Source organism: Tauraco erythrolophus, chromosome 29 (assembly GCF_009769465.1).
Source record: "Tauraco erythrolophus isolate bTauEry1 chromosome 29, bTauEry1.pri, whole genome shotgun sequence".
Taxonomy (NCBI): Eukaryota; Metazoa; Chordata; class Aves; order Musophagiformes; family Musophagidae; genus Tauraco; species Tauraco erythrolophus.
Window position 1 is genome coordinate 1681195 of NC_141493.1, and position 66298 is coordinate 1747492.

The 66298-nt window shown below is 54.3% G+C and overlaps 7 protein-coding genes and 1 non-coding gene across 8 annotated transcripts; 4 read left to right on the forward strand and 4 right to left on the reverse strand.

Annotated features, from left to right (window-relative positions):
* The first annotated feature begins 4891 nt into the window (after positions 1-4891).
* Positions 4892-6379, forward strand: DUSP26 (dual specificity phosphatase 26). Its single transcript, XM_009981588.2, has 3 exons — positions 4892-5157; positions 5506-5714; positions 6180-6379. Exons 1-3 carry the CDS (start codon positions 4979-4981, stop codon positions 6377-6379), a joined length of 588 nt encoding a protein of 195 aa, XP_009979890.1. The 5' UTR covers positions 4892-4978.
* A 2651-nt stretch (positions 6380-9030) lies between these two features.
* On the forward strand, positions 9031-16354 carry RNF122 (ring finger protein 122). The gene is made up of 6 exons (XM_086628105.1): positions 9031-9091; positions 14308-14464; positions 15400-15445; positions 15696-15737; positions 16067-16149; positions 16240-16354. The coding sequence occupies exons 1-6, from the start codon at positions 9031-9033 to the stop codon at positions 16352-16354; spliced, it is 504 nt and encodes a 167-aa protein (XP_086484231.1).
* Positions 16355-16902: 548 nt separating this feature from the next.
* Positions 16903-16998, reverse strand: LOC147526654 (small nucleolar RNA U13). Its single transcript, XR_015222918.1, has one exon. It is a non-coding gene; the product is annotated as a small nucleolar RNA U13 (small nucleolar RNA).
* Positions 16999-17398: 400 nt separating this feature from the next.
* On the forward strand, positions 17399-21022 carry TTI2 (TELO2 interacting protein 2). Its single transcript, XM_086627968.1, has 7 exons — positions 17399-18048; positions 18315-18501; positions 19008-19100; positions 19496-19680; positions 19772-19915; positions 20486-20648; positions 20922-21022. Exons 1-7 carry the CDS (start codon positions 17414-17416, stop codon positions 21000-21002), a joined length of 1488 nt encoding a protein of 495 aa, XP_086484094.1. The 5' UTR covers positions 17399-17413; the 3' UTR covers positions 21003-21022.
* Positions 21023-21052: 30 nt separating this feature from the next.
* On the reverse strand, positions 21053-24992 carry MAK16 (MAK16 homolog). The gene is made up of 10 exons (XM_086627969.1): positions 24961-24992; positions 24590-24639; positions 24269-24378; positions 24073-24137; positions 23198-23349; positions 22849-22903; positions 22685-22759; positions 22211-22318; positions 21910-21966; positions 21053-21630 (listed from the first exon to the last, which is right to left on the reverse strand). The coding sequence occupies exons 1-10, from the start codon at positions 24973-24975 to the stop codon at positions 21442-21444; spliced, it is 876 nt and encodes a 291-aa protein (XP_086484095.1). The 5' UTR covers positions 24976-24992; the 3' UTR covers positions 21053-21441.
* Positions 24993-27455: 2463 nt separating this feature from the next.
* On the reverse strand, positions 27456-34626 carry SLC18A1 (solute carrier family 18 member A1). The gene is made up of 15 exons (XM_086628090.1): positions 34503-34626; positions 33909-34269; positions 33216-33274; positions 32866-32949; positions 32515-32607; positions 32123-32212; positions 31122-31165; positions 30935-30995; positions 30719-30814; positions 28881-28959; positions 28705-28756; positions 28429-28492; positions 28217-28336; positions 27883-28016; positions 27456-27569 (listed from the first exon to the last, which is right to left on the reverse strand). The coding sequence occupies exons 1-15, from the start codon at positions 34624-34626 to the stop codon at positions 27456-27458; spliced, it is 1575 nt and encodes a 524-aa protein (XP_086484216.1).
* Positions 34627-40131: 5505 nt separating this feature from the next.
* Positions 40132-49686, forward strand: ATP6V1B2 (ATPase H+ transporting V1 subunit B2). The gene is made up of 14 exons (XM_086628084.1): positions 40132-40240; positions 42861-42916; positions 43611-43709; positions 44350-44443; positions 44544-44621; positions 45114-45253; positions 45387-45488; positions 45860-45957; positions 46209-46332; positions 46769-46919; positions 47288-47370; positions 47462-47566; positions 47785-47914; positions 48037-49686. The coding sequence occupies exons 1-14, from the start codon at positions 40132-40134 to the stop codon at positions 48177-48179; spliced, it is 1512 nt and encodes a 503-aa protein (XP_086484210.1). The 3' UTR covers positions 48180-49686.
* Positions 49687-57033: 7347 nt separating this feature from the next.
* Positions 57034-59647, reverse strand: LZTS1 (leucine zipper tumor suppressor 1). Its single transcript, XM_086628185.1, is given in 4 exon segments — positions 57034-57455; positions 57458-57698; positions 58084-58905; positions 59297-59647. Coding segments are annotated over 4 exon segments (1836 nt in total).
* Positions 59648-66298: the final 6651 nt, after the last annotated feature.

The window sequence follows — 66298 nt, forward strand, 5'->3', positions numbered from 1 at the left end:
GGAGCTTCAGAAGCAATATACTGAGCTGATAAATCCTACCAGGGAGCAAGGAGCAACTCAGTCTCTGCTACAGCACTGATGTTTATGGAAAACAAGGAGAGGAGGTGAGGCAAAGAGGTCTGGTCTGCGTATAAGAAACTCCTCTTATAAAAAAACAGATTGCTGACACTTTTCCTTGATGCAGCTGCCCAGGCATTTCAAAGCATCTGAGATTTCATTATCTAAGAAGCAGTCACTGTCTTTGTTGGGGACTTCTGGCTGCTATACAAAGCAATTCCAGTATTATTATTGGAATAAAAACATAACAACTACTAATCCTCTGTTTAAATGACCAGTAAGTTCCCTGCAGGCAATGCTCTGCCAAAACATTTGTCCACCTAATGTTATTTCATGTAGTTTTTTTAAATTCAAATTTAACCTTTCGTGATGGGGGTCGTAGGCACTTGTGTTTAGAAGCACGTTTTACAGACCACTGGGAACGTAATTCCTTGATGCAAGGGAAGGAGAGAGCCTCTGCTTGTCCATTTTAAAAGTGTCTTGCAGAGCTGTGAAAGTGTAAATTTCCTTTTAGGTCACTCGATCCCTGTTTTTTGGAGGAGCACTGCCAGGCAGAAGTGAAGAGCTCACCCTTGCTGCAAGTAAGTGGACTCAAACCCCCTATTCAGGGTACAGGACAGGCATTTCCCAAGCTGGCAGCATCACATGGCAGTGAAATACCATTAGCTCGGTGAGGACAGTGAAGCCAGCCCTCGCCCAGGACTTCTTGGGCTCTGTCCCTTGCTGTTGTCTGTGTGTCCCTGGGAGGCTGGGCATGGAGGAGCTGGAGCAAACCACGGAGGAAGGGGATAAATCAGGTCTCTGGGTGCTGCTTCTCATGCGTTGAAGAGGAGCCAAAGGATGGGACCAGCAACTGCTCCTGGCTGCCTGTTGCCTGGGAGCAGAGGCAGCTGGCAGCAGGGCAGCATTTCTTGAGGGCAGGAGCTTTCAGAGGCCATGCCAGGAGAGGGGCAGGCTGCTCCTGGCCAGCCCGCAGGGCTGTGCCTAGTAGCTCTGCCTCTCTGTGCCTGGAGCTGGTGGCAATGCAGCTACCTGACATCCTGCATCTGCTGCCTCAGCACAGCTGATGGACACGGAGCCAGTGAGGGTTCACGCAGCGGAGCTGTTTGATCAGGAGCATTTGGGATGGACAAAGCTGGAGCCTCTGTTCCCTGAGAATGAGGTGAGTGTAGCTGGCAGGAGGGCTTATGGGGACCCCCTGGATCTGGAGCTCTGAGAGCTTTGTTAGTCTTGCATGTGGATCTCTCCTGGAACTTGTTAGCACCGGGTGAATATTTCTGCAGGTGCGAAGGAACTGGAACAGACAAAGTCCATCATCCCTGGTACCCAGCTCCTACAGCGGCCAGCAGTGACTGCTTGGGGAAAGCAGTTAAGAGAAGGGCATATCCCAAGTGCCTTCCTGAGCCTACCCTCCAGCTTCTGGGGTGTGATCAGCTTCCAAGGCTGAAACTCTATCCAGAACTTCATGGGGAAGGCTGAGAGATCTGAAATCCAGGTGTGTGCAAAGTCTTTCTGAACCCATGTATGCTGTTAACCTCCAGTACAGCTCTTGACAACCCTGTCATTTAGCTGTGCACGATGGAGGGGGTGGAAAACAGGCCCGTGATATCCTGAAAGGTGGGTGCTGCTCAGAGGCTGCGCTCCCGGGGGCTGTGCTGTCTGTGATGGATGTTGAAAAAGCCCAGCTACACCTCATCTCGTCCACATACTGCAGTGCAGGTGGGACAGGACGGGTATCCAGTGATGCTGAGTTCATCCCTGAAGCTTCTGAGGTTGCATCCTGGGCTAAACACAAGTTCAGCTGAAAAACAAACCAGGAAATTTTCCTGGGTTTTAATCATATAGGAGCGGAGGAGGGAATGCCATAAATCTTCTTAGGATGTGTCATTTGGCCTGGAACAGCATGTTTCGATTCTTCCTCAGGTTGTTTTTCCCACCACACTCCTACTTTCTGATTTGAGTCAAACTTTTAAATTGGAAGCCAGCACTTCAAAGGGAAGAGGAGAATATTCTGCCTGGAAAATGTTTAACTGAAATATTGCAGCACTTGTGAAATGAATGGTGTCATTTAGAAAATGTCAAAACAAAAAGCTTCGATCTTTTGAGTTTCTTCTTTTTTCCTTTTTTTTTTTTTCCCCCCAGAAAAAAAGTATTCCCTGACTTTGACACGCATTTGTAAATAGTTTGTCATCTCACCACATACATCCCCCCTAGGCTTGTTTTCTTAGCAAATGAAGAAAATGTCACTAAGCCCTGGCTCTGCCAAAGAGACCTGAGCAGGTGGGGAGGACAAGGTCAACTGTAAAAAAAAAAAATATGAAGGAGCATCCTCTAGAGACAGCTACAGATTCATGATTTGGGTAATCATGTCATCAGCACCACTTTATCGGCTTTTTCTTCTCTCCTTCTCTGCATATCTGTGGCTTTTGCTTTGCTGGAGGAGGAGTGAGAGAAAAGCTGGCAGGAGAATTTTAATGTTATTGTTGCTGGTTTTTTGTCTGCGTAGTAATGGGCACTTAGGTGCCTGTCTGTGTACGTTGCATGCTGTCCCTGCACTGGTGTCCGTCTCCCTCCTTCCTCCCTGACCCATCCATGCACAGCATGATATAAACAAACCTGCCTCTGGACATGTCATGGCTTAAAATAGATGTTCATACATCAGCCTTTCTCCAGCAGCGGCGGCAGCAGCAGGAAGACATGGCCGACTGGATCTGACTACAGCACCCGCGTTGAGCCAGGGAACCACAGCCCTCCAAAGGTAGGGGAACGGGGCGGGCGGCTCCTTCCTCCGGCGCGTCTGTCTGTCCGTCCCTGCGGAGTGTGCGGGGCCGAGCAGCCTGTGCTGGTGCAGCAGTGCCCCTTCGGAGCTCGCTCTGCATCGGGGCAGCTCTGGCTGTTTCTCCCCTCCCTCCTTCCGAGCAGGGCACGACTGGCACAGGGGCTCCAGAGGCAGCCAGGAGCTTGCCCGGGGGAGCGGAGTGCGAGCCCCTGGGCTTGGCTGCCAAAACGGGGGGTACAGCCGATGCCTGTGAGAGTTTCGGGTGCCAGGAGTGCTTTGGAGTCAGTTCTGAGGTCTTGGATGTGGGGTGGTTTCTCTTTCCCTGCAGCACTTGGAGGGGGCTGGCGTGGTGGTGCGTGGGGGTGGCACGCTGGAAGCCAGCTTTGGGCCTGAGGTTTCTAGAGCTACATCCCAGGATAGGCGTGGGTTGCTATTTTTCCAGCCAGCTGCAGCAATCAGAGGGTCTGCTATTTAACTAGTTACAGCCTTATACTGATTGTTCAGTTGCTTTTTTCAGACCCTTCTGCTGTTTGTTTCTTAACGGTGCCCGGGGCTGGTGGCATGTGGCTGTGCTGCAGCCAAGGTCACACAGGGTTTAAGGGCACCGGCACACAGCCATGCTGAATGCCTTTTCCAGGTGGGGTTTGCCAAGTCTGCATTCCCAGCGTGTCCAAAATTCATCAGGGCAGGGGAGATGTGTCAGGGTGAGGTTTGGCCCCATACCCTGTGCTGGGGGAGCGTGGTGTGCTCGGTGCCAGGGATAAGCAGCGCGGGCAGGGCTGAACTCTCCTTTGCAGCACCCCGGGCTTCCAGGCAGGGTCTGAACTGCCTCCCTGGAAGAGGGAGAGAGGAGGGAGACATCCATGAGTCTCTCTGGCCTCCCTCTGAGCTCCCCTGTGCCCTTCCAATGTTTTTCTCCTCCGCATATTGCCAAGAAATGGCTGGAGGCTTCTTCCTTCTGCACCGTTGGCTGCTGGCCGGCACCTCAGGCAAAGTGGCCAGACGTGCCCTGATCCAGCTGGGCAGCCCGAGGTCGCTGCCTTTCCTCCCCAGTCCCAGAGACAACTGGCCAGTGCCGAGCTGCTGCTGGGGCGGCTCTGATGGGATGCTCTTTGGACCCCTTCCAGGGCAGCTCAGGGCAGCAGCGTGATGGTGGGAAAGAGAATCGTGTTCTCCTGCGTGGGAGTTTGTGTCGGTGGGGCAGCAGCAAACGAGCCAAAAAAGGCAGCTGCGATGGGCGCCTGCCTGCAGGGACTGGGAACTGCTCCCCTGAGGAAGGCTGTCCAGGGAGGTTTCTTGCAGATGTGTGACAAGTATCGGCATGATCTAAAGATTTGAGAGCAGAGCTCCATCCTAGAGGATCTGCTTTGCAGAATGAGCTTTCTCATCCCCTGAAATTAACTCTTCCCACCCCAAACCAGTCCTAGATGTTCTAAAGCAGCGGCAGGGCTGCTGTACTTAGAGGGGTTAATCCTGCTTCTCCCTCCCCACAGGCTTTTGTGCCTGGTCCGTAGGAGTCTGGGTCCTGGCCAGACACTGCATGGTGCCATATGGAATCCTCCACCTGTTTGGGGGATTTTCCTCCCCAATCCTGGTGGCTTGCCCAGACCTGGCCGCCTTTCCTTGCTTCTCATCGCAGGTTGGCAGCATCAGTTCTCGAGCTGGCATAGTCCCGCTGGCAGGCAAAGCCCCAGAGCCAGCTCAGAAGGAAGGTGGTCCTGTGTAGAACATCTCTTGCCAACGTGGCCTCAACCCAAAGTCGTGGGGCTGGAGCAGAACCTCAGCCTGTGGAGACTCAGCAATCTGGCTGCCTCTCTGGCATCCCTCACCAGCCCTGGCATCGTAAACTTCTCCCCAGCAGTATTGCTTCTCGGAAGGGAGCGTAGGCGATGCTCTGTCTCACACTGGGAACCACTGGGTAGCTGACTTGACACAGCTCTCTCATCAGGAAGGCGAGAATTGGCTGCTTTGGGCCAGTGTTTCTACAAAAGGGATGGAGTGAGAGGTCCGCTGTTCTTCTAACTGCATCTCCACTGCTTCCATGACAGGACCGTGGGTGGCAGCAGCAGCAGAAGCGACCTCCAGGCCGCTCTCCGGCCGTCACGAACCCACAGGTATGCCTTGTGGGTCTCGGCAGCTCCAATGGCTTTCCTGTCCAGGTTCTCCAGGAATGGCACCAGGTCACCGAGCCGAAGCTCGCGGGAAGAGCGCAACAACCACCCCATCCTCAGCGTCTTCGAGCTCGAAAGGCTGCTGTACACGGGAAAGACAGCCTGTAACCATGCTGATGAGGTCTGGCCAGGACTCTACCTGGGCGATCAGTATGTATCAGAAGGGGGCACGAACTGGAGGGTTCAGGGTATTTTTGTGAAATGGGAAAACCTGGGAGGGGGAGGTTGGGAAATGTGAGGGAAAGGACGGCATGATGGGTGTGATCCATTGGGACAAAGGAAGAGGAAGGACATGAGCGTGGCTGTGCAGAGAGTTCAGAGCACTGCCATGGTGGGGCAGACGGAGGTGGTGCCCCCGTGGAGTCAGGGACTGTGAGAGTGACTTAAAATTCAAGAATCTTAAGAGCCGGGCATTTTTCTTTTGCATACTGTCCTCGGAAACTTTTGTTTAACTAGTCTAAGCTTACACATCCCTGCTTTTTTTCTTACTCTCTGCAGAGATATAGCAGCCAACCGGCGCGAGCTGGCTCACCTGCGCATCACCCACGTCCTCAACGCCTCGCACAGCAAGTGGAGGGGGGGTGCCGAGTACTACGAGGGCACGGGCATCCGCTACCTGGGCATCGAGGCCCACGACTCACCTTCCTTCGACATGAGCCCCTACTTTTATCCTGCAGCTGACTTCATCCACCAAGCGCTGAATGAAGGTCGGTGATAAAGATTTCCGGGAGGGAAGTGGGGAGCAGGGATGGGAAGAAACTGCCCTGTGCTGGTGGGAAGCTGGATTGACATCCTAGTGCTAAGCATCCTAGAAAACCAAGGTATTTCTAGCCTGGGATGGTGTCTTCTGCACTGGATTACCTCCTCCAAAGAGGGAACAGGCTTGATGAGAGCACTGGCCCCCCAGGTCACAGCCCAAACCTGTGTCCTGAGCTGTGGCTGGTCCTCTTCAGTCTGTTTTGGGAGATCCCAATGCACTGATACCCTTTGCCAAGAGGGGGACCTCAGTGCATCATATTCCTGCTGTAACGGAGGCCCTGCATTTAAACCCAGAGGCTGCACACCTGAGCCACAGCTCCAGGATGCACCACGGCAAACAGTTGGGTCCTGACTATTTTTTTTAATTGGGATATTGGGTCTGCTGTGACACAGCCCCTGTGTTTCACCCCCAGGAAGGATCCTTGTGCACTGTGCTGTCGGGGTGAGCAGGTCGGCCACCTTGGTCCTCGCCTACCTCATGATCCGCCACCACATGCCCCTTGTAGAAGCCATAAAGACGGTCAAGGACCACCGTGGTATCATCCCCAACCGGGGTTTCTTGCGCCAGCTGGTCGCCCTGGACAATGCCCTGAGGCTGAAGAGGAGTTCGTGAAGGAGGACAGAGGGGGTGTGTGGTGGGACCGTTGTGTGTGTGGTGCTCACCTGACCCCGATGCCCGCTGAGTGGCAGAGATAGGGCTTTCCTCACGGTACGGACGCTTGGCAGCTAACGGGTTACATGCAGCTGGCCCCTGGGTCTCCCCCTGAGCTAAGGGGGTTCCCAGGGGCTGTTCCTAGTGGTAAAGCATAGGCCCTCAACCTGCAATCTTGCCACCTAGGTAGGCTTAATGTGTAGCCTCCTTCCCAGCCTGCTCGTTCTGAGATGCCTCTGGAGGGACTCAGCCCCATGTTCCAGGTTACTCTATCCCTGTTGGCTCCAGGAAGCCCTGTTGGCTCCAGGAAGCCCTCAAGGCTCCGTTCTTCCACGTGGCTGATGCATTTCCCAAGCCAGTCCTGTCCCTCCCTCCCAGGAGACTGAAGCTCTGTGTGCTCCTCGTCTTGTTTCCATTCGTTTTTAGTCTGCGTAGCAGTGTGAATTCGGACTGGTGTGTGGGCTCAGGCAAACGGGCCTTTTGTCGTAGCGTTTGGATGTCCTCCACGCCTAGTGTTAACCTGTAAAAATAAAAGACAGTGCTAAGGAAAAAGCTTAGCCATCATCCCTTGTCTGCTTTGGGACAGACTTCATGTGTTCAGGCTTGGATCTGCCACAGGAGTCGATGGGAGAGCATCACCCAGAGCGCTCTGGGCTGAGATGGACCTGAGTCCTCCCGGATCCTCGGTCCAGGGGCTGAACCCATCAGACCCCACTGGGGTCTGGGGCCAGTGCCTGTGCTGGGCGTCCACACTCTTTTTTTCCAGCAACGGAGACAGAAAGGAGGGCTCCTGGTGGCAAGCAGAGCTGGGCTGGCAGTCAGTTGGGCCACCATCCATCAGGAGGTGGCGATGTCGGTCTCCCACAGGCAGGCAGGCACCCAGCCCTCCACCCAGGCTCGCAGAAGGGCCGGCTGTCTACTGGGACCTGCAAAAACACCTTCGCTGCTTGCGAGGGGCATGGCTGAGCCAAGCTCCGGGAGCGTGGCCATGGCCAAGAGCACGCGCTCGTGGTGGCACCGGCCACGTGGGTGCTGGGTGGCCCCACGCGCACTGGGCCAGCGCTCATTGTCCGCCTGCTCTTATTATAGCTCCATTCTTCCTCTGCTTCCTGAGAGCACACGGAGCACCGCTCTGCTGCCGGCTCCGTGTTGTGCTGGGATCGTGTAAACACGCCGCGAGGGGAGCCCGAAGGGTGAGTCGCTTGGCGTGGGGCACACCGAGGCCGGTGCTGTGGCACCCATTACTGGTGACTGGTGGCCTCAAGCAGCCCTGCTCCAGGGAACGCCTGCCTTTAGCTCAAGTGCAATCGGGAGAGCACATTTCAGTTTCTAGCTCCTGTGGTGTCCTGTGTGTTTGATGCCCAGCTCCTGGGCTGGCAGCTTGGCTCTTACAGGCCCCTGGGTTGCTGAGGGCACGGCACCGTCCCAGAAAGGCACTGGCAGAGATGACAGACCGACTGCTGGCAGCAGGGCTGGGGTTACCCTGAGCGAGGGCTGCAGACATGGGGACAAGGAGGAACTGGCATTGGGCAACACGCAGGGGCTGGTCACGCTCTGCAGCGGCACTGGGTGCTGCTGGGTCTGTTGGACATGCCAGAAGCTTCGGCATGGGAGGATTGCAGCTTGGCAAGGTCCTGGCGGGTGTAATACGCCTCTTGTCTGATTTTGCAATTCTGCTCTGTGTCCCTTGCTGCTGCGAAGCTCCCTTTGTGCAGCCTGCTGCTCATCAGCCCCCGAACGCAGAGCGTGGCAGTTGTTTGACAAAGCTGGGATCAGGGAGGCTCCAAGCACGAGGGGGGGTTGTGTTTGGAGGATCAGCAAACTAATCCAGAGAGCGAAATCACCGACAGAGCCCATGGTGTGCTGCACCATGCTGTGTGCCCGCAGTGGCCGGGCACCTGTGTTCGGAGATCAAAGCGTAGCGTGGGAAAGTACCCAGATTTCAGGAGGACCTTCAGCACAGCCCCAGCCCCAGCAGAAACCTGCCTGATCCTTGGAGCTGTTGGCGGAGGAGGGTGCATGGAGCCCACGATACCACCGTCCCCAGCACGGGGCATGTGTGGGTACGTGGAGCCGTTTCACAGCCTCGTGCTGCCAGTCCTGCTGGCCTCATGGTCACCAGTCACCTGCAGGGTCCACAGTTTGCATGGAGACGCTGCTCATGTCCAAAACCATCCCCTGCACAAGACTGGGAGCCAGCAGAAGCAGCTCAGAACCTTCCAGAAGGTTCACCCAAAGGGCTGGTGCCTACACAAGGATGGGCTCCAGCCAGGTGACACGAGGCAGGTCATCCAAACTTGGGTCATGCCCGGAGCATTTCTGCCCAGCGGTGGGGCCGGATCCGCGCAGAGCCCTTTGCCAACGTGTGTTTCCCGTGGCAGAAACGTGCATGGTGGGCAGCGCGGACCGCGGGGATGCCGGAACGAGGATCCCGAAGGTGCGTGCGGTAGGAGCGTGCTCCACGGGAGCATCCCGGGCCGGGGCTGGCTCACGGCTCACGGCCCGGGGTAGCCGTGCCCGGAGCTCCCGGCGCTGCGCCCGCCGCGGGGGCGGCTCCGCGGGCGGCTCCGGGGGGGCCGGGGCGGGGTTTGCGGGCAGGGCCGCTCCCGGCCATGGCCCGGCGGCGCGCACGGCGGAGCCGATCCCGAATGCCCCCCTTCCAGTGGTGCCACGGTGAGAGCGGGGCCGGGGCGCGGCGGCGGGGGCTGTGGGAACGGTCGGGGCGGGGGGGGGGGGGGGTGATGGGGTGGTGGGGAGCGGGCATCCCCCCCAGCCCCTCCGGGAAAGTTGGGCATCCCGGGCGGCCCCTGCTCCCCGCCCGCCTTCCAGCCCCCCCCCTGCCGGAGCCGTGCGGGGCGCGGCGGGTCCCCGGGACCCCCGGGGCTGCGCGAGGCGGGATGAAGCAGTTTTACTTCCAGAGCAGCGAGTCTTGCTCAGCTCCCAGGAATAAAGCCAATTGCTAAATGAGTTTGCCATGCTTTCGCTCCGTGTGCTGGTTGAAATGAAAAAAAAAAAAACCCGAAACACCCAAAACAAAACAAAAAACCCGAACAAACCCTTTCATGTGCCCGCAGAAGTGGAACAAATTTATTTTTAAAGGACCTCAGACAAGGGCCTGGCTCCTCGTTCTCGTGTTTGCTGTAAGAAATTCTCAGGAACGTGGAACTGAGTTTGCACATGTGAGGGGGTTTTGGTTTAAATGAGAAGTGGTTTATTTTTATGACTAAGTAGTTGAGAAGCTGCGCTGGGAATTCCACCATCAAAGCCCTGCCTGAGCAACAAAGGCTGGGTTATTTTAATTTACGAAAGGGTTACAGCCTTTGAAGCTAAATATAATGCACCCAGTGGCTTCCTCCCCTGTAACACATACCTTGTGTGTTCTTGTGCAACTTAGGGGATCAGCAGCCGCTAGTCCTGCAGGGGGTTGGCCCTGGACATGTGGTGAGTGCATGGCTTTCCATTAAACGGGGTGCAAGTAAACGCTCCACAGCAGAAAATGCAAACTTGGCTGTGTTAAAGAAACATCCTAAATAAGGGAGACTTTGCTTTTAGAGTCTCTGTGCAGCCACCGCTCTCGCCAGCTTCCCCAGGCAGGGGCTTTGGGAAACACCGCGAACAGAGCCCACCGTTGTTCAAAGGCCAAGACGTGGGTTTAGGAGACCAGCTGTGGGCATCTGACTTGTACATTTTGGCTTTAAGCCCTGAGCTCACAAATATTTAAATCGGTGGACTCCAGCAAAATTGCTTATCTGCGCACTGCTAAGGACCTTTGCAGAACTGGGGCCATTGGTACAAATAAGTCTGAGACCCAGTAAAAAATCACATTTTCAGCATAAATAGGTGTATTCAGAATACCTCAACAGACGGCGTGTGCGGTGCTGCCGTGGCCTTTCAGCTCCTCTTTTGCATCACAATTTTTCTTCCTGTTGCTCGGCTGTAGTTCAGGGGGCTTTGCCATCGCTGGGCACGAGCCAGGTAACTGTTTGGAGGGGAGCTGGTTATCCCCCATGGAGAACTGCTTGGCTCAGGGGCAACTGTTGCTGGAAGCCTATTCCAGCATCACAGCAAAAATTATATGGAAGCTGCATTCAATTTTCTGATGCAAAGCCCACAGCTTTTGTGTGGGAGTAGAAAGAATGGTTTTATTTAATGACCTGCTGAGTTTTCCATTTGTTTTATTGAACAAGAATTGGGGTGAGGGAGAAGCTCTGCTCAGCAAAAACCCCATGCCTGCGCGGTATGGGCAGAAACTTGTGCCTGTCCTGTCTTGAAATACTGCAAAATACTGCAAACTGTTGTGCCCAGAGGGCCAAACCACACGGCGTCACTGGAGCGCGAGGGGCTGCGTTTGCAGAGGGGTCGGCCAGGCTGTTCAGCGGGGTCGAGGTGGTTGAAGTCATGCTGTAGGGTCTGGGGGAGGAACAGGGCTGGGGTCACCCTGTTAACTCAACCAGAGGCTCTGCATGCCCTCACTGCAGCTTGCACAGAGGTGTTGAGGCCAGCTCAGGGCTTAAATCTGCCAGGGAGCCGTGTGGGTCGGAGGAGGAGAAGGTGAAACACACAGCCCCGATGGGTCCAGCTGCATCTTTGCTGCTTCTGCTTATGAAGGGGAGATTTTGCAGTTTGCAGGAAAAAACACTTTGCTGGCCAGATGAACCACCTTTCTGAGCATCGTTCTTGTAGCGAGATGAGTCCAGAAAGTTAGTGCATGTCTGTAGGTACTTTCACAGACGTCTCCATCACTGGAGCGATCCCTCTTTTCTCATTTTTCAACTAAATACTTGTTCCATCACGCTGCCTTTAAGGATTCCGATTCCAGGTACGCAACTGGTAGACTCAGGCTGGTGAAATGGGTTGTTTGGGTTTGGCCTTGATGCCCATCAGGTCTTCATTTCGTGTTGGTTAGAGCCAGATTTGGTCCATTCCCTTTGAAGTAAGAATCTGAACGCCTTTGTCAGGCGAAGGGCTTTGCGCTAATGAAAACCATCGCTCGGCCCGCGCGCCCGCCGCGTCGATGGGCTCTCGTGGGGAGGAGCGGGAGGAGAAGGGGCTGGCCGAGGTCGGCAGGATCTCCCCTTTTGCATTGCCTTGCTGAGACCCGCTGCTTGAGGACTTGTCCTGGCAGGACCTTCTCATCTCGGCCGAGCTGATGGCTGCTCCTCGACCAGGAAAGGGCGCTTCCCCGGAGCCGCGCGCGCTTTTCGGCACCGCAGCCTGGAGCTCATGAATTCTTGAAAGCCTATTTAACAGGAATGAGCCTTGCTAAGCTGGTGAGTCTAAAATTAGCCTTGCCAGCTGTGTTGCGGCTGGCAGGGACATGTTAGACCGGCTCCTCTCTGCTTCCTTCAGTACGGGGCTGCAACTTGCAGCATCTCTTGTTCCACCTCAGTTTTTTCCCTGCTGCTGCTGGTTTGGCTGCCCCTCTCTCGGCACCCGTGTGGCTTTGACACACAGCTGTTACTGCCGGTGGGGAATTTGGGCATCTAACGTGGAGTAAGCAAATGTAGGGTCGGGGAATGTGATTTCTGCCCCGTGGGATGGGTGCAGCCGGGCCGAGCGTGGGGACTGGAGGGACAGCCCTGTGCAGAGGAGCGATGTCTGGGTGTGTTGTTGAGGGTTTGTATGCTGCGTTTGAGCCCCTTAAAACGGGCACAGAGGGCTGCACAGGGGATGTTAGCCAGGGATTTGTCCCCCCTGGGCCTCTCCATCCCAGCCTGCCCGGTGCTTCTCCTGGAAAACCTCTGGGATGCACATCCCAGCCTTTCCCTGCTCTGCAGAGCTGATTCTCCTCCCGCTATCCCCAGACAAGGGCTTTTCCGTCTCATCACGGGTGGTCACGAGCTGCCCACAGAGCAGGTCCGAGACATCCCTCGGGGGCTGGCAAGGAGCCGTGGCCCGGAGCAGCCCCCCGGCCCCGCTCCCCTTGCCCCTCACAGGGCTGTAACTCGGGTTTGGGCTGTTTCTGTCTCCACGGCTTTTGTGGCACGGAGGGGAACGGCTGGTGCTTTTCAGCAGACCCTGAGTAGCTCTCAGTTCGAAACACACGCAGGAAGGGTTATTGTTTCCCTTGTGACCCGTGATTGTTACCACAACCCACCGCTCTCTGTTTGGCCACCTTCAAATGAGGCTTCCTCATCCATCCGCAGCTGCTCTGCAGCCTGTGTCCCACCACCGGGTGCACCAGCATTACCTCATTTCATTGCTCAGTGTTTCGTTTTTTTCAGACCTGATATTTTTTTTTTTAGAGCATTTCTCAATCATTTCCAGCAGGGAAGTGGGAAAAAAAAGTAACCTTTCTTATTGTCTTTTCCTGCACCTGGTGGTCTCAAGAGCAGAAGGCTGGGAGAGGAGGACCTGACAAACAAATCCTCCCTTTCTTGCTCAGTAGATGAGGTGGTTGATGAATCGTCTCCGATGAAGAGAAGATCAGCAAGTGGCTCTGCCCTCTGTAGCAGGAAAACCCCATTTATTTCCTACAGTCCGGACTCTCCGTGGTGCCTGCCTTGGCTGCACAGCGGCAAACCTTGTCCCCAGAGCCGTCCCCAGCCCCGTCTCTCTGACCATGGTGGCTTTGGCCATTGCATCGATGGGGCGTGTAAATTCAAAGCGCACTGCAAAGCAGATAACTGGGAACAGCTGGGAATCGAGTGTCCCAGGGCAAGACCTCAGCCTGGGGGTGCCGCCTGCCCATCCCACTCGGGCTCCCCTTGCTCTGCGGATGTCCCGGGCCTCTCTCGAGCGGCTGTAGTGGAGCCCACGCTGCCACCTTCACTCCCCATCACAGTGGGGAGGAAACCAGACGGACCAAACCTGGGATCTCGCTGCTTGTGCAGAGGTTTCTGCCACTCGCTCTCTTCCTGTCTCTGCTCTCCGTGGTGGAGAGCAAATCTCATCCTCTCCTGAGAAACAGGTGGGGGATTTTAGTGGACTGTAATTAAACCCAGACATGTTTCTGTAGGAGCTTTTTGATGAGATTGCACAGCATGGGAACAGAGGGTGCTGAGCGGAAGGGGCAGGGGGAGATGCTCCCCGGAGCACAGATGGGCCTCGGGGGCTACTCTCCTTTAAAGTCTCATCGGAGAGAGATCTGAGGAGAAATCAAAGCTCCAGCTCTTGTGGGGTCAGCATGATTTCAAGACATAAAAAGCGGTGCTTGCTTAGTGCCAGAGCCTGACTTTGTGTCAGCTCCCAGCAGAGGCAGCTGCAGTGGGTCTGGTATTTCTGCGCCTTTCCCCCTCGGTGGGGTGGGGACCCTCCTGCGCTGTCCCCAGCTCTGCGTGACGCCCTTCTCCACGTTCCCCCGTGGTGTCAGACTTGCAGCGGGACGTGGCTGGCATGTGCTGGAGCCCACGTTTTCGCTCGGAAGGGGGATTCAGCCACTGTGTTGCTCAACGTGCTCCTGCACAGCCCCGGCGCTTCTCCCAGCACCGAGGACAAACCAGCCACTTGCCATTTCTGGCTCCCACGGAGCAATGACAGATGCCAACTGTTCTTGTTTTTCAGGCTCTTTTTTTGCTCTGTCCTTCCCTAAATACCCTTCCAGCCTCCATGTATTTCTCTGGAGATGAAAACACGGGGCCTCCTTTTCTCCCAGACGCCTGGATTCTGCCAGGGGTGGGTTTGTGCTGCTGGAGAAGGGGTTTGTGACTGTAGAAATGCCGCCGTGTCTGCTGCCCGTGCCACGCTGAGCTGCTCTAAGGGGCTGCTGCTCTTCCTGGGGAGATCTCCAGTTCACAGGTCATGAGACAATGTCTTGGCATTGGTTTCTGGCCACTTTGCAAACTCTGGAGGGGACAAGTCAGCCCCGGCTTGCTCTGCTCTCACAGCACATCTTCTTCACCTTTTTTTCCCCACCTTCCATCGTGAACGCTGACTTTTCCCCCCCAAAGGGTGCTCCTGCAGTCTGGGGCTGATTTACACCGGTAAACCCTGCACGATGCCTCCCATCACGTTCCAGGATCTGCCACTGAACATCTACATGGTCATTTTCGGCACCGGCATCTTTGTCTTCGTGCTCAGCCTCATTTTCTGCTGCTACTTCATCAGGTGAGCCGGGGGCCGTGGCGGTGGGTTCCCATCCCTGGGGCACCCCCAGCCCTTCCCGGCAGCCCCGTCATTCTGTCCCATAACGCGGGAGCCGCTCGCCACGAGGATCTGCCCCGGGGAGCGGGGCTGGCTGCCCGCCACGCTGGGGCCAGGCGCGGTCGCGCTCCCCACGGTCCCCTGCAGCCGGAGCAGGGCAGGAAGCGCAGGAAGGGGCTCTTGTTTTTCAGGGGACCGTGCAGAGGGATGCATTGTGTCGGCCAGGGAAGGAGCGGTGCTGCATGGGAGAGGATGTCTTCACATTTCACTCCCTGCTCAGGGAGGGCTATTTTTAAACCCAAAGCCGAGGCAGCAGCTGGTGTTTCTGTAGCGCCTGGGTGGCTCAGTGCTTCCCGGCGGGATGCCCCAGCTCCACTGATGTCCCATGTGTGTCTCAGCCATTTGTGGGACTGTGAAAGCACATCCCAGTGCCTCGGTTGGAGGAGGAGAAGCCCCGCTGCGAGCAGTCCCCTTCTCCCCATGGGTTTCTGGGTGCTGGGTTTCTCTGCCAGGCGCTTTTCCCCAGCACCCTCGCCCCAGCCAAGGCCACAGCGGGGCTGGGAGCTGCCGGTGGGCGAGTGCTGGAAATACAGTGCTTCCTGCACCACGAACGACTTCCCAAGGCAAACAATCGGCGCTGCCGGCTCTTATCACTCCCTGCCGCCGATTCCTGCCGGCGCTGGAGGTGGCCCAAGGCCCTGCTGTACCACTCTGGCCGGGCATGGCCTCAGGCTGGTCCTGCACAAGCGCAGCCTCAGAGCTGCTTATCCCCAAATCCCGGTCGGGAAGGGTGCGTCCCCCTGATTTCAGGTGCCTCCCGAATGTTTCTGGCCGCGCCGTGCGGACGTGACCCTGAGGATGCTGCGAAGCTGACGGTGCCTTTCTCTCCCCCTCTGCAGCAAACTGCGGCACCAGGCTCAGAGCGAGAGGTTCGGGTACAAGGAGGTAAAGTCGATGGTTGTTTTCTGCACGTGCCCACAGCGGCTCGGGGCCGAGCGGGAGGTGGGTGCAGGTGGGTGGGGGCACAGCGGGGACCAATGCTGCTCGTCACGCCTGGGCTGAGGGGTTGAAAAGGAGCGTGCAGTGCCTGCTGCACCCGGGCTCTGCCTGCCCCTGCCCAGCTCATTTCAGCTCTCGTTGGGGCTCCTGGCAAAACCCCTCCTGTGTTAATCCTTTGCCTCCTTTTCTCCCTCAGGTGGTTCTGAAAGGCGATGCCCGGAGGCTTAATGTACACGGGGTGAGTGGTACCACCTCTGGTTTGGGACGGAGCTGGGGATAGTGGGGACGAGGCTCTGGGGCACATCCCATCCCTTCTGCAGGGAGAGTGAGGCTGGGATGGGAATGTGCCAGCACTGCATGGCTGGGAATCGGGAGGGAAACCCCCTCCCCAGGGACATTTTGGGAACTGGGCTGAACTCCCAACTGGAAAAACCCAGGAAGAGGCGCTGCAGCACTGAGATTTCTCCGGCCACAGCGTTTCTGGTGGGAACAGGGTCACACGTGGGGGCGTCGCGCTGGGTCCCACGTGTTCACACCCACCCTCACTCTCCATCTCACCTACTGCAGCAGACCTGCGCCGTCTGCCTGGAAGATTTTAAGGTGAAGGAGGAGCTGGGGGTGCTGCCATGCCAGCACGCCTTCCACAGAAAGTGAGTATGGCCACCGTGGCCGGTGGAGGGATGCGGAGAGGGGAATTTCCCCGGCGAGGATCTGCATCCTCCCATCTTTCTGCCCCGCAGGTGCCTGGTGAAGTGGCTGGAGGTGCGCTGCGTTTGCCCCATGTGCAACAAGCCCATGGCGGGTCCGGCGCAGCCCCGCGCCGGCATCGGCACCCTCCTGGACGAGCTGGTGTGAGCAGCCCCGTGCCTCGCCGGACGCATCCTGCCGGGACCGTCCGCATCCTGCCAGGGCCATCCGCACACAGCATCACCCGGCCCCGCGCATCCCGGGGGATCGGACGGTTCATCTCGAAGGATTTGGGATTTTTAACTCGCACGCCGTTGGCTTTGTTTTGGGGGGGGGGGGGGTGTCGTTTGCTCTTTTGTGTCGCCCCGGTTGCGCTCCGGGGGGGCACCGGGAGCTCCGGGGCTCCCCAGGACCACCGGGGGTGGCCGCACAGCGCAGGAGGGAGCTGCGCCCCCCCCGCTCGCCCCTACCTCTCCGCCGCACGGAGCATTTTCGCACCCGGCGCTGGGGGGGGGGGACCGTTTTGTGTACAACGATTAAACGGATAATTCGTTTCTCAGCCGGGCGGAGCCGTGACCGGGCGCGGGGGCCGGTGGCGTTTCGGGGGGACCGGAGAAACCGGGGGGGAAGCGGGAGTTCCCGAACGAACCGCGGGGCCCCCCCGCCCCCGTTTCCCGCTGACTTTGCACATGAATGAAACCACGTGACCCCCCGGCGCTCAGAAGGGACTGTGCCACGTCGTAACGCAAGGGCGCACACGTCACGCAGCCGCGTGCCGCTCCCATTCATCATTCGCTATGAACCGGAAGGATCGCGGAAAATGTTCCCGCGCCGGACCCCATCGCCGCGCCCCTCACCGCAAGGTCGCGGCGAGACACTCCCGCATCGGTTCTCCCGCGCTACCCGGTGCGCGCCGCTCTGCCCCATCGGTGCCCGCGCTCACACCGCCCTCCCGTCCTCCCCTGGGCCGCGGGACCGTTCTTCCCCCGCGTACGAGGGCCTCATTACTCATGCTAATTTATTCACGCATAGCCACGCCCCCTCGGCTTGGCTTTTACGGCAATGGTGGGAGTTTGCGACAGCGGCGCGGTTTGCGGCAGATGGAGGCGCTTTGCTGCGGGGGTCTGTGCTCGCAGCGCGGCGCTGCCCGCGGGGCGTGAGGGGGTTTCGGAGCGGGGACGGTGACCGCGACCGCGGGGCGGGGTCCGGCCCGGGGCCGCTCGGGCCATGGAGCTCCGCGGCCTCGTACGAGCCCTGAGGGCGGAGGGGCCCGGGGCGCTCCCGCCCGCCGAGCAGGTGCTCCTCCAGGTCGGGCCGCTCCTCTCGGCGGGGGCCGGCGGCGCCCCCCGGGCCGCGGTGCGGGACCTGGGCGAGCTGCTGGAGGCGGCGGACTGGCGCTGGCTGCTCGCGGGGCTCAGCCCCGCGGCGCTGGCGGCGGCGGTGGCCGCGCTGAGCCGGTACGCCGCCCCCCCGAAGCGGGAGCGGGATGGAGATGCCGCCGACCGTCCCGGTGCGGCCAGCGCGTACGCGGCGGCAGCCGAGAGAGCGGCGGATGTGGGCGCGGTGTTTCTGCACCTCCTCGCGAAGCTGGAAGCTGCCAAGGCACAGGAATCCCTGGGTGGCCCTGCGGTGGGTCCCATCCTGTGCCGCGTCATGGGGCCCATCTACATCTTTGCTGCGACGCACGTCGTGGAGAGGCCCTGGACGAACGAGAGGTCTCAGGCAGTGGCACAGGAGCTGCTGGCGTCGCTGGTTCGGGCCGCAGGCTGCGGGTCGGTGGAGGAATTCCTTCGAGGAAGGAACGAAGATGAGGAAGGAAGATTTGCAGCAGTGATGGGGCTCCTGAAGCAGGAGTTAACCAAGTGAGTGGGAATGGGAGGGCGGCAGTGGAGAGGGTGGTGTGTTTGGCTGGTCCCTTTGCAGGAAATACTGGAAGCTCTGGGGAAACTGTGAGCTCAGGCGTTACAAAACACTCAGTGGCAAATACAGGCCAAGAGCTGGACAAGTACCCCAGTAAGGAAGCGGTGGGGGGACAATCAGAGCTCACTGCCAGCTGAGAGGCCCATATGCAGAGGAGATGAGTGTTCGTTAGCCCCAGTGTTCACTGAGCTTTTGATTGTGTTTCCAGGGACACTTGGAAGCGTAACCCCACCACGAAGCACGTGTTCTGCTGGACGCTGCCTCACATCACCCGGCCCTGGCTGAGCTGTTACCTGGAGCGTGTCCTCCCGCCGTCGCTGCTCATCTCGGATGACTACCAGGAGGAGAATAAAATCCTGGGTGTGCGCTGCCTGCATCACATCGTTCTCAATGTGGTAAGGGATTTGGGGAATTGGATCCCTTTCGGGGTGTTGTGTGAAGAAAGGGCAGGTTGGATGCCTGTCACGATTCCTGACTTGTAACCCCAATTCTGCCGTTTACCTGGCAGTTCTGCTCCATCCTTCATGCTGTCCCTGTGTGTTTAAATGCGGGTAGTTCTTATATCTGTTACACCGAGCAAAAAATCACTTAGCCACCTTTTGAGCTCAGCTGGTTCATGTCAGCCTTCAGCAGTTTGCAGAGCAGGATGTTAAAGAAATGCCAGTACAACTGCAGAGCAGCAGCTGGGGAGGAAAGTGGCTGCCCCTGTGCATGGCAAGGTTCAGCCTGCGTTTATTACGGCACCTGCTCCCGCTTTCTTGTAAGCAGAGCTCCCAACGCGCAGCGTGTGCGAGCGTTGTTTTTGTAACACCTGGCTTTGTGAAGGCTCTTCTTTTTCAGTGAGTTAAGGGGATGCTGAATGTGATGCGCAGGAGTAATGCTCTGTTCTCTGTTGTTGCAGCCAGCTGCTGATCTGTGCCAGTTCAACAGGGCTCTGGTGGTGTACCACGCCCTTTACAACCATCTCTATTCACGAGAGGCCCCTCTCATCCAGGTGTGACAGCAGAGCTTCGTTTTAATCTGCCTTGTGGTGTTGGGTATCAGCCCCACTGAGGAGGGGAGAGCTGGCTTAAGGTGTGAGGAGGCAGAACCAGTTTCCTTGCAGACAGTCCAGTCAGGCTGTTAACTGGCTGATGCACGTGGCCGAGAGACAAGATAACTCAATAGATTTCAGGAAAATATCAAAGCGGAGGGATTCCTCTTGCCTCCTGTCCCCTTCCAGGTGGCAGCCTTGCTGAAGAAGGCCCACCACAGGGGTAACAGGTAGAAGAAACAGTCAGGTGTGTCAGATGAACTGCAGCAGCTGTGGGTGGTCAGGGGGTTGGAAGTTACTGGTGTTTTGGAGAGAACATCAAAAGGACTGCCCGGGTTTACTGTCTCACAAACCAGGCAGTACTGCTGTGCCTCCTGGATTTGCTGCCGATCCTGGAGAGGGCCCAGCGGCACCAGAAGCAGGCCAGACCAACAGCCCACTGCGATGAGGTGCTGCAGCTGGTTCTGACCCACATGGAGGCAGAGCATCGCCTTGCGCTGCGGCGGGTGTATGCCAGGACCCTGCCCGCCTTTGTGCAGCGGTGAGAGCCAGTCGCAGCCCTGCAGGGACTTGCTTTGGCCTCGGGCTGTACCTCCCTGCTCAGTGTGTGTTCCTGCGTGTCATGTCAGCAGGCTTGGCATCCAGATAGCGCGGCACCTGAAGAGGCTGGAGCGAGTTATCCTGGGGTATCTGGAAGTCTATGATGGCCCTGAGGAAGGAGCCCGACTGGGAATACTGGAGACACTGCAATGCACCATAGAGCATGCTTGGCCCAGGTACTGGTCTGGGAGTGGAAGATACTGTAGAAAACGTGTCCTGAATACCGTCCCTCTTTCAGAGCCAAAGTTACAAGAGCTTGAGGAAAAGGCTCTGAAATCTTAAAGGAGAATCTGTCACAGGGAGGAATCGCTGGCATTCCTGCTTTTCTGAAAAACCTTGGGCAAAAATTAAGCTGGGTCTTCATTTTTATCTGACCTCTGCCTGTTGTAGAAGCATCAACTTGGCTAAAAACTAAATCTTGTGTTCTCTGCATGGCAGAACCGTGGAGTAAGCCCCGTGCTGTGAATTAGGCTGCCCCAACGACAGGGATGCACCATCCCAAGGCTACCTCCGTGTGCAGGACTGCTGTCCTCCCTCTGCTGGGCACACGGAGCGAGGCAGCTGCCCCAGCCTCACCACTGAAGCAGCTGGGCTTTTCTTTAGGCCAGCTGCAGCCCCGCTCCACACGTGAAGGGCAACCAGCAGCTCCTGCCCGAAGTGTGTGGGAGCTGCTAAGGGAGGCTGCGCTTTCCCCTGGCTTGCCAAGAGGATTTAGAGTAAGGCATGCTCGCCCTTTCCTGTTGCAGAATGCCATGCAGGCTCCCTGTGCTCCTCCAAGCCCTGCTGAAGATGATCTGGGACGTGCACACTGACCAGGGTTCAATGCCAGAGCCGGTAAAAGCTGCCTTGCTCCAGGGGGCTACGGAATGCCTCATCCTGCTGGATCGCTGCTCCGAAGGGCAAGTGAAGGTGAGCAGGGAACCCAGCACCGCTTCACCTGGGATCCCTTCGTCCCACCCACCCCAGCATTAGTGCTTGACTTGCTTGATAAATGACTTGACTGATGTACCAACAGGTATCTGTACACGTTTTGTATAATTCTCTTCCAGCAGAGAGCTGGCAGAGGGTTGGTCACACCATGAACCTGAGTGTGCCAGGGTGCTGGAAATCAGTGTTTTTCTTGGTAACACCACGAACCTGAGTGTGCCAGGGTGCTGGAAATCAATGCTTTTCTCGTTTCAGGTCCTGCTGGAAGGCGTGTACAGCAGCTGTGAGGAGAACCGCGTGCGGGAATGCATCAGGAAGGTGCAAGGGAACACATGAGACATGGCTGATCAATGCCTACCCTGCTTTTTGTACAGTAAACTTTTTTTATTTCTTTAAAAATACTGTCTTGCTCATCCCACTCCTGTTAGCCCTGTACCTCCCCCAAAGAAAATACACTTTGCTCACCCAGCCACATGAGGCATCTGCAGCTTTAGAACAGAGCAGCAGTGCCCCAGTCCAGGCTCCTTCCTGGAGCACGTTCTGTGGCTGTAGACAAGGCGGGGAGCCTGCCTTAGAACTGCACTCCATGCAGCAGTTGTACAAGTGCCTGGGGTCGGACAGAAACCCTTCTTTTCCTAAGGAAACTCATTAGTCAACAGTACTGAAAGAGAAGTAGTTATTGGGGGTCCTGCATGGAGTGGCAGAGGCTGGAAGGAGGTCTGGGGACAGGTCTGGAGCCCTCTCGCTCAGTTCCAAGTGCGAGTTCAGGAAGGAGTCAGACTGCTTTCGTTTTGGTGGTTGGCTCTGTTTCTTCTTCATACTCTATTTCAATGTAGGGACGTTTTCTTCTGGCTGGGCCTTTCAGGGGAGTTTTCCCTTTAGATTTGGAGTGAGAGGCTTTCTCCTCTACTTCTTCCTCCTCTTCCTGCTCCTCTTCGCTACTTGTTTCCAACTTATCCATGTCCTGAGAAAGAAAGACGAGTGATGTCAAAGCACGCTGTGTAACTAAACCTCCTCTTTCTGCAAAATTACCTCCTGTATCTGATTCCATTTTAGAATTCCTGGCTCCCAGCTGTCTAGCCAGAGGAGCTGGGTTGTAGTGGATACAGTGCAGTCTGACTGTCTCATTTCATTCCACAAATCTGATTTCACTGGCTCTTATCCCATCACCAGAGACACCAAGAGGGTGGAGGTTACTTTCAAACAGCTTGGCCCAACAGTTTAAACCTGGGGCTTCACCTACCTCAAAGTCACTGAGGTCACTGTCATCTGCTTCCACAAACTCCCTTTTATCCATGTCCTGAAAGAAATAAAGTCGGCAGCTAGCACGTGCACACTGAGCACAATGCAGCACCATGACTTCCAACAGAAAAGCCATCAAGTTCACCACTTGCACACACAAGTTGCTTTTTCTGAGTCCACCTCCCCTCATCCCCTCTTCTCACCCTGACATTCAAACTGTGGTGCCCACCATGTGGGTGAATCGGAGGCGCTGCACCAGGACAGGGAAGGATTAACTGCGGTGCGGTGGCTGAAGGCCTTACCTCGTCATCTTCCTCCTTCTCTGCCTCAGACTCGCTCTCGCTTTCTGCATCTTGCTGCTGGAGAGCTTTGTCAAAGGCGTGAATGGGGAAGTTGTAAATGTCTCCATACTGGAAAGGAAAATGGATTTTCTGAAAGTTACGGGAAGAAGACAGGTGGCAGTGGTAGGGTCATCTAAAGCCTGTGGCCTGCACGGGGGAAGACCCAAACTGGGCTGAACTTGCAGCTCAGCCCCTTCCCTAGTTCCCAAGTATGTGCTGCTGTACAGAAAGTGAGGGGCTCTGCCTTTGGGGAAGCCAGTTCTCTGGGCTGTTACGAAGCCCCTCCAGAAGGACAGCATGCAGTCACCCCCCACCCCTCCTACATGGGTGGTGCTTCTCTCTCACACCAACACCCGGGTCCCTCCCTGGAGAACCAGCAGGACAGAGGGCAGCAGGAGCAGTTTCACTGCTGTGCTTGAAGGCAGTGATCCTTACTGTATCCTGTTTCAGTCTTTCCAGTAATTCCTTCTCGATGGCATTATCCAGCTGAGCGGCAATCAGGGCTTTCTCCTGATGGAGCAAAGAGGAGCGGTGTCAGTTTTTTGAAAAATGTGGAACAGAAGCAATGGGCAGGAGATGACGTGAAAGAGTGGTGTTACCTCTCTTCTCTTCTCTCGCCTTTCAATCTTCCTGCGTAAAGGAACGAGCTTCCTCCTGCAGGGAACAACAAGCGGGAGTGAGTGAATCCATCAGCCCCTCATGTAGCAGATGAGCAAACGGTCATTGGAGCAACAACCAGTAGTTGTAGGTGAGAGACGTGGCTGTAACTAAGTGCATTTCTGTACGCAGACTACACCGCAGTGGAATCCCTCCCAGCCAGCTCCATTTACCTGAGGCATCTTCCCGAGCCTCAGGAAAACAGCCCCGCGCACCGGGGCTGTGCGTGCCGCCGGCGACAGCGGCTCGACAAGCCGCACCAACACCACCGTTCCCAGTTGTGTCACTCACTGTCGCTTGAGCGTCAGCTTCCGGATGCGGATGAGGTACTGCGTGATCTTGGTGAAGCGCTGCTTGCACTTGTGCCGGAGGAACCGCGGCCAGTAGATGAGGTTCTCGTCTATCTCTTCCAGTGCTTTCTCGTAGTTCTTGCTCAGCAGGACCTGGAAGGGGAAAGGGTTGAGCTGTGGAGCAGCAATGGGACGCCTGTGCTCCTGGGAGGAGTCCCATGGCTCCCTGCCCTCCGCTGCGTTACACTGGAGCACACCGAGTTACCGGTCTGCGAGTCTACCTGACCTGCGTGGCCAGCAGGTCCAGGGAGGTGATTCTGCCCCTCTGCTCTGCTCTCATGAGACCCCACCTGGAATACTGTGTTCAGCTATGGGGTCTCCAACACAAGAAGGACATGGAGCTGTTGGAGCGGGGCCAGAGGAGGCCATGGAGCTGATCCGAGGGCTGGAGCACCTCTGCTCTGGAGACAGGCTGAGAGAGTTGGGGCTGTTCAGCCTGGAGAGGAGAAGGCTCTGAGGAGACCTTCCAGCACCTAAAGGGGCTACAGGAAAGCTGGAGAGGGGCTTTGGACAAGGGCGTGTAGTGATAGGACAAGGGGCAATGGATTTAAACTGAAAGAGGGGAGATTTCGATTAGATATAAAGAAGAAATTCTTCCCTCTGAGGGTGCTGAGGCACTGGCACAGGTTGCCCAGAGAAGCTGTGGCTGCCCCATCCCTGGAAGTGTTCAAGGCCAGGTTGGATGAGGCTTTGGGCAACCTGGTGTAGTGGAGGGTGTCCCTGCCCATGGCAGGGGGGTTGGAACTGGATGATCTTTGAGGTCCCTCCCAACCCAAACCTTTCCATGGTTCTATGATTCTGCTCTCATTAACTCACCCGCTCCCAGAGCCGACGGGGAAACGGTGCCCGCTCGATTACCTTCATGTACAGGTAACACCGACCTGAAGAAAAAAGGAATGTGATCCCAGCAGAAACACCAAGCATGTTCCCAACAGTGGGGGAGAGGGCTCAGAGCCGGGGTGCCCTCAGGCAGGTGGGATTCTCCCCCTCCCCACCCAAGGGGTTGTCCCACCTTTCTCCTCCCGGATGGTCGCATACTGGCTGTTGGCCAGTGGGCAGGAGGAGCGGTTGCACAGACCGGTCAGGTTATACTCATTCCGGCAGAAATTCTGGGTTTTTGTCCTGGAAAGAAGAGAGGAGAGATAACGGGGGAGGGCAGGAGCGCCCCGCTGCCCACCCGACCCCTCTGACCATCACTCCTGGCCGCGGTGGCACAGGGATGAGGGGAACACATCCCCCCCCGGCCCCTCTCCCTGCGGAAGCACCCTCCAGACCGCCCCCCAACCGCTGGAAAAGCTCAGCCCACCCCCCCACATCCCCAAAAAAAACTCACGTTATCTTGAAGGAGCAGAACTGCCTGTTCCCCAGCATGTCCCAGACAACCTGCGGGGACAAACACCGGCACCGTTCACCCTCCGCCTCCCGCAGCCCCCCATGAGACCCTAACGGGGGGGGGGGGGCACCGCACAAAGACTGGGGTCCCCACTGGCGGGGGGGGGGGGCACATCTGCTGCCGCATTCCCATATATTCCCATATTTCCCATATTCCGCATCCTATATACAACCCGCGGTCCGTCTGCCGCCCCCCCTCCGAGCACCCCCCCACCCCCCGGTGGGGGAGTGCTCGGGGGGGGGGCAGACGGACGGAACCTGGGGGCTGTAAACGCCACGGGGTGGTCGGGGTCGGGGGGGGTGCGGACTCACATCGTCCGAGTGCATCGTGCCGGTGCGGCCGCTGCGCGCGCCGCCGTTACCGGAAAAGGCGGGGCGAAGTCTCGCGAGAGGGGAGGTGTGTGATGGGGGAGGGTTTGGGGGAGGTTCCGGCAATGAAGCTGCGGAGCGTTTCGGTTTTGTATTGCGGAGGTTGCGAGGGAAACGCACAAGGAGGGGAAAGTCCTCCCTACACAGCTGCCAGGACCCTCCGTGCATCCCTCGGTTTCCCTGAGCCGCAGAGCTGGCGTGCATCGCTGGGAATGCGCGCAGGAATTAGTCGTGGAGTCATGGAATGGGTTGGGTTGGGAGGGACCTCAAAGGTCATCCGGTTCCAACGCCCCTGCCATGGGCAGGGACACCCTCCACTACACCAGGTTGCCCAAAGCCCCATCCAACCTGGCCTTGAACACTTCCAGGGATGGGGCAGCCACAGCTTCTCTGGGCAACCTGTGCCAGTGCCTCACCACCCTCATTATAAAACATTTCTTCCTTAGATCCACTTGAAATCTCCCCTCTTTCAGTATAGAAATGTATATTAGTATAGCAGATGAGTTTTTTCAGCAGGGTGGGTAAAGGAATCGAGTGGTTTGATGCCAAGATCACAGCCTGATTCTTCCCTCGGAGCAGAGAAACTCCCATCAATGTAACCGGCGCTGAAGTTGATTTATTAATTAGAAAGCCCAAGGTGCCAGTGCCGGAGGGAGGAGCCTGGCGCTGCCGATGACAGCAAAGCGGTGCCCGGTGAGGTGCCCGGGGAGGGAGATCGGATCTGCCTCCGCCGTGCTCCCGCGGGTGGGTTTCCAGAGCAACCAGCCGCTGGGCACACAGAGGGGTTTCCAGTTAATATTGAACTGGGAGGTGAGCTGTGGAGGTGTGAATAAATCCCCAAATAGAACGGCTCGCTCTTTTTCCTTCCATCGCAGAAAGCAAACACGTTTTTATTCTTGGCAAAGCAAGGAAACAGGTGGAAGATAAAAATAACGCTGTTTTTGAGAACAGGCTTAGCATTAGTCACTTCCAGTCAGCCTAAGAAATATAATTTCATCTTGTATGTGCAAAGCCAGGGGCAACGGGCCCGCTGTGGATGTGGGATTGCCTGACAATAGCCATTTATGACCTTTGGTAATGAGTCATAAGGTACCAAATCTTGATGAATTGTTACGATCCTCCCGTTTCCCTGCTGGCAAGCGCATCTGCGTTGTGCCGCTCGGGCTCCGGAGCGGTGAATCATCTGTTCTTTCTGGCAAGTGGAATGGCTGTGCGTTACACAACTGCTCATTCAAGACAGAAATGAGTTTGTATAAACTGCCAACGGTGGAGCCAGAGAAGTTGTAAGTTTGAGGTGACACTGGAAAAAATGAGATCATGGGAATTTTCGCTGATACTTACGTCATTAATTTGGTGCCGCTATTACTTCACCCTCTTTTACTTAACTCTACCATACTTTTACAGACCATTGTGCTCAATAATGATTGTTAACAGCGCAGCTGCTCTCTTTCTAAACCTGTGGCCAGGAAATCACAAAATGGCAATTAAATCAATCCTTCGTACTTCTCATGGCCATGGGTTAGAATCACAAACACAGCCCGTTACCCCATCTCAGCGGAGAGGCAGGGATTTTAAAAAATGTGCTATTAGTCACTGACAATCACGAGGGACCTGACTAGCTTTGGTGGCTGAGTCTGTGTCTGGGAGTCTAAAACTGCCTTCAGCCTTATTTCTGCTTGAATTTCTTAGAGTCCTTCAAATAAATGAATGAGTTTAATGGATGTTGGAAAGGACACACAAGCAGCTGTAAGTAGCACATAAATAACAGCACATGAAGCTGTACTGAGACAGCAATGAAGGTTTTTTTTAAACTGTCTTCAGAGGAGCGTGGAGCACATGAGCAGAACGGTGACGTCTTTATTGACGGACTGGCAGTGACACGGGGGGATAGTGCCCTGTTGTTACAGAAAGGTTTTGTGCTGGGGATTATAGCAGAATTCTGGAGAAAGAAATCTCCCAAAGCTGATGCTGCTGATTTCAGTTTTCTTCTCTCCAGTGCTTTTCTTTCAAGAACGCTAAGCGCTTTAAAGACATCAGCAAATGCCACTGGACTCGTCTGGGAGAGGTGTTGCTGCTACTTCCCTACTGCATGGTAGGCTGTGCCCGAGACAGTTTTGTTCTGCAGGGCAGGATGGTTCGATTCTCCTCATCTTTGTAACTTTTTTTTTTTTTTACAGATGAGGTGTGATGAGTTTGGGTAACTTGCCTAGAAGTCACACAGCAAAGGAGTGGCTTAACTAAACGGGTAGAGCCTCCAAATCCTGGGTCTCTACACCCTGCTGTGGGTTGCGTGGCCAAGAGAACAGCTCAGCGACACAGCCCGTGTCTGTCCTGTGTCCACAAGTCTCGGGGGAGGCTGGGTTATTTCTGGGTGCTGATACATCCCTGTTCTGTAAACATAATATAGCTTCAAAACAGGGCACGCACCCTTGCACTTGCTACTCCGCATCTTCTGCCTCCACGTCGCTGTCGTCTGTGAGAGGGAAATCGCGCAGGGTTTTCTGAGTAGTGTAGCTGTTGGTTTGCATGGGGCATTCCTGGCTTAAGATTGCCTGGGTCAAGGAGAGGAGAAACCACACTTTAGTAAAAATAGGGATTAATTCAAACAGTTAACAGGAGCATTACCACTTTTAGACAAAGCCCAAGCAGCCAGCAACTTTTGCCCAAGCTGTGGGTTCGAGGAAAGACCGTAGCCCCAGACTTTTCTTGGTTTTATTCTCTGAGGTTTTCGTCCCTTTTTTGAGGGCAGAGTGGAACCCAAAAGGGAAGACACAATCCCTGGCAAATTTATTCTACTCCCCCCCACCGAATCTCTGGATTGTCAATCCCCTATACTTTAAGGGCATAAAGTATGCTTGAACTCACAATCTTCTCCTCTTTAGCGGGAGGGTTGCGCAGGTACCAACAGAGGGGAGCGTAAGCAATATTGATAACTCCAATGATGACCATCAGCCAGGGAAACCCAATAGCTCGTACGATCGCACCGCCTGTGGATGGGCCTGCAGATTTGGAAATGAAAAAAGCCTAGAATGACAGAGAGCAAAAGTTGCCTTTCCGGTTTGGAGGGGGTCTGTGAATCTACGGTGACTGGGTTGCAGACTCAGTGCTTGCAGTGAACGCTGCCTGGAGGAGAGGGAGCAACGAGCCGAGTGAGATGCACACTGAGTACGTCATGCCGTGGGTAAGAGTCCATCCATACCGATCGCAAAGCCCATGCAGAAGGCGACGTCCGCTATGGCGTAGACGTTGCCGTAGACGGAGGTGTGGCGAAGGTCCACGAGGTAACCCATGATAGGCATCATTGAGGAGTCCACCATTCCTGCCCAAAGCCAGAAGGACCTGATCAGTCGTCGCCTTCTCCGAGGGCAGTGGTGGGAGCTGCGTTGCGCAGCCGGAGCACCGACAGCTTACCTATGGCAAAGCCAAGCCCACCGTTCGGGCCGATGAGCCCGTAAATGTTTTTGGCCAGAGGTACCTTCGAGAGGAGAGAGAGAGAATGCGTGAATGAGGCCAGAAGAGCTGCGTGAGGGGCAAAGGTGGGACATAGAGCTGTGAAACCCATACACACATGCAGCCATTGAACGTCTACTGACTGCTGGGCACGTAACCCCGTCTCAGTACGATCACCCACACTGCCCCTGCTGATTCTTCTACAGAGAGGTTTCAAAATTCTCTTGGGCTACTTACGCAGAGGAGGCTGATTCCCACCAGAGCCATGCCGACCAGGGAGCACAGCCACCTGCAACGAGGCTGCAGTTAGGAGCGGGCAGTTGTTCTCGGTGTGTGCAGCACCACGAGCGTAATTCGTGCTGAAAGCACAGAACTGAGCTGGGTTGAGTTGAAATCTCTTACGTTCCACTTACCGGCCCATTTTGTTAGCCAGGATCCCGAAGACGTTGGTGCCGATGAGGTAGGATACGCTGGCAGGGAGGAACGCCATCCCTGAGAGAGAGAAAGGACAAACAAAGAGTGTGTCATCCCCGAGTAAATACAGGGGATTAGCAAAAATGTTCACTTTGCTAACTGCCCCCCTCATCTGGAGAATGTCGTGAGCCGGGCACGGCAAGCTAATGCCCAGCACCCGCTCTGCGGGTGCCAGTCCATGCACTGGTGCTTCTCCGTGTCCTGCGCTGCCGTTGCTCCGTGCCGCAGCTGCGTGGGCTGCCCCGTTGCTCCGTGCCCTATACAAGTGTGGGGCAGAGCTGTAGAAAATGTGTTTGCTTTTGATGGGGGGAACTGAGGCACGCAGCGGTGCGGGGATTCACCCACAACGTCTGGGAGATAACCAGAAGCTAAACGCTGAACTTTTTTGTCCCCTCTGCTTTAATAAACTCATCCTTCTCTCTGGTCATAGTTTCTTCCTCTTCCGACTTTCTCCCCTTGCCTTCTGCTTTTGAGTCACTAAATGAAGAGGAATAAAGTAAATGCTTAAGTAAAAACCTTGGGGATCATTATGTAATCAAAATTAAATATTTGCACCGTTGCTGATTTACCAGTTGTTTATTTTAATATGCTCTCCCGCCGACTATAAATAAAACTGATCAGCTCCATTTCACTAAGACAACTTCCTTATTAAACACAGTGGTTTATGTTTCATTTTCTTTCCTCTCTTTAACAGCTACAGAGCATGACTGATCCTGCAGGTTTAGTCCAAGCTCCTCTGTGGTTTTTTTGCAGAACTATGGGGGTGGGCAAACCAAAGCATGCAAATAAAGAAGCCCCTTGAGTACATAACAACTTGTGAGGTGGGTGGCTGGCACTTGAACTGTGCCTGAATCCAAACTACTCTCAAATCTCAGATACCTGAAAATCTAGAGAATATATTCGGGGTTTTCTTTGATGTCTGCTGACCTCTGGGTCCTGCTAAGTCACCTCAAAGGTTCCTCTTGATTTCAGTGGTGACAGGAGCAGCCCTGAGTGCATTTCTCAGCCTGTGATGTTGGTGGTTATCAGGCAGCCACGCTGTCCCTTCTCCCCGCTGCCTTGGGACACCGCTTCATCCTCACCCACCCTTGCTCCATCGCTGGCTCATGAGAAGCATCGCAGGCTCTTATCGGGATGGATGCTCCTGCCTGACCGGTCTGTAACTCCATTAGGAGCGCTCTCAGCCCTCCTGCTCCCGGGCTGCAATTCAATTTGGGATCTAAGTGTAGCCTGGGGCACCCCCCGGGTCATTCCTCAACCAATTGGGTTTTATAACAATTAGTTTTTATTCCTGTAGCAAACACAGACAATGTTATCTCCATATCACATTTTCTAGGCAGCTGGTAATTAGCACAAACCTGGGACTCTCTAAATGACCTTGTTTTACTCAGAGCTGCCTCTGGAAAACCCATCTGGCTGCCACGATTTCAGCCCAGCACGACACCATTATCTGCCCTGCAGAAGACAGGGCTCGACAGGCTTCCCGTGCGCAGAACAGCCTTTCTTCCACTGTTATTGCTCTTGTGGGGAGCCTGATTCTATACAATTTTTTTCAATAATAGAGAAAAGCATATTGTATCACTACCACTAAGGACATTTCCAGCTGAAATTGGAGCAACGTGCAGCCTCTGCGCAGGTGAGGGTGTATGTTTTCTTCTTTTTTGGAATGATATAAGAGGTTATTCGATCCATCTCCCAGTGCCAAAGCAGGACTGGTTCTAGCTAAAGTATATGAAGCAACTGTTTAGGAGTGAAGGCTGCACAGCACGACACCTACCCAGCTGCCATTTCGGGGAGCACATGGTTTGCATCATCCAGATGGGCAAGGTGGGCTCCAGCATGGCCACCCCCATGTTGGAGAAGCAGAGGGCTCCTGGCGGGGGGAAAAGGGAGAAACGCTCCATTTCAGCCACCTCCTGCTGCCGTGTCAGAGCCGGCGCACGCGGATCTCTCCAACGAGGAGATGCCGGTGGGTGCCGACGTCTGCCCTTACCTGCAGCGACCAGGACGTAGGGGTCTCGCAGCAGGGTGGACACCGGCGTGCCCTTGGTGCTCTGTAGGATGGCAAAGGGGGGTCACAGCAGCCCTGTGCCTGCAGAGCCCCCCTCCCCGGGCAGTGCGTGCCCGCTTCGTTCCGCCGCCTGGCACCGGCTCGCGTGTGCGCACCCCTCTGTACTCACCTCGGGGGAGATCTTGGAGGGCTGCAGTATGCAGAGCTGCAAAGCTGGGAAGAAAACACTGATGTTAGCTTAGCTCTGGAGACAGCATCGCTTCGATCCGTGTTTCCCTCTGGCTTTTCCGTCAGCCCAACCCCTTCCATGGGCAAAGCCCCCTTGGGGGATGCAGTAACTGTGTCCAGGGGACGTTGTTCAAGTGGGCAGAGGGAGAGGTGGGTCCCAGCCCTGCTCCCACGGGAGGGAGCAGCAAAACTCCCTGAAGTTTGAGACTGTGTTGGAAGTGTTTTGTCAACCCATGAAGCAGTGGAATATGCAAATGCTTCCCGTCAGGCTGCCAGCTGCCTGCTGGGGAGCCACAACTAGAGCATGGCAGAAATCAGAGCGGGGAAAAGAATAGGATTAAAAAAGAAAGTTTCATATATATGGGACCTACGTTTCATTTTCCGAAAGCTCTTACATGCTTCATTAAAGATGTCGTGCATTACATCTAGGCAAAGATGGTAACTGTGACTATAATTGAATTAGCTTAATACTTTCCACTGAAAATGCACATTTCTGCCCTCTATAAATTTGCTGTTACACTCTGAAGGCTCTCGTGGCCCACGTCTGCACTAGAGCTATGGGGAAAGAAGAAGGATCACCATTCATGCTGGCAAAGTCTCAGTCCTTCGTGGCACACTGCAGACAAGTGTGCCTTTGACAAGGAACCCGCAGTTCAAAGAGCTTTGCTGAATGTGCTAGTCAGCCATTAAAGCAATCAAGGGGCTTATTAAGTAATGAGGGACTAATTCTTACTCTATTGCTATGTCAGTCATCTGCTGGCAGAAAACATATGATTTAGCAATAACAGAATAACCAGTGCTGATGATACCACCCATGTGGTCTTAATCTGCTTCTTCCTTCTCACAAGTCCTATGAGATTCTCCCCAAAACGTCTGCATTTAAATCTTTTCCTGTGCTTTTTTTTTTTTTTTTCGGATGGATTAAACCATTCGGCTTCTCACCTCCGTCCAGGAGGGCCAGGAACGCCAGGACCAGGAAGGGAGATGATTTCCCCACGAATTCGTACATCACGCTCCCAAAGGGTGCCCCGACTGCAAGGGAGAGTCTGCGTCACGCAGCGGCAGTGCCACCGTCCCCAGCGCCCCGCAGCCGCGCTCGGCTCCCGCCGTCCTGGTTTTCCCTGGATCCCCCGGTGGGTGTTGGGTGAAGGCTTTGGGAAGGGATCAAGTCCCATGGAGAGCGAGCAGAGGGAGGGAGGAGGACAGGCCAGCCATGCCCATGGGATGGCACCGGGGAAGGGGCACAGCCAGGCGGGTGGAAGCCGTAGGTGATGGCCAACAAGGCTCTGGAGACGCCGTTGGCATAAACCCCATTGGGAACAAGGTCTCCTTACTCAGCAGACCCAAGGCCAGGCCTCCAAGAGCGATGCCCATGGCGTTGCCCCTCTCGAAGTCGTCGGTGTAGACGCTGGCCAGCATCCCCAGGCCTGGGAGTGGAGAGAGAGCGGAGGCTGCGTGAGGCTGGCTGGTACCGGGGGTGTTGAGGCTGCTCTCCGAAAGCAGCCAAGGCTTTTGGGGGAGTTTGTCTGCTGCTGGCTGGGTGTGGGTGCACCATCTGCACCAGGCAGGCGCAGTGAGGAGGAGGAGGAGTTTGAAGCCGAGGAAGGCACTGCTGCTGATCGTTCCCAACAGAACCCAGACGAGGGGAGATAACGCAGAGGCTCAAGTGCAGGTACAGCCTTTACCTGCAACTGATGAGAACGACGACCCAACGCCTTGGAGGGCTCGGGCGGTGAGCAGCAGGGAGTAGGTGCCTGAGAAAGCAAACACTGCGGAGGAAGGAGAGACACGGCGTCAGGCAGGACCCCGGGCTGAGCCTTGCAGCCCTGCGGAGGGTCGCGGCGGCCCCGGCTTGCACCCGTTTGGGTGCTGGGGGGTGCTGGGTGCCGCTCGCCCTTTCTCGTCACCGATTTCTGAGACCGGTTGCTCTGTTCTCGCTCCTCTCCCCTGCACGGGGACAGCAGTGCAGGCACAGACCAGAGTATTTTCTCCTGTGCTGCTGGGTACGAAGGGCAGACCGAAGGGCCATACTCACTGACTGTGGAGAGGAACATGATGACGAATCCGATGAACATGGGGATGTGGTATCCTATCCTGGAAAGGGGAGAAAGAGGATTCCTCATTGCAGGTTGAGATCTGGTCTTGCTGCCCAGCCTGAACACAGACATCTCTGGGGGCTGGTGAGCATCTCCTGAAGGTGGGGATGTGCCCCTGAGTGCTCTTCAAGGGTGTCTAAGTGCCCTGGGACAATCACACCCAGAGACACGGCTCTGTTTCACCAACTCATCCACCCACCCAGACGCTGTGGAGATGAGCCCAGCACCCCTCACACGTGTCTGCTGGAGACAAGGGCAAATTAACACTCAGGGGCAGAAAATCTGAACAACATTATATCCATAGCGAGGTGGGAATCTTTGTTTTTGTGATGGTTGCTGGTATTAAACAGCATCTGTCTGCACCCGAGGAGAGCGTTAGTGAGGCTTATGTTGCAATATAAACTTGCAAGCCATTTGTGGGCTTTTAGAAAAAGTAAAATTCATTAAAATTTTGATGCATATATCCTCCCCCTTGCTATTTTACCCGCCAGTTCCTGTAATTCTCTGATTGCAGGGGCTGCACCCGTGCAGCACAGACCTTTACTGCTCAGCTAACGATGATTTCATTAGCTGGCAGGAGCTGCCCATCCCCAAAGGGCTACACCCCAGTACCAACCCAGTCTCTGACCTACCTGTTGGTCAGGAGACCCACGGGCGGGTTGACCACCAGCTGTACGAGAGCCTTGGAGGCAAAGAGCAGCCCCACGCGGACGTTTTCCTTGGAAAGGAACTCCTCACCCTCCGGGCAGCCGCTCGGCAGCGGGGGGCTGCTGGTGGGGGGCTGCGGCGGGGGGCTGCTCTCTGTCCCGTTCACCAGACCCACAGCGCTCGTGGCCCTCGAGACTGTCACCGTGGTGTTGCCGAAATAGGAGAACACGGAGGAGAAAGGAGGAACCTTCGGGGCTGGAGGAGCCGGCTCAGCCCGGGCTGGCACAGCAGAGCTGTTGGCACCTTCGTATTCTGTGGTGTAAAGGAAGGTGGGGATGATCGGAACTGGAAGAAAAGGCAGGAAAGGGGTGAGTTAGTGATTTTACTCCATTTTCTGGTTCAGCACGCGGCTGGACTGAATGGTGGTGGCTAGATGTCAGCCTCCAGCAAGCTCCTGGCTCCCAGCCCTCCCCGCAGCTCTCCCTGCACAAGGATCCTGCCGGCATCATCCTGAGACCGACCGAGGAGCCGAAACCCCGAGGTGGCACCCGAAGAGCAGCGCGAGAGCCGCGCCGTACCCACGACTGTCAGCAGCATGTTGTCCAGCAGCAGCGCGACGAACACCACCCCCAGCACCAGCCTCCGCGACGCCCTGCCCGCTGCCAGCCAGCGCCAGGGCGCGCGCGCCGCAGCCGAGGGCATGGCCGGAGCTCAGCCTGGGTCCTGCTGGCGCCCGGTCTTCAGGACTGAAGGTCTCCTGTGACCTTTAAAGAAAATGCTCTGAGTTACAACCTCGCACAGCTCGTGGCTTCTCGCTTGAGAAGGTGACTCCTGAGGTCACTTAGTGGCCGTGTCCTCCACGAGCTGAGCACTCTTCGCAAGGAGCTGGGACCACCAGCTTTGCTGTCAAAGACCGTGGTTTTGTTAAACTTGCATTTAAAGTTGCAGATGGAGTGTGCTCCAACCCACTTCCACTCTCCCGAGACATCTTGTCCCTGCTTCGAGGCATCGTTTAAGTCTTCCTCCAAAGACTCAAAGCACAGATCAAGCTTATCAGTGGTAATCTCAACATCTTTTATTCCATGTTTGTTCTTTGGAGATTAAATTAGGTCTCAAAAGAAATTCATTTACCTTGCATGTCTTTTCATTTGACCTAATTGAAATGTCATGGCAAGATACAAGACTTAAAAGCTGAACATACATGATTAAGATCAGGGCTTCAGAGGGACTGAGAGAAGGTTGCTTGCTCAGTCACATCGAAAAGATCAATCAGAAATTTGCACTAAACCAAGCAAACAATTAGCCATTTACGTTCTCATAGCTCATAGGCACTTCAGAGGCTAAGCACCAAAATGGATGGAGCTGGGTCCGAAGTATCACTCTTTCCAATAATCCTGTGGTTTCCTGAAATCCCAGCCAATGATATTTATCAATTTTTAATCAAAAAAAGCAAACCATCCCAATCACCTGTCATTGAATGTGAGTGCCACACAAGTTGCTTAGTTGGGGAACAGGGATGGTTTCTCCTAGTAGTAGCAAAGACCAAATAATAGAATTAATGCAAGAGAAGAGAGAGAGAGAGTTAAGGATTAGAGAGAGAGAATGAGTAAGGAAGCAGAGGTGATGAAGACATGTAGACTAATGCAGCCCCTACATCTCAAGCCACGAACCCTGTCCCCTTCTCAATGCAAAACTGTTGGGTGGAGCAGAGGAAAGCAAACTCTTACCCCGGAGCCCATCTGGGTGCAAGGAGCCGACTGCTGCTGCGGGAGATGGTGTGTGCTGTGGCCGCTGCTCCCGGGGGATTTATGGCTGCCGTTTATCAGAAGAGGATATGAGTGTCCCTCTTCCGTGGAGATTTAATTGGAACCTCAAACAAGTTTCATTCAGCCCTGCAGCTCCCTCTGCGTCAGAGCAGGACGCTGGGGTGGGCTGAGGGCGATGAGGAGGAGAGAGGCAGGAGTGTTTATCTGCAGCAGAGGCACCCGATCTCCAGGCTGTCATCAACGCTTATCTCTCCGAGCACCTTAACTCTTGCCTGGGTCCGCGCACACCGAACACGCCGCGCTGGGACTTCACAGCCCTCTTCTCCCTGGGGGACGCCTGCTCTGCCCCATCGGTGGGTCCTTACGAGTGGCAGCGATTGGGTTCATCAGTGGGAGGCAAGGCTGGCATCATTAAACGGCTCTGGGAAATGCATTTATAAAAAACCCATAATAGTTTGGGACTTGGACTACTGTCCAGTGACTGACGGCCGTTCTCTCGCTGCCTAACGCTGCTTGTCCGTGGTACGGCTGCCCTCGTTCCGACTGTGGCTCCGCGTTACACATCCCGGGGTACAACCAGGCAGATTTCACCTGTGACACCTGCAGCACCCCAGGGGTGTTTGGAGAACTCCAAAACTCAGGGAGCACAATTAGAAGGAAGAATGATGTCCCGTCAGCTGCTCTTCTCCGCTCCCTCCGCACGTGTTTGCGCGTCGCCGGGGGCCGTACGTGTGCATTTACGGGGTTGAGCCCGCGGACGTTGGCAGCAGGTGCCGTGTCTGATGCTTTCTGAGAGGTACAGGGGAACGTCACCTCCCCTGGCTATCAACAGGTTGTGGTCCCTCCACATCCCAGTTCTGCCCCCGCAGAAGGAGCCAGCAGTGGGGTGCCTGTCCGCAGCCTTTCCCTACTTATCTCCGGGGACAAGGAGATATTTCTTGGGGTAACAAGGATGGATTCTTGTAAGCAAAGCTGGAGGGAAAATTCTATCCATGCATGGGTGAGGAACTGTAAATGCCATTGAAAACATGATCTCTTTTCTGCCATCATTTCTATTTTCTTAAACTTTTGACACTTTGCTGCGTGATTTCTTTTTTAAACCCAAACTGATACCATCATTCATTCAGGATACAGAGATTTACCACAGAGAAAGAAAATAAATATTTTCACCTCTTCTCTGTTGGCACGTAAATCTGCCATTGAGGCCATTTATCCGCCTTCTGCACGGCCGAAAACTAGTGCCAATAATGTGAGATGAGAGCATCCTACCAAGGAATTCCCTGGGTGTGCGTTAGAGCAGAAGTTGAAGCCTTTAAATATGTTTCATGAGCTGAGAATTGAACGTCTGGGCCTGGAAATTACTTTCTAAATATCTGCGAAGCAGACAGAGGATGAGCGGTGCAGCACTACCATCTGCTGTGGGAGCTCAGAACTGCTCGGCGGTGCCGCGGGCTCCGGAGAGAAAATAATTCTGATTCTCCTTCAGGTGCAGAGGGGCATGTGGAGACAATTATCTTTATTATCATTATCTTTTTCTTTCGTTGGCCCCGAGGTCAGGACACCATTGCGTTTGGCAGCCCTAAGCACCCGAAGGAGATTGCAGCGTCATGTCACTCGTTTTGCAGAGGTGATGGGAAAGCTTACTCAGATGTGCTTTGGAATCATTTCCACGTGTCCATCACATTTTTCCAACCGGTTCTCTCCAAGATATATTTTTTTTTAACCATTATAAAGGTTTGCCTTGAATTATTCTTTCAATAACCCTACGGAGAAAAAAAAAAAGGCTACAATTTTCTTCCCGGCCAGGCTGAGGTAGTAAAGTATAGTGAACATTTCTGATGTAATGAAAAATATGAGAGAATTTATGGGCTGTCTTGAGGCCCAGCAAAGGATGTGGGCCTGAAAAATCGTTGCTAGCAGACCTCATGCCGGCTCCGCAGGCTGATTGCCATTCTGGTGAATTCAGTTGACAGCGGGCTTCTCTCGGTGAGATTGCTCTCTGCTGCTCCCTCACCTCAAAGGTGCCGTGAAATACATCCGCTGGGCACCGAGGGCTCCTGCACAGTGGCACAAAGCTGCATTTTACAAAACAGCATGAGACAAATGGCTTACAGATATAATTCCACCAGCCCGGGGTGGGGTGAGCACCACAGCGTAAACACAGATCGGAGCAGGCACCTGTAAAACCATGCTTTGCCTTGAAGTCACTCTCTGCTAATGTTTCCTCTACCAGGTTTCCGTTACCTGGCGCTGGAACCGCTGCCCGTTGCCTTCTGCTCTCCTGTGGGCAAGTTTGCCTCGTCCTCTCAAATGCTGTGAACTGAAAAGAAGTATTTAGAACACAAAATGATCTGTTTGAGCAATTGGAGTTTGCATCCCTGGGCCACCTTCTAGCCAGGCTTTCAGTGCAGGGGCAGCAGTTTGCAAAGTGGTGCTGGCTGAACGAGCCCTTGAGGCGGCCGTTTAGTGCCTCCTGCTCGTTTGTGTTTTGTTAAGTCCTTTTGATTATTAACAAACAGGAGAGCTCCGTAATGTGCTCAAGGTCACGTTGCATTAGAAGGAGAGCTGAAACCTGGCCAAAGCTTTCCAGTTTTGTGTTTAATCCACTCGAGGCATTGTCCCTTTGTCTGGGGATTGTTTATTGTGTTTACTCCCTCCTTAGCCAAACAGTCTCTTGTGCAATTGTTTAGGTTTTTTCCATCAGTCTCACCAGTGCTTTTTTGCTCCTCCACACAAGCACAGAATTGCCAATATCTCTTTGAAAACATATTCCCAAAAAATATTTTAAGTTTTAATGTAGAAGGAGATAGAATATTGGTTTATAACATCGAATAATTCTATCTCATCGCTAAGCCAGGAGGAGAACAAACAGCAACTATTAAAATTTAACATGTGTGAAGAGATACATAATCCGTAAGGAAATAGAAGGCTGACAAACGAATGGTTTTCTGGGAAAAGGTGTTTACAAATAACCCACTGTCTTCTTTTATTAAATTAAAGGGTTTTGGGGGTAAGGCAGCTCTCATTCTCTCCTTTAAACAGTTGTACCTGTCAGCCCTCGATGGTCGAGTGCACGGCATCAGTGCAAGTGGAGTGTTTCCATGGACAGTCCTGTCTCGTTACCAGTTCATACTTTATTTCTTATCTCCCATCTCCCCAGGCAGCCTCTGTTATGCTCTCAGATCAAAGTGCTGGTTTAGATTGAAGCGTAGCCATGAAAACTTGGCTGGGGTGGAAGGACCAAAGCCCACTGCCAGAGCACTGCGAGCTGGGGCAGGGAGGGCACAGAGGGCCCCAAATGCCCCTCGCACGCCTGGCCCAGGGCTGGGGGCGGCTGTGCGGGGAGCATCTGGGTGGGAGGCCAGGGCTCTGCTTCCCCGTCATAGCAAAATTACTGTTTTTCTTGTCTTCACAGCCATGTCACTGTTCAGTAATTAATTTCCTTCCTTCCTTCCTTCCTTCCTTCCTTCCTTCCTTCCTTCCTTCCTTCCTTCCTTCCTTCCTTCCTTCCTTCCTTCCTTCCTTCCTTCCTTCCTTCCTTCCTTCCTTCCTTCCTTCCTTCCTTCCTTCCTTCCTTCTTTCCTTTCCTTATATCCCTTATTTTCCCCTTTTCCTTCCTTTTCCTTTTTTCTTCTTTTTTCCTCTTTTTATCTTTTTCTCTTTTCTCTTTCTTCTCTTTCCTCCCCTTCCCCTTCCCTTTCCCCTTCCCCTTCCCTTTCCTCTTCCCCTTCCCCTTCCCCTTCCCCTTCCCCTTCCCTTTCCCCTTCCCCTTCCCCTTCCCCTTCCCTTTCCCTTTCCCCTTCCCTTTCCCTTTCCCCTTCCCTTTCCCCTTCCCCTTCCCCTTCCCCTTCCCCTTCCCTTTCCCTTTCCCCTTCCCCTTCCCTTTCCCCTTCCCCTTCCCCTTCCCCTTCCCCTTCCCTTTCCCCTTCCCCCTCCCCTTCCCCTTCCCCTTCCCCTTCCCCTTCCCCTTCCCCTTCCCTTCCCCTTCCCCTTCCCCTTCCCCTTCCCTTTCCCCTTCCCCTTCCCCTTCCCCTTCCCCTTCCCCTTCCCCTTCCCCTTCCCTTTCCCCTTCCCCTTCCCTTTCCCCTTCCCCTTCCCCTTCCCCTTCCCCTTCCCCTTCCCCTTCCCCTTCCCCTTCCCCTTCCCCTTCCCCTTCCCCTTCCCTTCCCTTTCCCTTTCCTTTTCCCCTTCCCTTTCCCTTTCCTCTTCCCTTTCCCCTTCCCCTTCCCCTTCCCCTTCCCCTCCCCCTTTCCCTTTCCCCTTTCCTCTTCCCCTTCCCCTTCCCCTTCCCCTTCCCCTTCCCCTTCCCCTTCCCCTTCCCCTTCCCCTTCCCCCCCCCCCCCCCCCCCAGCACCGCGGACAGCTCCGCCCCGAGCCGCTCTCCGGGCGGGGCGCGCGCTATATCAGCGCCTGCGCGGCGGCGCGCGCGAGGCCGGAGAAGATGGCGGCGGTGCGGGCGGTGCGCGGGCTGGTGAACGGCGGCGGGCCCGGCGGGCCGCGGGAGCAGGTGGCGGCTCTCACCCGCGACTACCTCTCGCAGCCGCGCCTCAGTGAGTGCGGGGCGGCGGGGCGGCTTCCCCGGCGCGGGGGCCCGGCGCGGGGGCGGCCGCAGGGCCGCGGTGCCCCGAGGGCGGGCGGAGCCGCGGCCGGGGCCGTTCCGTGCGGCGGGGCCGGGGGCCTGGGCGGCCTTTGGGGCTCGGGGGCCGGCCTGGCCTGGCCTGGCCTGGGGGCGCGGGGGGGTTTCTGCCGGCCGCTGTCTGCTCCGGCTGGGCCTTTAACCGCGCCGGGGGCCGCAGCGGCGCTTCCCCGGCGTTGGCCGGTGTAAACACTTCAATTAGTTCCGTGCGCTGCTGCCCGCTGGGTGACACAGGTCATTTCGCTGTCCTTTGTGGGAATTTTGCGTTTTTAGCAGGAACCGAAAATCGCTGGGAACTGTGGGGGAGGGTGTGGATTCTGTTCCTTTAAAACGAAGTTCAGAAATCCGGTGAAAAAGAGGAAGGACAGCAGCCTTGTAAAAAGGGCCTTTATTGCAGTGCGGGAGGGGGAAGGTCAGGGTTGTTGGAAGGTGCGTTTTTTCTGGCCTTTTTTATGCTCTGGGTGGTGGTTACGTGAGTGGCTGTGCCTGCTCACCCAAATAGTGTGAGTCCTGGCAAGGAGGCAGCCGGGGAGCTTCTCCACGATGGCTTTCTTGCAAACCTTAGTCTGGTTTGAAAGCCAAATTGGTCATTCCTGCTCCCCCAAGTCCACTGCTCTGCTTTACTGGGAGAGCTTCTCCCCTCTGGGAGCAGAGGCTCCTGTCAAGCCTGGAGCCAAGGTGACTTCATATTCAGTTTGTGTTTTTCTGTGTCGATTTTGGCTTTTGCCCAAACTGACAGCATTTGCAAGCTGGCTGCGAAAAACATTTCAGTTGCTTTTGGGTTGTCACAGAACTGGTTCATCTTATTTGAAACAGGAATTTCAAGTCAGCGGGGAGCTGCTTTCAAGGGGAATTGATGCTGATTGATCTCAAGGAAATATTTTCTTCTGGACAAGGCCCTTTCCCATTGACTGAGGAGGAAGTGCTCATGAGACAGTCACGAGATGGAATGCTTTGCTCGAGAGAATCTTTTCCATTTTTTGCAGACAGTGGGCTGCAAACACTCACAGTCTAAGCAGAGTCCTTGTAGTGTCTGTATAATTCTCCTTGCTCAGGTGAAAGGAGCAGGCCAGCTTGTGCTTTTGATTAAGATTAATTTAGGAACATGTGTGGTGTCTCAGGGTGTTTAGCAGGATTTTGACAGGAGTTAAAACTGAGAAACAGGAGCTCCAGCCTTAGGCTGTCTCACACACCCAGTGACCCTCAAACCTTATCTAAGGCAGTTTTGATTGTCACCGTTTAAGACGTTACATTGCAACAGTTCAAACTGTTTGTTTAAGTGTAAATTCTGCGTTGTTGACAGTCTAGACAGCGCACAGAAAGCGTGCCAGGCCTGGGCAGGCTGAAATGTCCAAGCCAGATGATTCCCTGTGGCCTGGTGCGGGTGGAATTTGTGATCTTTCTTAGTGCCACGAGTGCCTGTTTGTTTCCTCTGCCCTGTGGCGTGACCAAGAATGGTTGCAGGTGTCTCTCCTGTTGTGCAAACGGCTCCACTTGCTCATTTTTCCCTCCCAGGGGTCCGTGATTAACAGTCACTCTCTTGGTCACTGCTCCTTGTGACCCTGATAAAGCTTTGACTCAGTGTTGTCTGTGGATCAGGTGGTGCTGGGCTTTAGCTGGGACACTCGTGTGTCCTTAGAGCAACATAGGAGGATGGTTTTCAGAGCTTTTCTGACAAAGTAATGAATTCTGGGCACGCAGTGCCTCAGAAAGTTGTATGTAATGGCAGTACTTGCTGTTGTTTAAGACATGAGCCTTCTGGTGAGCTGGCCGTGGCCTTCTATCAGGTGTCAATCTTTAAGCCAGGATAACCCTAGAGTAGGAGGAGTTTGGCTGAGGTGAAATTCAGCCTTTTATGGTACAGTGCATTGACCTCTTCTTGGGAGTCAGGAAAGGTATTGTCAGGTTTCCTGTCCCAGTGTGCCAGAACCCACCGAGCTGCTGGTCAGCTTTAGAGAGCAAGATCTGCTCGCTTTGCAAAGTCCAGGCTTTCACCTGGGCTGTTTCAGTGGCATGGAGCAGGACCCTTCTGTGGCTTAAAAAAAAAAAAAGTTTGAAGTTGAGTATTGATATTAAGATCCTCTCCTCATTTATTTGGCATAAATTGCAGTGGCACCCATGATTACTTCTTCAGCACAAATTGCGGATGTTGCTCTGCCTGTTTTTTTAAAGATCTTGCAACTGGATATTTTTCTTAGCTTAAAATGTCACCTCTATGTTGTATGGGTGTTTCTGGGGGCATTTAAATTATCCCTGGATATATGCTGGTATCAATACATTTCTGTGACAGGCAAGAAAACAGCAATATTGTGTGTCTAAACGTAAATTACCTCAAGTGCATTGCAAATAGTGGCAAAAAATGCTGGCAACACCATTCAGTACCTGATTCTTCTTGTGGAGTTCCTAATAAACACAGAAGTGGTACAGAACTGGGCCTAAAATCTGCAAACATGATAATGAAACTTGGGAAACTTTATGTAGGATATTTCTGACGGTCTGAGGAAGTGCCTGACTTGTGACTTGCTTTCTTTCAGCTTATAAAACTGTATCGGGTGTGAACGGTCCCCTGGTTATCTTGGATCAAGTTAAGGTAAAGATTCAGGTTCTTAATGAATGAAGCTTTTTGAGGAAGAGTTGACAAGAAAAAGATTAAATCCAGACTGTTGTGGAATTCGTGAGGCCGCTGAGCAGTTTTAGTACAAGACATGTTTCTGGCTGCTGGGATGAATGAGAGCAAGCAAATTGCCATGAAGTGGAGGAGAGTTGTCCATGTCCTGGAAGAAAGGGAGAGTAGTTGGGGTAAAGAGATGAAACATTGTTTCAGTTTTAACAAAATCCCTCAAATGTTGTCTAAACTTTTAAAGGTGGAAATACACATACTCTGCTCCTGACCTTTTTGTTACCAGAGCATCAGCGCTCTCTAAAAGGGAACTAAACCAGTTTTGTCTTGTTTTCACCTTACTGGCAGGTGACTGTTGAAGGCAAATGCCAGCGTTTTGTTCCTGTTGTGACACCCTGCATGGTGGCTTCCCATCAGTCTGTCAGGACTACTAGGGTTCTTAGAACCTTCTGCAGCCTGCAACTCTGAGCAGATGTTGTAAAGTCCCTGTAAAGATGGCTTTAGCCCGATAAATTTTAATTGCCTTGGAATGAGTTTTTTTTTCTAATTTTAAAAATGATTGAGTAGTTGCCAAGCTTAAGCTTGCTTGAAGCTGATAGTGTTAGTGTCATGACGGTTCCTCTGGATTTTAATGCTTTCCACCATCTTTCTTGCTCGCCTTTAGTTTCCTAGGTACGCAGAGATTGTCCACCTGACCCTTCCTGATGGCACAAGAAGAAGTGGGCAGGTGCTGGAAGTCAGTGGCTCCAAAGCTGTGGTTCAGGTATGATTAGGGACAGGAATGTCTCTTGTTGCAACTGAAAAGTATTTTATTAATCAGCATGCCTGAGCCTTGTCAAATCTGTCTTGTGACATGTTCTTTTGGTGCCATAAATAAATAAATTACCTCCTTATTCCAAGTGCAAGTGGCATGAATAATTTTACAAGATTGAAAACTGGAGGACAGAAGGACGTTTTTTATTTACACCCCCCTAGATTTCTCTTCTGCTGGATTAAAGGAATTGTTCTGTAATTGTACGGTGTTAGATTCAAGATCCACTCCTATGTTGTGTGGGTGCAGGTATTTCTAAGCAGCTGTTTCTTGTTAATATTCTTCTTCTTATCTGAAGAACTTTACCCTGTTGGCAAAGGGCTGTACTTGAGATCAAAGGAATGGCACCGGGTTTGTTGGTTGCTGCTGATACACTTCATGAGCTGGGTTTAAAGTAGGTTTTTATGTGATGTTTTGTACTAGCAAGCTGCTCTTGAAATCATTTCTTGCAGAGGACTGCCTTGCTTTTATGCCCTGTGGCTGATGGAGTTCTCAAGCTGTGAAGCAGCATTCTAGTGTGTTATTTTGTGAAGCACAATACTTACTCCTTTCTCCTGTGGTGGTGGTTTTTTTTGTTCTGCTATATTTACAGGTGTTTGAAGGAACTTCGGGTATTGATGCTAAGAAAACCTCTTGTGAGTTTACGGGGGATATTCTCCGAACCCCTGTCTCTGAGGATATGCTTGGTAAGGACTTGCATCTTGCTTTGAAGGATGAACAGACTTATCACACACTAACTTATTCTTACAACAACTTACACTTTTATTTTATTGCTGTTCGTTGTAGGCAGAGTATTTAATGGATCAGGAAAACCTATAGACAGAGGCCCCATTGTTTTGGCTGAAGATTTCCTTGACATTTCTGGTATGGAGCTAAAGACAAATCTGGTGTTGATTTCTGAATTTTGGAATAGTTTTGGTTTTGAACATAGAATCTAACTGTTAGGGGGGTTTAATGTTATTTTTAAGTATGTCTGTGACAACAAACTGAAATTAAATTTACACAAGTGCAGGATGATGAGGTAGCAGAAAATAACTGTTTTCAGTAGTGTTTGGAAGCTGCTCTTTGAAGTATTTGTAGACTGTCTTAATTATACAGCCTCCAAAGACAAAAAGCTAATAACTTGTCTGGCATTCTGTGGTCAAGTAAACAGTAAGAGTGCTTTCAAGAAAAGCCTGAGTCTTAGGATCCGCAAAAGGCTCAGGTTTGACCACGTGCACCTAAAGATTTGTGGGTCTAATGGTGAGGTTTGCATCTTTTGACTTGAGCCTTAGACTGGCTCAAGGTCAGTGGTGGTTTGATCAAGCTTCAAACAGGTACATGGAATAACATGTGTTCTCTTAAAAAATATAACAGGTCAGCCAATCAATCCCCAGTGTCGTATCTATCCAGAAGAAATGATTCAGACTGGCATTTCTGCTATAGATGGTATGAACAGTATTGCCAGGGGGCAGAAAATCCCCATATTCTCAGCTGCTGGCTTGCCCCACAATGAAGTGAGTACTCAAAGCTACTCTCTAAACTGTTAGTGGCTCGCGTTTCACTGGGGTTAAGATGTAAACTAAGTTAAATTCTGGTCTGTGTAATAGTATCAAACACACAGATTGCACTGAAACTTTTTTCCCCTAGATTGCAGCTCAGATATGTCGCCAAGCTGGCTTGGTGAAGAAATCCAAAGATGTGATGGACTACAGTGAAGAAAACTTTGCCATTGTGTTTGCTGCTATGGGTGTAAGTCAATATTATTGGAGGAGAATGATGCTGGAGTAATAAATAAGCCACTGCTGAGAGTAGCTGAATGTTACTCGTTTGAAAGCGTGCTAAGGAGGTCTTATGTATGTAACTAAACAGTGCTGGATGGCTGAAAGTCCCAAACAGACACAAGTACTGTAATGAAGTGTGTCTGATCAGGATAAAGTGTCTTAAACTTAGAATCTGTAGCCTGGAATTCTAGAAATAATTCATTCTGGGAATGTAGGAGAGTGTTTGATACAGAGGGTTTTGCTTATGGATTATTATTGAGGTATTTAGACCTTAATCTGATGCAAAATGTAGTACACTAAAATCTGACCTGGAACTGATGCCTTAATACTGTGATTCAGGTGAACATGGAAACTGCTCGGTTCTTCAAATCAGACTTTGAGGAAAATGGGTCCATGGACAATGTGTGTCTGTTCCTGAATTTGGCCAATGATCCAACGTAAGTAGTTCCAGTATGATGGTTGGGAAAAGGCTGAGAAGAACGAGTAAACTGAAAGCTGAAGCCTCACTGGTGTCCTGCCAGTTGTCACTTAGGTTGACATTTTACAGCAAAGTTGATGTGGAATGCTGGTACTTCAGCTGGGGCACGTAGCAGATTTTCTGAGCGTTTTGAAGTGTTTGTAACTCCAAACTGTTACCTTGCAGCCTTAAAGCACTTGTCACCAATAATGCTGTCCTGCTCTGTTTCAGCATTGAGCGCATTATCACCCCTCGTCTCGCTCTAACCACAGCAGAGTTCTTGGCATATCAGTGTGAGAAGCACGTGTTGGTCATTCTGACAGATATGAGCTCCTATGCTGAAGCTCTGCGAGAGGTAACGCATTTATTAACTCATGCTGGGTGTTGGCAGAAAGTATTCCTGATACAGAGTGAGAATGTAAACTTCTGCATAAGCTGTTGGGATCAGTATTCATTACTGGCTATTCTTAAATAGCCAGTGAGGCTTTTAGTTATTCATTCGTTGTCTAGGGTTATGTTCAGCAAACAGCTTGTGCTTCTGAGAGCGCTTAACTTATTGGACTAGTGGCATTCAGCAGTTTGGTGTTAGAGTTTCTGATTTGCCTTGGCATCTTATCTCATCATTCATGGTTGTGGTGACACACTTGTCTTAGTAGGGGTTTGTGTAGCTGTAGTTTGGTATCACCTGCAGGAAGAGGTGCTTTAAGTGACTAGTGTGGCTTAATTAGAGAAGACAGCAGGTCTGTGTGGCTGATCTGACTTCTTGCAAACGTTTTTCTGGATTGCCTCAGGTTTCAGCAGCTAGAGAGGAAGTGCCTGGCCGTCGTGGTTTCCCAGGTTACATGTACACTGACTTGGCTACTATATATGAGCGTGCTGGACGTGTGGAAGGCAGAAATGGTTCCATTACTCAGATTCCTATTCTTACCATGCCCAATGATGGTGAGTGGTTTTAATAACTAGCACTTTAAAGGACTCCTTTAGAGCAAGCTGCCTTAGTTTGGGTACACAGCAAGATAGAAGGTCCTGTGGCCTTTAGGTTTCCATGTGGACATTGCAATTCTTGGCTGCCTTCTCTGTCTGTATTGCTGATAGAAATGCTTTGCTCATTTCAGACTTCAGGACTGTGCTCCAGCCCTCTGTCACGAGTGCTTACAGCTCTAATTTTTGCATAAGAGCACTTAGTGATGTATGGGGATACCAACTGATGGTATTTTACTTTAGAAGTCATTTAACTGCAGAAAGCTGCCACATCAGTGCTAGAATGGATATAAAAGGTCTGAAAACTATCAAACCATTCTTTTCCGCAGATATTACTCATCCTATCCCTGACTTGACTGGATACATCACTGAGGGACAAATCTACGTGGATAGGCAGCTGCATAACAGACAGGTGTGTGTCAGACCGGTTAGAACATATTTAAGGTTACTCTGTACTTTTTGAAGTATTAATGTTGAAATTCTTGGATGTCTTTTTCCTCCAGATTTACCCACCTATTAATGTCTTGCCCTCCTTGTCTCGACTGATGAAGTCAGCTATTGGAGAGGGTATGACCAGGAAGGATCATGCAGATGTGTCCAACCAGCTGGTATGTAAATACCTCTTTGGAGAAGCAGAGTCATATTTCAAACAGACCTCTCACTAAACAGCTTGTAAAGGGCGTGCTGAACAGTGGCAATCCAGAACACACCTGAGGCCGCTTTCAAGCGTGGACTGAGTGTTTAGTGAGACCCTTGGTTTGGGTTTGCACAGAAATCGTTACATGGGTGATGGAGGTAAAAGCAGTTCTGTTTCTGTCTCTCCTAGTATGCCTGCTATGCTATCGGAAAGGATGTGCAGGCTATGAAGGCTGTCGTTGGGGAGGAAGCTCTTACCTCAGATGATCTTCTTTATCTGGAGTTTCTGCAGAAGTTTGAGAAGAACTTCATTGCTCAGGGTAAGCATCTGTTCCGAGAACATCCCAGTAGGCATTAACACCTAGAAGGCCTTGTTCTCAGATCTCCCTGGTGGTGAGAAACTTTCCTGCCCTGTGTTTCAGTCAGCGTTTGCTTTCTGCAGGTCCTTACGAAAATCGCACTGTTTACGAGACCTTGGACATCGGATGGCAGCTTTTGCGGATCTTCCCCAAGGAGATGTTAAAGAGAATTCCTCAGACAACACTGGCTGAATTCTATCCTCGAGATTCGACTGCAAAACACTAGCCACAGCTTCATCTCTATCTCCTTGCTCTGTGAAATGCTGTTTGTTTTCTTCTTTTCATGTGTTGGTGTTTACTTGTCGCCCTTGCAATTAAAACCAAGAATAGGTGACTTTTTGTGCCAGTGTTCCGATGCACACTGATAGTTTTTAAAATATCCCTTCTTCCAAAGCCTGGATCTTCAGGAAAATATTTAGGCCAGCTCTTACAAATGTGCAATAGCTATCATGAAGCTTGTTTTTTTTTGAACTGGACCTTTTGTAGACATTTCAGGGGAATGTCTGAGGATTATGAGAAATTGCAAATCTTTACTTTCAACCCAGGAGCACATGGTTTAGGAAATGTGAAAGAGAAATGTGACTTCCTTTGTCCAAAGCATCTGCTCAGTCTGATCGTATGTGGTTGCTGTGCTGCTGGTAGAACAGATGGCACTCTGCTGTCCTGCTGTTGTGCCTGCAGACCAGGCTGATACGTGGAGAGCGTGGTGCATGACAACATACCTTCCTGAAAAATGCAAGTCACTGATTTTTTTAACTATGGCTTAAGGTTCTTGAAGGTATTCATGAACTGAGGACACTAGTAGGCGTGGTAGATGCTTTTCCACAAGCAAAGGGTCTTTCCAGAGGTCACAGGCCAGTGGGTTGCTACCTGAAGGTAGCACGATAAGGCTTGATTACTGAGTTAAAGGTTTCAAATTGAAGTTTGTAGAGTAAGTTTCCTACTTACCCTTTTTTCTTTCAATTCCGGCAATGCCAGAGACGCAGAACAGCAGCTAAAGCATTCTGAGATCAGCAGTGTCCCAATGGGCGAGACTAGGTGATCCAGGGCTTTGTGCTGCTACTGAAGGGGACTATATGAGCTGTGGAAGAAGTCTTGTACCTGACACCGTTGTACTGGTGGGAGGTCAGCTTTTGAAGTGTCTTGTACCAAGCGACGCAACAGGAGAAAGCACCCGAGATGTGCGAACGGGCGTTTTGAATTCGGTGTTAGAGCATGCTCTGAGTGGTGCTGGGTCCCGAGTCGTCTTTGAAACTGTTGTGGTTTGCACTCCAGGCACAGATTTGGCTAGCCAGGAGAGCTCAGCATTCCCAAACACTGCAGACTTGGCTAGTCAATTCGGTGTTGTCTTTTTCAAATTGGTTCAGATGAGGCTCTGAGCCCAGTGCTGGCAGGCTTTCGTGCTTTTTTTCTGGGCTTAATGTAGTCTAAGCTCTGGTCTAGCTAACCAAAGCATGTTGCACCTCTCTGAACGCCTGCAGTGCTTGTCTAGGGAGGTGCTAACATGACTCAAACGATCATGTGCTAACTCCAGCTTTCCCTGGCGTCTCCTGTGTGCAGTTCTTCTCTAGTTTGTTCAGTGTTCTCTGTAACTTGGATGCAATAGCAACTTTATTCCAGTGCATTCCACTCTGAAGCTGTGTCGAGTCTATTTTTCTTGAGGTGGGGATGGGAGGTTGGAAGTGTTGGCATGAGAATACTTTAATGTAGAGAATATCTAAATAAATTAAATATGGAAGATGTTGAACAAAATGGAAGCTTTTTGTGATTCTGTGGTTGAAAACAGCTTCAGGTCTTTCATCAGTGGCGAAGATGTCCTCTGCCATGGGGGATCCTGTTTACATGAATGAAACTACCTAACGTGCTGACAACATTTCTCACTTCCATTTCTGTGTGTGCGGTGAGATCCACTCGAGCCACCCCCACGTTATTCCTGGAGCTGGTGGCTTTCCATGATCAGGATTTGGCCTTCAGCGTCAGGACTGAGTGCTGTGGGCGGGTGGTGCAGACGTGGGTGAAGGCTTTGCAGGGATATCGGAGGGTGATGTGATGCTGCTGTTTCTCACACGTCTCGAGGGTAGTTGGCACTAGAGGAGGCTCAGAAACCTTAAAAGGCTTCTTGAAAATGAGCTTAGGCGTATGATGTTGACTTAAAATTTTCTGTATGAAAAATTTTCTGTATGTATTTTCTGTACTACTGAGGAAGAGAGGGGCCTGGGTAGGTTTGTTCAGGTATTCTGTGCAGGCAGCCTGGGGCATGACTCTGCTTAAATCCCTGATGTAATTCCTGATGTCAGTCTCTCTCCATGCATTAACTGTTGTAAGAGTTTCCCTGCTGTGGGGCTGCAGCATGACGGGTGAAGGTGAGAGGCTGGAACAGAGTGAAACGGGGAGATCTGGGATTCTTCCTGATGTGCTCGAGAGCGGAGGTAAACCCAAACACACCTTCCTGTGCTGCACAACACGTGCACGTCCGAACCAGTTGCTCGGTGGGGGAAGAGGGCACCGTTCCTTCTGCTGATTCTGCTGTTCGTCTTGGAAGAGCCGTGCCCTGATGTGCTGAGCTGCACAGTCTCTGGGAAGTTTGTTCTGACTGTTAAAAGCCTGAGGCTGTCTCAGGTTTTCTCCTATTAAATGTTGTACTAAGCTATAATTCGAGCTGTTTCTTGTACAGAAGTACAAGTCCTTGAGGTAGATAAAGACATTAGCTCACTTTTAAAAAAAACTCATTTAAATGTCCAAGCTGGTTCCTGCAGTGTCTTTTTCACCAGGAGCGATGTTAAGTTACAAATCCCATGTCCTCAGTATTAATAATGGCTTTGATCATCTTCAGAGCTTGAAAGACTATTCATTTAACATGGAGGAAGGAGGATCTAGCATGCTAAACCCATGACTGATGGCTTAAAGGGGTTTGTCCCAACTTTTTTTGACTTCCTCTACCCGTTTACCCCCTTGGTTACAGTCACTCCGGATACGAGGATAACTTCACCAACAGATGGCAGCTGCCAGTGCTCAGTGATGCAGCTTTTGAAAACGTGAGTAAGAGGAGAAATTCCAAAGCCCGGTGAATTCCTGAAATCCTTCAGCAGGTGACAGGTTTTGGGGACAAAGTTTGAACAAGCATTCCCGAGGGTGGGTGAGCGCTGCGGAGCGAGACAGCCGCAAGTGTCTGCATATGGATAACGTGGCTCCCGAAACGTGCTGATGTTAGAGCAAAGCAAAAGGACTTGTGCAATTATAAGAATATTCATGGCAGTTAAGCCTTACTAATTTGCAGCTGATGGGAGCAAAGTGGTAAAAACGGGATGTATTCTGTGGCTCAGGGCAGGCTGGTGAAGCAGCTCTTGACGCACAGGCAAGCGTCAGCGATAGCGCGGTTCATCCGGGCCAGACAAAGGTTTGGGATGAATATAAATAGTGAGGGTGGCTTTGTGCCAGGGATAAAATAGCTGCTGTCTGCAGCACGCAGGAGCTGCGTGCTCGGCTGGCATCGCGGGGAGAGGCCGGCTGGGCTCCAGCGAGCGCGGTGCCACTGTGTGCCCAGTGGGGAGCCAGCGGAGAGGAGATGGAGTGAGCTGCTGTGTGTCAGCTCCCAAATCAGTCCAGAAGGACAAGGCTGCTTCAGATCATGTATCGCCTGGAAATAAGATGATTTTTCTTATAAATGCTTAGACAGCAGTGCGAGAACTGCTTTAGGAATTACCAGACCGGCTGGCAGCAGCAGGGCACGCGGTGATGCTCCTTAGCTTGCATGGGTGGCGCTGAGTAAATGCACTGAGGTTTTGAACGGTGCTTGTGGGGGACCAGGGACAGGGCTGGTTCTGGTTCACGTGGCTTTGTAAGGTTAAGGGAGAAGGTTGTGCTTGTGGGCATAAAACCAACCTGCTGAGGCTCTTCAGCTCTCCTCTAGGGGAGTTAATTCAGGCTTGCTTGCTGCTCCAACCTCTGGTTTAACAAGACATGTCTGACTGGTGGAGGTTTGGTGGCAGCATCGAGCTCTGACCTGCCCCTTCTGCTCCCTGGACCCGCACACACAAGCAGCCAGGCTGCAATGGCTGCGCTGCCCACGCCACGCCATCGCCGGGCACGCCTGAGCCGGCTCTCCTCCGGCTCTGGAAACTCGATGCAGGGCAGAAATCTCTGTCTTCCTCTTGGTCCACGTTCCCTGACTGCTGGAGGAAACGCATCTGCCAACACGGGCAGAGCATCGCTGTCACCCTGCGCACAGGCGGGTCCCTGGGTTACGACGGAGCGGGTCCTGCAGACTAGAAGCTGCCAGGTAACACACAGCCTGAGCCTGGCACAGGGCCCCGTAAGGGAGGAATGACAGAAATAACTTCAGCTCCCGGTGGCCCAGGCAGCAGGCTGGGGCTTGCAGCACAGCTGTTGTAGCACTGAGCTGAGAACATAGCCCTTTGCTGGGAAAACGGGGTGGGAAAGTAAAAGGACATTCAAGGCTGGGTGGAACGGGTACCTGTCTGCGTGGCATCGGGCTGGGCTGTGCTGTGAGCCATCATCGGGCAGCTCCTGACATGGCACTTAGCCGGATGCTAAACAAACAGCCCAATATTTCACGGCGTGGAGACAGCAGGTACCATGCTAAATGGGACGTGCTGATCTCCCAGCTGCTGCCTTAGTACGTTTACATGCTGTTTTCTTTTTTCTTTTTCCTTTTTTTTTCCCCAGTAATGACTAATGAGGACTGCCTGGGGGTCTGATCCCCCTTCACCAACTGATGTCAGGCAGTCAGGTCCCTCCAAGCGAGCAGCACACGCCAGCTGTCAGCTCATTTCGGAGGGGAGGGGAGCAAACATTGGACACGGTCCCCCCCCCCCCCGCCCCTCGGGTTGTCACTTGGGACTGGCAGATGTACGGCAGGGCAGTGGGCTGGCGGCGAGAGCTGCTCCGGGTTATTTGCACATCAAAAGCAGCTTTGCCTCCCACCCTCCATCGCCTTATGAGCAAGAGGTGGCTCGATTTAATTGCTCTTTCAAAGGCAGCCCCGGTCTTGTCTCTGCTGAGATTTTAGGTCTGACTCTGCCCCCCCCATAGCCAGAAACTGGTGCAGTGGCACCAGGGTGTTAAAAGAAGATGCAAATCAGCTTTTCTCTGTCTTGAAGCTGATTTGCATCTGCTGATTAGTTCAACAACTGATTCAAACTCCTTCTGTTTGAGGACGGTTGGTGCTTGGGCAGCTGGAGCAGAGCTGAGCCAACGCAGAGACGAGGCAGGGAACCCCAGTGACTGCGGGGGAGATGCACGAGCTGCTGCTGCTTCTCCAGTTTGACCCCCCATCACCTGAGCCAGCTGTGCCCCTCGTGCTCAGACACTTCCTGAGCTTGGCAGCCCTGGCACGGACCGATGCCACCCTGTTCACATTCAACCTGCCACAGAGGCAGTGTTGGGTATCATGGGGGAATGGCTTCACCCTGGTGTTCTGCTCCTTCCTCCCAGGGCAGCAGGGCCCAGGCTGCCTTGGCTGAGGCTGAGTTCCAATGTTCAGCTCTCCAATCTCATGGCATCCGTTCCAGCCCTACTCCTGACATGCAGTAGTGCCCACTGCCTGATTTCTGCTGCTGCCTGAGGCAGAGGATGCTCTGAGCCTGACCCATGGGGGGAGGACACAGCTCTTTCTCATCAGTAGCTTCGTTAGGGTTTTGGAGGAAAAGGGGTGGGACCCTCACCCAGATTTAATGCAAAAAGCAGCCCAGGGTCCCCAGCGTTTCAGCTTCCCCGTGGCCTGGGTGTTGCCAAGAAGGTGTCCTTATGGTGCCCGTGCCCTCAGGGATGCTGCCCTTGCTCCTGGACCTGCCCCGACTTCTGCTGCTGCTCAGCCCTGGTAAGTCTCTGCTTTGCTGCACTGCAGCATGTGCAATTTGGTTACAATCTCCTGGGATAACAGCAGCTCAGGGGTCTTCTCCTCTGCTCCCCTGACCCAGATACATGGACAAGCCTGGGAAGGACTTGGCCAAGCTGGTGGCACCCCGCAGCCGGGGCAGGCGATGATCAGAGGTGATTTGCAACAGAAGGTGCTGCCCAGGAGAAAGAGCCCTTGCACGTGCTTTTCTACCTCCTTCCTCCTCAGCAGTTTTCAAAGGCTCTAAAAATAAATTTCCCTCGTGCCCCAGGCAGTGTGAGCAGAGCCAAAGTTTCCCTGGAAAGCATCGGCTGGTGCCCAGTGCCCTTTCAGGGGGCACGGAGCAGCCTGTGCGTGGCTTGGGCCCCCCCTGCACTGTGGTGGGACGAGTGCCCGATGGAAACAGCCAGATGAGTCAGGATGGACAGTGTTTTCTGCAGTTTGAGTGTTTCTCCCTATTTTCTGCCCCCGACCTCCCCCTTTACCTCCCTCCGTGCCGTTTAGACCTGTGAAACCACCAGATCGGTCCAGTGCAAACAGGCTCTGAGTCGATCGGGTTTGGAGGAAAACAGCTTAAATAGTCAAAATATGTCCTTGGTGTTGTTAAGGTGTTTCCATTGTGTCTCTCCCTCTGTAATTGTTTTCTCCGGCTCTGCCAGCCGGCAGATGGACCTGCCCGCTCCGGGGATGGCAGGTTGGGGACCGCCAGGGCTGGGGGCTCTGGGGTCGGGATGAAGCCCACGGGATGTGGGCTGGGAGTGGGGCTGGGTGGATTATCTCCCCCTCTCTGCTCCCCCCGTGTTTGCCGGCGGCAAGTCGCTGCTTTTCCACGCCTGGGTTATCCCAGCTGCACAGCGGAGATAACGCCGCTCGCGGGGCTGGAAACAAACGGGGCCAGGTGGGAGGATGTCCCCAAAGGGACCTTGGTGCGCCGTGATAAACGGATTGTGGCTTGGGGGGGTGGCATGAGAGGGGCACGGTGACACACTGTCCCGCATTGCTGCTCGCCGGCGATGGAAACCCTCCCAACGCTGCCAAGCCAGGCACTTGGAGAGGCTAAATAAGTTTTACAAAATTTATTTATAAATAAAAACATAAAATTACCAGTAGTTTACATTGGTCACCAGAAATAACATCCAAAAAAAACCTGCAGAAAAATAATTATATGTACAGGCTGAGCCCGGCGAGCGGCCGCGGCTCACACCGGGAGCGACACACCTGCGATGCGGACGGTCACACACAGCGTTGTGCAAAGGCGGCACGGCGATGCCTCCGGGCGATCACATCATACAGCGTGGGCTGGGGTGGGCACGGGGCTGGGGACCCGGGGATGGTGCCACTGAGGTTGGCGGGGGTAGGGCTGGGGCTGGGCAGGGGGGACATGGGCATCGCCGGGATGGGGCAGCCGGGGAGGGCTCTGCTCCCCTTGGCAGCCTGTGTGTTTGGCACTGGAAAACTCCTGGCCCGTGCTCCGGCTCTGCCGTGGGGTGGGGAGGGGGTGCAGAGCTCTCGGTGCAAGGCTACGGTTTGGATGATGCAGAAAATCCCTTCTGGTCTGACGAGCCAGAGCGGAGCCGGGTGCTGTCCTTCATCCCCTGCTCTTCTCTCCAAAACATCCTTCGGCAGGTCTGGGCAAAGGCTGCTGACCCGGCGTGGCCCTGACCTACAGCCACAGGGCTGGGACCGGGATTTGAGGTTGGCTTTTCCCCAGGGGACCGTGGCTAAGGATTGGCTTGTGCTGTGTGCCGAGATGCTCCGGGGCGAGGTGTGGTGGGGTGCTCGGGGGCAGAAGGCACAGACTGGTTTCCATGTGTCGCCTTTGCAGGCTGGAGAGGGGTGAGGGGTGCTCAATTTTGCTGCTCGTGCGCGGCGTTGAGCCCTTGGCCAAATTTGCAGCATGGGATCATGCAAGATCTCCCCACAACCCTGGGATGGGGCTTCCCAGGCTGGCACCCAGCTCACTGGTGGGTAAACAGCTATATTGCAGGAAAAAAAACACCATTGCACTGGCACAAAGTGGTCCCGGCTGGAGATCTCCACCCTGGCAAGCTGGATGCTGTGGAGGAACAGGAGAGTCGCTGCTGGGGATGTGCAGTGGAGCCTTGTTATCTGCTCGCTGGCAACAGGGGGAAATTTGAAGATGTGGGGTAGAAAACAAAATGGAAATGGTTGGTTTGGGTGGTTTTTAATCAGCTCCTGTTGATGGGATCCTGTTGGCACGAGGGCACGGGGGAAAAAGGCCACCTGGGCTCCTGGGAGGGACGGTGGCAGTGAGCGAGTGAGAGCACGTGGAGTCACGGGGCAAATGCCACCGATTTCTCCCTCAATTCCTTAGGGCTGACTGTGGCTTGGAAATTCCTTAATCCTCAAACCCAGTTGCCCGTCTGGCAGCTGGAAAAAAGGGACACTGAGTCCTCGTGTGTCCAAGCAGGGGGGTGCCAGGCTCGCCAAGGCTGCGTGCATCTGGGGAGGAGGGACGTGCTGGTGCAGCCGTGGCCGTGGAATGGGATGGGGTGGGCTGTGCTCGTCAGTGAGGGGTGATTTCGGTGGGGGTGCTGGCTGTAATTGGGGGGGGGGTGCAGGTAGGGCCCCTCCTGAGGCACTACGGCAGCCGAAGGATGGGGAAGCAGGTGCGGATGCTGTGCCAGCGGCCGGAGGCGGCTCCTCGGCCCGCGGTGCCCTGCGGGTCAGCACCCACCGGAGGAAGGTTTAGGGGGTGTGAGAGCAGCTTGTTGCTTCCTCCGGGCAGGAAACGGGCTCGAAACGCACCGTGGCCGATTCTTCTCGAAGACGGTGGGAAGGGCTGTGGTGTCCCCATCCCAGAGCTGTGCTGACCCTGGCGCAGGGCATCCCCTGGGAATTCTGCATCATCTCCTTACCCGATGGGCGATTATTTGCTGAAGTCCTGTTCCCTGACCGCCCCCGTCGCTGGCTTCCCGGTCCTACGAGGGGGCAGAAGGGACACTGCTGAAGTGGCAGTGGGGGTGAGGGGGAGCTGCTGGCACGTCACCACTGGCACGAGTTGCTTGTTCACCTCTGTAACACGGAGGGCACCGGTGCGGGGAGGGGCGAAGGGCTGGCGAGCTGGCCAGGCCACCAGCTCCGCTAATAAATACATGGCTCATCTGAACTGTACACGGCGTGGGTGGAGCTGTGGGGCAGAGCTTCTCGCCTGGAAGAGATGCCCAGCCCCGAGCCGCGGGGAGGAGAAGGCAGACCTGGCTCAGATCTCGGTGGCGATGATGTCCTCGTAGGGGACGTCGGCACCGGGTATGTCCAGCTCGATGGGCTCCTTGCCATCTTCCCCTGCGGCAAGCTGCTGGAGCATCTTCTCCAGGTTCTGGTTCCTCTTGTACATGTGCAGGTAGCTCTGCTGCAGCTGCTTCTGGTAGTGAATCACCTTCTCCTTCTCCTCCTTCCATGTCTGCCGCTCGTGCTGGAAGCCGGAGGTCATCTGCTCGTTGTTGTCCCGCTCAGCCTTCAGCTCTGCCCTCAGCCTCTCCACCTCTCCCTGCAAGGCTTGAGCATCATCCACCGCGGCGCAGGGCCTGGCCACCTCCCGGGCTTCACTCAGCTGCTCCTTGAGGACGGCAAGCTCTGTCCGCAGGTCCACGATCTCCTGCTCCAGCAGATTCACCTTCTCCTCAGCAGCTCAGACTCGTTTTTCTTGCGCTGGAGCTCGTTCTCACACACCTCCAGCTCCATGGCTTTGGTGCGCAGGGAGACCTCCAAGTCCTGGGTCTTCATCTCCAGCCCTTCCATCTTCACCCTCATCTCCTTCAGCTGAGCCTTCAGGCTGAGGATCTCGGTGGTCTTGGTGTTGAGCTCTGTCTGGGACTCCTTCAGCTGCTGCTTCAGGAGGGAGATCTCCCCTGACTTCTGGCACACCTGTGGGGAGGAACGCAGTGCCCAAGTTAGGGCTGTGCCTTAGAGAAAGCTGGCAGCACCCACGGTACCCGCCACGAGCCACGCTGGGCACAGCTGGGGCTCAGCACATGGAGACCCCAGCCGCAAAATCCCACCCAGGATGATGCCCCAGCACAGGGAGCAATGCTCTGGGCTCTCAGGGGGGCTGGAGGGGAGCCCATGATCTCCATCCATCAACACCCCACTGACATGGAACAGTGAACAGCTGTGAGGATTTAAGGAGCTGACGTCCCTCAGCTTGGGCTTAGCACCTGCACCATCTGCTCTGCTCACACCCTCCATGGGGCTGCTGGACGCCAGTATGGAAACGGAGAAGAGCTGCGTGGTTCATTGCTGGGCCACTTACCTCCCACTGGGTCTCCTCCAGTGCTGGGGCAAAGCTGGTTTTCTCCTTCTCGTAGGACCTCAGCTTGGTCTCCAGCAAGTTTTGCTCTTTCATGAGGTTCTCCAGCTCCTCCCGGAGCTGCTTCTTCTCCTGCTGCAATTGGAACACCTGGAGGTGAAGGACCTGCTGCGTCCGCTGGGTTTTCTGTGAGGTTTGCTTGAGCTTGCTGTTGCATTTCTGCTTGAGGCCCTCCAGCTCCTCCTTGCAGCGCCGCTGCTTCTCTTCGTAAGCCTGGCAGGAGCTGACTTCCTTCTCCTCAAAGCTTGACTGAAGCTCCTGCAGCTCTCCCTCCCTCTCTAGCAGCTTCTGCTCCAGCTCCTGGATGGTGGACTCATCGGTGGAGATGGGCGAACGGATGCAAGTGGTCTTCTCGGCGGCGTGGTGGTGGGGGGCTTTGCTGGGGTTGAGGATCTTGTTGCCCCCATCAGAGAAGGACATGGCCTTGAGGCTCATCATGTTGCTGTCCTGGATGATGGCGCACTGCAGGATGTTGTGGGCTGAGCCCCCGAAGCGGCTCATGGGTCCCATGGGCGTGACGAGGGGGTCGAGCTGGTAGCTGCTGCTGGTGCTGTGGGTGGGGAGGCTGGACATGGAGTTCCTGCCGGAGTCGGACAGACCCCCCGAGCACAGCACCGGCTTCAGCTCCTGCTCCTTGGCTTTGTCCAGGGGGTGCAGCTGCTGGGAGAGGTGACCCCCGTTCTCCGGGGAGGAATGGAGGATGGCGCCGGACCGCGGCAGCACGGGTTTGAAGGCGGTGGGTCGCACAGCCGGCTTCTCCGTGCCCTGGGGAGAGGAGCAGAGCCGTCAGCACAGACCAACACCGTGTCACCCGCTCTCCCCCATCCCTTCTGCCCCCGAGGACGACACCCCCATGGTGGGGACAGCTCAGATCTCCATCAAGGACGGAGATGCTGATGGCTAAAACGGCCACCGTCAGGAGGCAAATGGTGCGTTTGGAAATTAAAGGATACGGATCGTATCGCTGATCCCATCCCTGAGAGTGGAGGGTGGCAGAGTGCCCTCAGCACCTCCCCGCTGCCCATCTCCTCCCGCTTCCTCGGCACAAATTATTGCCTCCGAGCCTTCTCCTGGATCAGGGGAGTCCTGTGCTGGGACCTGCACCCGCTTTGAGGGTAGACACGGACCAGTGGACACTCCCCACTCCCCTACTAACCACTTCCAGCTGGCTGGGAAAGGGCATCAGCTTCTGCGGCGTGGGCGTCCCGAAGTCCACGCCGCTCGTCCCGGCTGGGCTGCCCAGCTCCCCGCCGGCCAGCGAGGTATAGTCCGCTCGGTGGGAGCCGTGCGACTTCTGGCTGACCTTGATGTAAAAGAAATCCTCATTCTTGCTGCTTTTGGAGCTGGACTTGTGGCTGGAATCCTGGGAGAAGCCGAAGCGGAGCAGCCCGTCCGAGTACCTGTTGAGCTTTTTCAGGTGGGACGACTTGCGGAGCTTGTACTGGGAGGCTCGGCAGTGCTTGCCATGGAAGCTGTGGCCGGAGATGAGGCTACTGACGCTGCCCATGCTGGCCCCAGGTGGGGGGCATGCAGCGGGGGGAGCGGGGCCCGGCGGAACTGCGCGGCGAGGGCTCCGGGCAGCGGGGAGAGCCGGCCGCGGCTGCGATCATAGCAAAGCCCTCGCTGTGCCCGGGAGCTGCGAGCCTGGGGAGGCAAAGAGAGCTGGTGAGAAAAAGCAGCTCGGGAGACTGGGCACCAGCGGGAGTGGGGCGGTTTCCGACGGCGTGAGGGCACGGACACGCGCCTCGCGAGTGTGTTCGGGTCCCGGCTGGCATCAGCACGTAAAAGTGCTTGTGCAAAGGGGGTGTGTGCACCTGGGTGGGGATGTTTCCCCGTGTGTGTGTGTCCCTGGGGATGGGTTGGTGTGTGTCAGGCTGGGGTGGGTGTGTGGATGAGTTGGTTGGTCCTCGGGTGTGTGCAAAGGGAGAGGGATGCTGAGGCTGGTACCCTGCTGCCAGCCCAGGGCTGCTCTTTCCCATCCCCCCGCCAAATCTCTGCGTGAAGGGCGGCAGAGGAGGAAGGCAGGAAGAGCAGGGCTTTCCCCTGTGCCTGGCAATGGCTCCAGGAGCCTCCCCTGACCTGCCTGTGTCCCCCAGCCTGGCAGGCACCAGCCGTGGCACAGCTCCTGGCCAGCTGGCTGCATCCTGCCCCGTGCCCAGGGGCTCATCAGGAGCTGCTGGGTACGGTGCACCTCTCCTCAGTGCGCCTGGATGAGCCCAGGAGGGTTATGAGACACAGGAGTGTCTAAACGGAGAGGAGGAAAAGGGTTTTGTGATCTTTGGGTGCCCAATAGGCACGAATTCCAACCGGCACCCACGGCTCCTGCCTGTGCCCTGCCGGATGGATCCCGTCTCCTGGCAGCCGCGCTCAGCGCCGTGAGTGGAGTCGCAACCTCTCCTGCATCAGCCTGTTGTTCCCTGATTTCTCTCCCATTTTCCGTGCTCCTCTTGACCTACCTAAAAGGGATGCTGTAGGGCTTAATTACATGTATTGTCTGTGCAGGGCTGAAGAAGGCGAGAGGCGCTACGTGTGTGCCAAGTGCTGGGACCGCGGGGCAGAGGCGTGCTGGGCTGTGCATTAATGCTCTTTGCTGATGGGAGGGAGAATTAAAAATCCCTGGTGGCCTTTGCGTCGCTTGGCTCCCAGTGTCAGGCTATAACGGAGATGCACCTTCCATCTACATAATTACAGGGCGAGGTGGGGAGAAGGGGGAGAGAAGAGTTGCCCCTGTGTTTTCCCACTCTGCGTTATGTCCTGCTGCCACCTGGTCCAGGGCAGGCTCCTCTGCATCCTCAGCAAGGTAACAAACCTGCCCTCATCCCTCAGCTTCACTTGTTTTCTTTTTCTCTGTGCCCTCAGGACCCAGACTGATTATCAAAGAAAAGTCCCAGAAAGACAGAATATCCGCTCTAATCCCTAAATCCATTTTTGGGAGATTAAGAGAAGTAAGGAAGAACCAAGGTCTGAACTGCCGCCTGGGTGCTGATACGCTAAAAGTGATGGATGGCTTCGGCTTCATTCATTTTTACAGGGTAAGAGGCACAATGTACACGGAGGGGGAGGAATCGCTGCAGGGAATGGGATAATTGGCACAGGAGGCTGCTCCGCCAGCGTGTGCACCCGACACCGTGCAAGGGAAAAGGCAGTGCCACGGCAGCAAAGCTGCCAACTCCAGCGACAGCAGCCCCGAGCCAGCGTTCAACATGTGCAAGCGAGCAGAGCAAGTGGAAGCAGCCGGTGTGTTTCCATACACAGATGGCAGAGGTGTCAGGGAGGTCTGATGACTTAAAACGTGGTGCGGGATGTGTGGACCTGGTGCTCTGGGGATGCCAGGCTTGCTGTCCCCAGGGCTGGGGCACCTCGCTGGGGAGCAACCAGCCCCTTGGGTAGATGCACCTTTGGGTATTTTTGGGTGCCTGCAGAAGACAGAAGTGTGGGGAGGGAGGGCTGGGACTTTCCAGCCTCTTGGCAAGAGGCGTTTCAATCAATCCCAGCCCTCCTACACATGCCTCAGAGGGCTGGGCATGTCTTTTTCTTCTCCTTCCCTCTCTTGATTTAAAAATGAACACTTTGAAAGCCGTGGAGGAGTTGGCATTCAAGCACAGCGTTAGCAGAAAGAGAAAGGCTCTGGAGACAGCACAGCTGGGAGCGCACCAAGCGAGCAGAGGGCACAGGCTGCTGCCCCAGCTTCGGGGCACCTCCGAAAATGGGGGACCAGACTCATCCCCCTTCCTTGTTCAGCTTCTGCGGCATGTTTGCATCTTCCCCTGCGTCAGATGTAGTGACTGCGTGACTCCACAGGGAGCCAGATCCGTTTGCCAAGCCAAAAAAACGTAGTCATTATGTACATACATCCATACGTATATATTTATATGCACGTCTGTATTTTAAGGGTTTTTGCACGCTTGGCAACAGCCACAGTTCAGTTAGGTTAGGCACATTGGAAAGTGTAAAAGGGGGCTGGGGAAAAAGAAATAAAAATGTGAGTGCAGGGTCTGAAAATGGTGGGACTTCAAGAGGCTCTTAACAAAACCCACCGGGGTGGAGCGGTGAGCCGGGAGCTGCGGGGCTCTGGCAGTGATGGGCTGTGGGATGGACCCGGAAAAACCACCCGCGCAGCGTGGGCCAAACCCGCGGGATCGGGAGCTGAACGTGGGGATGCTCCCACTCTTTATTTTTGCAGAAACGGAGCGGGGAAAAAATGAATGGCATCCCACGTTGATTGCAGTCGTGCCTACCCTGCCATCGCACGTGGGAGAGCGACTCTCCCCATCGCCTCCTTTCTGAATGAGCTGCAGGAATTTAATCTTATCTCCTCGCAGCAGCTTCTTTGAAGCCTTTCCCTCTTCCTCACATTTTCGCAGGCGGTTGCTTTCTCTCTGCCTTCCCCAGACGGGTCATCTTAGCAAGAGCCTTCGTTTCCTTCCAGGCTTCGCAGTGTTCCTCTCTCCCTGCTGATCCTGTTCTTCTCCCCTCGTAGAGCTTCCCTCTCCCCTGCGCTCTCTCGCCTACGCTTTTTCCCTCTTGAATTATTATTCATCATTTCTGTGCAGATGCACCCACACATTTGGGTGTTTGCTGGGAGATGTAGAAATAATACAGAGGCAGCAGCAGCTGCCAAGAGCCTGGCTCCAGCAGCAGCCTCCTTCCTCTTTCCCTCGACAGGTGCCAGGTGATGTGCCCCTGTTTTACTTCCTGATTCAAGTCTTTTCAGAGAACAGGAATGTGGCACAAGGGGCAAATGAGAGTATTTCTGCAGTGAAAAGCCATGTGCATGCTACCTGGAGCATCTGACTTCAGTTTTAATGAAGAGATGGCTTAATCCAAAACTTGGAGTGCAGCAATCCCACTGAGCTGGGTTTGGGATCTGCGATCAAAACCGGGTCCTGATTTCAGGACCCCCAACCCCGCATGCTAACAAACACCAGGCTGATGAGACAGACCCACCCTGGGCTGCGTGGGCATCTGCCCATCTCTGCTGCGACTTACTAGCTCAGCCCGCTCCCCCGGTACCCAGCTGGAGCCAGGCTCTCCCAAACCTCCTCATTTCGGTCTCCAAAGAAGTGGCAGCAATAAGGCTCGGAGAACCCCACCAGCGGAGCTGACCTTGCCCCCACCCTGTAATCTTCACCCTAATAGCACTAATGGGGCTGAATTCAAACGCCGCCCAGGCAGGCGCCGTCCTTGTGGTGCTGGGTTGTGGCCGGGCGCCGGCGAAGGGCCCCATTACAAGGCTTTCATTCACTCTGCTTCATTGTCCCCTGCTCATTCATTGACATTCATTGGGATCGTTTTGGTGGGAGGCAGGGAGTGAATGGAGTCCGGGATTCACAAAGCGCGCGCCATGTGTTCTGCCCTGATTTGCCATTAGTGAAGGGGGACACTCCAGATGAAGAATAACCAGCCTCAATTACATGTTACATCCACTCTAATAGCCCAGGAGTCCATCACACTTCATGTTATTTCAATGAACACTAAGAGAATTCACACCCACGGGCTGGTGCTTGTTAGAGGAGCCAGCAGTGCCTTTGGCAGGCGGTCGGGTGGGCTCCGCGCCAGCGCAGCAGGAGTAGACTGTGCCGGGTCTCTGCCAGTGTCCCCTGGCAGCTGGGCTCTGACTCTGCGGCCGGTCATCCTGCTGCAGGCCCGGGAGGGGAAGGTGCAATGGCTCAACAGGGAAAAAAGCAACAAAAGGTGGTCCATGTCTGTTCTGGAGCCCATTGCTGCCTCTTTGCGCCCAGTTCCTGCGGGAGGGTGGCTCAGGTCAAGGTCACGTAAGCCACTCTCCCTCCTGCCAGCCCTGCTGGAAAAGCCAAAAATCAACGCTGAATTCAGCACCAGCTTTGGAAAGAGCTTGAAGGAGCTGCGTATGCTTCTCTCCCACCCATCGAGCAATCGAGACACCGATCCTGACCAGGGATGAGTCAACAAGTGGCTTTAATGGGAGAGCAGGGCGAAATCGTCCATGTGATGATGTAGGCAACGTTGAGGCGACTGGCTTGAGCTATGTTTGGGGAAGCCAGTACTAGAAGAAGAGGAATTTCTCAAACTAACAATGACTCACGTTGGCAGAGCAAGCTTCAGAGGATATCGGCTGAGCACCCGCTGAGCTGCGCCTCCTTCCATCGCGCCTGGTCCCTCCGCGGGCGGCGGGCAGCGCTTCCCTGCGCGGGAGCCCTGGCTGAGCGGGGACAGGCTCCTGTCCCTGCCCAGGACGATTGCCCAAAAATCAGTGGAAGTCAGCAAAGCCCCACGACTTTCAACGCCTGTGTTTGTGCAGAGCCTCGTGCCTTCTCTCCAGCAAATGCTTACTGGACAGTGTCTGAGCGCAAACCAACAGCACCAGCAAATACGTGGGCTGGAAAAAGCTGGAAAAACCTGCTCTCACCTGCCAGCCCGGCCAGCGGTCAGCGATGGGATGGGGTCATTAAAGGAAGGCTGTGCCAGGAAGCTGATCATCCCTGGGCAGCCTGCGAGTGCCACTCTGCATGTTGGCAGAGCCGGCCCGTGCTTCTGCGCACGGAGCGACGGGGGATCGCTGGTGCCAGGACGCCCCGGCTCTCCCCCGCACAGCTGCAGTTCGTATCAAATAGCTTCGCGTGCCAAATCCAGCTGCGTTCTCAGGAGCTGGGCTTGAGACAGTCCCAGCCTTCCTCCCGCTGTCCCCCACCCCCGCCTGACGTCGGGAAAGGATTGTTCCGAAGAGGAGCTGCCCGCGCAGGGTGCAAGCACAGAGCAGCAGGGCACTGTGGGAATATCCCAGCACTGATCCTCTACGTTATTACCACTCTGTCTTGGTCCGTAGCTCTTTATGCTCCTGATGCCACATTTCTGCGAGTGACTCTCAGTCCCACCCGTGGCATCCCCAGCGCTCTGCTCACGCCAGAGCCCAAACACTTTCTTACTCTATTTCAGGTTAAATGCAATTCCAGGACCTTCCAGCTCCCAACCTCCACTCGACCACACGTGAAGACACCCCACCCGTGTCACCCAGAAATTCCCAGCCCTCCTCGCAGCTCCATCCCCGCTCCTGCCAGCAGCCCGGCGTCACACGGATCTCGGAGCTCGTGGGTGATTCAACAGCCGAGCGCGGCACCCACACCAGTCATACCAGTCATACTCCCGGCACAAAGGAAAAGCTGCTATGAGACATAGTTAAATATTCCTAGGGCGGAGAAAAAGATCTTTTCAGCTTACTTAATTCCTAAGAGCATCTGGCTTTTCCCACTAATGAGCAACCAATGCTGCAATTAAAGCCCTGCTAATTGGAAACTCAGAAACGCTCTGGTCCCTGCTTTTGTCTTTCGCAGGTTCGGGCACCGGTCGGGGCTGTGGCGGGGACACCTGAGGGGTGATGCCCGTGCCAGGGAACGGCCCCCACCTCCGGACCGGCGAATTCACACCCCTCCTGCAACACGGCACCGTCGCTCCGCGGGAAAGAGCCGGCTCAGCGCCGAGCCCTCGCCGTGCCACGGCACCCAGGCCACCAGTGCCCGCTTGGGCTCCGCCGCCCGCTCGCAGGACCCCTCGGTTAACGGGGCAAGTTTTGGGGAGGGGTTTTTGCATCCTCCGGGAGAGGATCCCAGTGCTGGGGAGGACCTCGCAGAAGGCACTATCCAACACAGCCCATCCCCGCCAGGCTGGCAGGTGCCAAAGGACGGCTCCTTCCCTCGGAGGAGGGCGAGGGGGCCCTCGCAGCCCCACCACGGGTTAGTTATTTTGGGAACCGTCTGGGGCTGGCAGGTGGTGCCGGGGTGGGTGACAGCTGAGCGCGGCTTTCACTTGGGATCTGCCAGGCCCCTTCTCGAGCATCTATTTCCGACCCCGTAAAACACAATCTGCCAGGGTGTGTGCGTGGGGGGGGGGGGGGCATCCAAAAACGCTGGTTCCAAGGGAACTGGCTTGCCTGAGGCAGCTCAGGGTCTCTGTACATCTCGCAGGTGCCTCCGAGCGTGGCTGGGAAGTCGCAGAGATGCTGTGCTTTAATTGCTGCCCGCCCTGGTGCTAATTGGCACGGCAACAGCCCCTGCCAGCAGCCCGGCCCGTGGGGTTCGGTGTCCAACACGTCTCCCACGCGCTTTCTCTGGGGTCTAATTGATGGAAAGGGTTTGCCTGTCCAGCTAAAAATAGCGAGAACTTCATGTAACTTGAGATGAGC

Bases quoted from the DNA above. Each gene is read 5' to 3' on its own strand.
- DUSP26 (XM_009981588.2), top strand. From the start codon at position 4,979: ATGGCTTTCCTGTCCAGGTTCTCCAGGAATGGCACCAGGTCACCGAGC. The intron at 5,158-5,505 runs GTATGTATCAGA...TACTCTCTGCAG, and splicing joins GGACTCTACCTGGGCGATCA to AGATATAGCAGCCAACCGGC. The intron at 5,715-6,179 runs GTCGGTGATAAA...TTTCACCCCCAG, and splicing joins CCACCAAGCGCTGAATGAAG to GAAGGATCCTTGTGCACTGT.
- RNF122 (XM_086628105.1), top strand. From the start codon at position 9,031: ATGGCCCGGCGGCGCGCACGGCGGAGCCGATCCCGAATGCCCCCCTTC. The intron at 9,092-14,307 runs GTGAGAGCGGGG...TCCCCCCCAAAG, and splicing joins CCCCTTCCAGTGGTGCCACG to GGTGCTCCTGCAGTCTGGGG. The intron at 15,738-16,066 runs GTGAGTGGTACC...CACCTACTGCAG, and splicing joins GGAGGCTTAATGTACACGGG to CAGACCTGCGCCGTCTGCCT.
- TTI2 (XM_086627968.1), top strand. From the start codon at position 17,414: ATGGAGCTCCGCGGCCTCGTACGAGCCCTGAGGGCGGAGGGGCCCGGG. The intron at 18,049-18,314 runs GTGAGTGGGAAT...TTGTGTTTCCAG, and splicing joins CTGAAGCAGGAGTTAACCAA to GGACACTTGGAAGCGTAACC. The intron at 18,502-19,007 runs GTAAGGGATTTG...CTGTTGTTGCAG, and splicing joins ATCACATCGTTCTCAATGTG to CCAGCTGCTGATCTGTGCCA.
- MAK16 (XM_086627969.1), bottom strand. The intron at 24,138-24,268 runs GTGGGACAACCC...TTTTTTCTTCAG, and splicing joins GACCATCCGGGAGGAGAAAG to GTCGGTGTTACCTGTACATG. The intron at 23,350-24,072 runs GTGAGTTAATGA...TTCCCCTTCCAG, and splicing joins CCCGTCGGCTCTGGGAGCGG to GTCCTGCTGAGCAAGAACTA.
- SLC18A1 (XM_086628090.1), bottom strand. From the start codon at position 34,626: ATGCCCTCGGCTGCGGCGCGCGCGCCCTGGCGCTGGCTGGCAGCGGGC. The intron at 32,950-33,215 runs GTGAGTATGGCC...CTTCCTCCGCAG, and splicing joins CATGTTCCTCTCCACAGTCA to TGTTTGCTTTCTCAGGCACC. The intron at 27,570-27,882 runs GTGAGTTCAAGC...TCCTTGACCCAG, and splicing joins CCGCTAAAGAGGAGAAGATT to GCAATCTTAAGCCAGGAATG.
- ATP6V1B2 (XM_086628084.1), top strand. From the start codon at position 40,132: ATGGCGGCGGTGCGGGCGGTGCGCGGGCTGGTGAACGGCGGCGGGCCC. The intron at 47,567-47,784 runs GTATGTAAATAC...TGTCTCTCCTAG, and splicing joins CAGATGTGTCCAACCAGCTG to TATGCCTGCTATGCTATCGG. The intron at 47,915-48,036 runs GTAAGCATCTGT...TGCTTTCTGCAG, and splicing joins GAAGAACTTCATTGCTCAGG to GTCCTTACGAAAATCGCACT.